Consider the following 72,089-nt stretch of genomic DNA (forward strand, 5'->3'; position numbering starts at 1 on the left):
ACATAAGACTGAATCAAGGCGGCCGGTCACATATATTACTATTGTGAGTGTCCCAGAATTACTTTTACTATGTTACGTCTAGTCTATGAGACCATGCTGCTCTCCCTGGTCTGGTCCCCCCGAAATAACATTTTTTAATACCCTACACCTTTTTCAGAGGCTAAAGGTCCTCACTTACCATTAAGTAAATTGATATTGCTGCTCTTTTAATTTCTTGTTGATTGGTAGTCAGTATAATATTTGTGTTTTATGTGTAAAGGATAATATATTTTTCCCTTGAGATTGCGCATTCTTTCCTGGTATGGGATGCGTCTGAGATGTATCTGATAGCAATGCATATTTGGCAACTGTTTGCAGGGAGGCGTATCCCACAGCGGAATTCCATTTGCCAAGAATGCTTGGGTCTCCTCTTTTGTACCCCTTACAACCCCGAGTGAGTGTGTGATCGCTTGCTTTCATGCGTGAGTGAGAAAATTGCTTTCCTTCAAGTGACTTCAGATGAGAGTCTCAAGCGAGAAAAAAAGCAATATTTGATATGGCATAGGACAGAAAAAAAATAGATTGTGCAATCAAAACCAGTGCGTACTTCCTTGCGGTAGGCGGGGCATGAGGAGTATATGCGGAATTTTGCTCCAGGTGTGCGTCTTGTCCCAGGACCATACAGAAAGTTCACATGGAGTTTCTGAAATTGCTCCATACATCAACACGTGCACAGAACAGAACTGGACCGCATGTAGCCTAGTGCCACAGACAACATCAAAGACAGCCAGTGTTGTGTCTGGGAATCAAGACTTTAGTTATCTGGAGACACGGCATTATACGCACTCAGGTATGTACCTGGCAATCTGGCTGGCATATTACTTTACACTAATTCAGTGCATTCATCATTTCTTTATTATCAATAAGTGTGCATGTCGGTTGTATTCTAGTACTCTACCAAAACATCCCAAGGATTTTTCATCCAATTGTTTGTCTTGTGTTTTTCTTCATCTTCCAGTTATCTAAAAAAGTATGACGTTTTAGCCTATCCGCTTCTCTTATTCTACACAGAAATGGATAGCCTACAAACTATCATAAACACAATTCTGTCAATCACATAACCATTATTTAGGGAGGCAAGTCAGTTAAGAACAAATTCATGTTTCATGATGACGGTCTACTCCGGCCAAACCTTCCTCTAACCCGGCCAATTGTGCGCTGGTCTATGGTACTCTCGATCGTTTTTTATACAGCCAGGGATTGAACCAGGGTTTGTGACATCTCTAGCACTGAGATGCAGTGCTTTAGACCGCTGCGCCACTCAGGAGCCTGTAGGCTATAATCAACGATTATAGACCACACATAAATGTTGTGATTAGAGGCTGAATTGTGTTTTATTCTGTAGTGTAGGCCTATTTTATATTCAGACAGCATTTTGGTGGAGGTGCTATATTACAGGAAGTTACTGAAACGTCACCACTCATCTAATCTTTCATTCTGACATCTAACTCATGTGACCATGGTTCTACAAACACTTTATTATCATACATCTGTCAGACACTGTAATGAAACAGATGAAATAGGGTTACACCAAGTGATTTAGCTATTGCTTTTTGTTCATTTGATGAAAGAGAGACTCTGAAACGCAAACAGTGCATTTCCACAGTTACGTCAACAGGGAGCATGTTTTGTCTTGTACAATGTAGATTCTTGACCCACTTTGGTGTTTCCCATAGAGTGGAACTCTAATGACTCAGTCTGGACTGCTACTCAAACACTTACGTTATGCATACCAATCCTTTTGGATAAATATCAAATCATGTTTATAGTTTTAGCACAAAATGCCACTCCCTCAACCACAGATTGTATCAGCAATCCCATCCCCCAATCCCCCAATAATACCCATACTATCTTCTCTCTTTAAAAACATGAGCAGAGTAAACAAAACAGACTCACTCTGGTCATATAAATCAGACTAGCAGAGTAAACAAAACTGACTCACTCTGGTCATATATATCAGACTAGCAAAGTAAACAAAACTGACTCACTCTGGTCATATAAATCAGACTAGCAGAGTAAACAAAACTGACTCACTCTGGTCATATATATCAGACTAGCAGAGTAAACATGGCACTTAGGAGATATTTTTTCTCATTCCCCCTTTTTACAAGATTAGTACATCAAACCACTAGTTCTCTGTTGTAAATGGGTTAGAGAGTTATTATAAATTCCTTCTAGTTCATCCACATTCTCTCTCTCTCTCTCTCTCTCTCTCTCTCTCTCTCTCTCTCTACAGCTCCTGCTGATCACCAGAATGTTCAGGAGGATATGTTCTCGTGGTTGTAGGTAACAGGCAGTAGCAGTGGAGATGGTCCCCTGGGCCAACTTCCTGGTGACATGCATATGGATACAGACCCTCAAAGCCTCAGGACTGGACACCTGTCCCAGGACCCCTCGCAAGGAGGTGGATTTCACCTTTAACTACTCAATACCCCACTTCCAGACAGCCAAACCCATCCAGAACATAGTGGTCAACCTGTACATGCCTGAGGTTTATGTGGCTTCTCAGAATGTGATTGAGGCAGTGAGTGGAGAGCTCAGTAAGTTATGGGAGCTGAGGACAGGCCCAGTAGGCAGCCCGGAGTGTCAGACCTGTGGCCTGTGTGACATCGAGGCCGATCTTGAGGACTCAGTAGACACGGATAATGAGGTCCTGCTCTTGGACCCATCACCTTATCTTAACTCTCTGTACTCCTGTGGGAGCTCTCAGCATGGGATCTGTCATTTACATGAACTTAGCTCTAATGATACACCACCTAAATCTGACTGTCTCTTCAGGAAGGATGCTAACTCTCCGTCCCTTTGCCCTGACTGCCTGGCCAGCCCCCTGGGCACTGAGGTCATCATCGTGGAGCAAGGCTACACAGCCTACTTCTTTGTAGCGGCTACACTCAATGAGCGTGTGGCACAGAGGTACGGCAGACCGTCCTTATCGGTGCGCCGGCCACTGTCGACCCTGGATGGCTTTGAGATGGTCATGCAGGGTCTGACTGTGCTCCCTAAACTACAGAACTCCTACCAGATCGACTACATCTACAGCTTCTCCACACAGGACTATGTCTACTTCCTGTCTGTCCAGAGGGAGAACTTCCTGGACTCATATCAGACTCGGTTGGGCCGTCTTCCGGTGAAGGACACGGAAGCGTGGCTGTACCGTGAGGTGGTGCTGGAGTGTCGCTTTGAGCCCAAACGCAGGCGGAGGAGGAGGGGGGGGAACAATATTTTCCAGGACGTGGTATATAACGGGCTGCAAGCGGCCCACTTCAGCCGGGCAGGGAAGGAGCTGGCAGAGGAGCTGGGGGTGGGGGAGAAGGATGACATCCTCTATGGAGTGTTTGCAGTGACAGATGGCTCTGGGAAGCCCTACAGTAACTCAGCCATGTGTGCCTTCCCCATGCCCAACGTGAACAGGGCCATCGACCGGGGAGCGGAGGACTGCTGCAGGTCCAGCACAGAGCAGCTCTCCAGGGGGCTCTGCCACTTCCAGCTCTGCGAGAGCTGCCCTCATGAGGTCAGTGACAGGCCTACTCAACTCCGCTCTGTTCCGCTCCGTTCTGTTCTGCTCTGTTCTGCTCTCTACCGCTCTGTTCTGCTCCGCTCTACTCAGCTCAGCTCTGTTCTGCTCTGCTCTACTATGTTCTGCTCCGCTCTGTTCTGCTCCGCTCTACTCAGCTCTGCTCCGCTCTGTTCTGCTCTACTATGTTCTGCTCCGCTCTGTTCTGCTCCGCTCTGTTCTGCTCTACTCTGTTCTGCTCCGCTCTGTTCTGCTCCGCTCAGCTCCACTCTGCTCTGCTCTGCTCTACTCAGCTCTGCTCTACTCAGCTCTGTTCTCTCTGCTCTACTCAGCTCTACTCAGCCTGATGGTAGATAGGAAGATATACTTGTTTTATTGATATTCAACAGTCCTGAATAAAAAATATGTCATTAGAGTAACATAAAGGTTGGTTATTTCAATTGCATTGTCCATTACAAGTACCAGTACTGTGAGTGGAGGAAGTCGGGTGTGTGAGAACAGGGAGGGAGGGGTGAATGAGTCAGATCCCACCAGTGTATTGCCACACTGGTGTTCTGCTCTGTTGAATTACAATCATGACTATTACCATACCATGCTGAAAGGGTGGGAACTGTTGATACAGCCTGAGTACTATACATGAAAGCCCTGCTACAGTACCGTTGTTCCTGAAATCTTAACTATGGAAGCTTAGGGTAGACTTTACATATTGTACGACACACCTTGTATTTCATCATTACAAATGTTCAAAATTATTGAATTAAGCTGTTTAAAAAAGATATTATGACTGTGAACAGGTTATGGCACAGGAAGGATAGGAAATGGAAATGACACAGGAGGATAGGAAATGTAGTGTATGTATAGTTGGAAGAATAGATCTCAACAAACTGCATTAATTTTAAACAATGGTGTTTGCTGTGTGATATCTGCTATCAAGGTGTGGCCTTATCACTGTGACTTTCAAACATTCACCTTTTTTGAGCTCATAGAACCATATGGACACCTGCAGGGGCGGTGTGCCAACTCTGAGGTTATAAATGGAGTTGATAAAAGTGACACAATGTGAATGGGAGGGAGTGTATCCCTGTGCCTGGCTCCTACGTGTTCTATATACATGTGTGTGTACATACATGTGTGTGTATATATATATATATATATATGAGAGAGAGAGGTGGGGTTACTGTTTATAAGAAGGGTTACTCAACTTAATTCCATCTCAGAAGTGTTTAAGCAGATGATGTCATTAGTTATTACTGTCATTGTTGTTTACAACTCAATACAAAAATACACTGTTAGAGAAGTGAGAAGCCAGCCATATTGTCAGTGTTAAACATCTCAACTGATTATAGTTAAGTTGTAGGAACATGGAAGATCAGATAAAGATGTGTGTAGAAGACACTTACAGGAACGGTAAAGAGGCATGTGAGGGCAGGTTAGATACTTGTGCTGTGTTGGAGTAGCTTTATTTATGTTCTGCTGGGTGGTGGTGGGGAGTGTATGTGTGGTGTTGGGGGGTGTATGTGTGGTGGTGGGGAGTGTGGTGTGTGTGTGTGTGTGGTGGTGGGGAGTGTGTGTGTGTGTGTGGTGGTGGGGAGTGTGGTGGTGGGGAGTGTGGTGTGTGTGTGTGTGGTGGTGGGGAGTGTGTGTGTGTGTGTGGTGGTGGGGAGTGTATGTGGGGGTGTATGTGTGGTGGTGTGTGTGGTGGTGGTGGTGGGGTGTGTGTGTGTGTGTGTGGTGGTGGTTTTTGTGTGTGGTGGTGCGGTGTTTGTGGTGGTGTGTGTGGTGGTGCGGTGTGTGTGTGTGGTGGGGTGCGTGTGGTGGTGTGTGTGGTGGTGGGGCACAAAATAATCAGAAACACAACCATAAAAAAAAAGCAAATGCATCCAACCAATTTGTAGTAGAGGTCGACCGATTATGATTTTTCAACGCCGATACCGATTATTGGAGGACAAAAAAAGCCGATACCGATTACATCGGCTGATTTTTTAAAATGTATTTGTAATAATGACTATTACGACAATACTGAATGAACACTTATTTTAACTTAATATAATACATCAATAAAAATTTAGCCTCAAATAAATAATGAAACATGTTCAATTTGGTTTAAATAATGCAAAAACAAAGTGTTGGAGAAGAAAGTAAAATTGTAATATGTGCCATGTAAGAAAGCTAACGTTTCAGTTCCTTGCTCAGAACATGAGAACATATGAAAACTGGTGGTTCCTTTTAACATGAGTCTTCAATATTCCCAGGTAAAAAGTTTTGGTTGTAGTTATTATAGGAATTATAGGACTATTTCTCTCTATACCATTTGTATTTCATATACCTTTGACTATTGGATGTTCTTATAGGCACTTTAGTATTGCCAGTGTAACGTATAGCTTCCGTCCCTCTCCTCGCCCCTACCTGGGCTCGAACCAGGAACACATGACAACAGCCATCCTCGAAGCAGCGTTACCCATGCAGAGCAAGGGGAACAACTACTCCAAGTCTCAGAGCGAGTGACGTTTGAAACGCTATTAGCGCGCACCCCGCTAACTAGCTAGCCATTTCACATCACATCGTTACACCAGCCTAATGTTGGGAGTTGATAGGCTTAAAGTCATAAACAGCAGAGTTGCTGGCAAAACACACAAAAGTGCTGTTTGAATGAATGCTTATGAGCTTGCTGGTGCCTACCATAGCTCAGTCAGACTGCTCTAACAAATCATAGACTTAATTATAACATAATAACACACAGATGCGAGCCTTAGGTCATTAATATGGTCGAATCCGGAAACTATCATCTCGAAAACAAGTTTATGCTTTCAGTGAAATACGGAATCGTTCCGTATTTCATCTAACGGGTGGCATCCAGCAGTCTAAATATTCCTGTTACATTGCACAACCTTCAATGTTATGTCATAATAACGTAAAATTATGGCAAATTAGTTGGCAATGAGCCAGGAGGCCCAAACTGTTACATATACCCTGACTGCGTGCAATGAACGCAAGAGAAGTGACACAATTTCACATTGTGTCACAATTCTGGCAATTTAATATTGCCTGTTAACCTGGATTTCTTTTAGCTAAATATGCAGGTTTAAAAATATTTACTTTTGTGTAATGATTTTAAGAAAGGCATTGGTGTTTATGGTTAGGTACAAATTGGAGCAACGACAGTCCTTTTTCGCGAATGCGCACTGCATCGATTATATGCAACGCAGGACACTCTAGATAAACTAGTAATATCATCAACCATGTGTAGTTATAACTAGTGATTATGATTAAGTTTATTGCTAGCTAGCAACTTACCTTGGCTTCTTACTGCGTTCGCATAACAGGCGGGCTCCCCGTGAGGCAGGTGGTTAGAGCGACTAGTTAACAGGAAGGTTGCAAGATTGAGTCGATGAGCTGTCAAGGTAAACATCTGTCTTTCTGCCCTTGAAAAAGGCAGTTAACCCACCGTTCCTAGGCCGTCATTGTAAATAAGAATGTGTTCTTAACTGACTTGCCTAGTTAAATAAAGATTAAATAAAGGTGTAAAAAAAAAAAATCTGCCATTCCGATTAATCGGTCAACCTCTAATTTGTAGAGAGTCACAAGCCTGATGTAATAATTGCATGCTATGAATATGGGACCTCATGCTTAACTTTGTACTACTTTAATACACATATACAGTATATCACAAAAGTGAGTACACCCCTAACATTTCTGTAAATATTTGAGTATATCTTTTCATGTGACAACACTGAAGAAATTACACTTTGCTACAATGTAAAGTAGTGAGTGTACAGCCTGTATAATAGTGTAAATTTGCTGTCCCCTCAAAATAACTCAACACAGCCATTAATGTCTAAACCGCTGGCAATAAAAGTGAGTACACCCCTAAGTGAAAATGTCCAAATTGGGCCCAAAGTGTCAATATTTTGTGTGGCCACCATCATTTTCCAGCACTGCCTTAACCCTCTTTGGCATGGAGTTCACAGGTTGCCACTGGAGTCCTCTTCCACTCCTCCATGACGACATCATGGAGCTGGTGGATGTTAGAGACCTTGCACTCCTCCAGCTTCCGTTTGAGGATGCCCCACGGATGCTCAATAGGGTTTAGGTCTGGAGACATGCTTGGTCAGTCCATCACCTTTACCCTCAGCTTCTTTAGCAAGGCAGTGGTTGTCTTGGAGGTGTGTTTGGGGTCGTTATCATGTTGAAATACTGCCCTGCGGCCCAGTCTGCGAAGGGAGGGGCTCATGCTCTGCTTCAGTTTGTCACAGTACATGTTGGAATTCATGGTTCCCTCAATGAACTGTAGCTCCCCAGTGCTGGCAGCACTCATGCAAGACACACTTGTCTTTGTACTCCTCACCTGGTTGCCACCACACACGCTTGACACCATCTGAACCAAATAAGTTTATCTTGGTCTCAGCATACCACAGGACATGGTTCCAGTAATCCATGTCCTTAGTCTGCTTGTCTTCAGCAAACTGTTTGCAGGCTCTCTTGTGCATCATCTTTAGAAGAGGCTTCCTTCTGGGACGACAGCCATGCAGACCAATTTGATGCAGTGTACGGCGTAAGGTCTGAGCACTGACAGGCTGACCCCCCCCCACCCCTTCAACCTCTGCAGCAATGCTGACAGCACTCATACGTCTATTTCCCAAAGACAACTTCTGGATATGACGCTGAGCACGTGCACTCAACTTCTTTGGTCGACCATGGCGAGGCCTGTTCTGAGTGGAACCTGTCCAGTTAAACCGCTGTATGGTCTTGGCCACCGTGCTGCAGCTCAGTTTCAGGGTCTTGGCAATCTTCTTATAGCCCAGGCCATCTTTATGTAGAGCAACAATTATTTTTTTCAGATCCTCAGAGAGTTCTTTGACATGAGGTGCCATGTTGAACTTCCAGTGACCAGTCAGTATGAGGGAGTGTGAGAGCGACGACACCAAATGTAACACACCTGCTCCCCATTCACACCTGAGACCCTGTAATACTAACGAGTCACATGACACCGGGGAGGGAAAATGGCTAATTGGGCCCAATTTGGACATTTTCACTTCGGGGTGTACTCACTTTTGTTGCCAGTGGTTTAGACATGAATGGCTGTGTGTTGAGTTATTTTGAGGGGACAGCAAATGTACACTGTTATACAAGCTGTACATTCACTACTTTACATTGTAGCAAAGTGTCCTTTCTTCAGTGTTGTCACATGAAAAGATATTCTCAAATATTTACAAAAATGTGAGAGGTGTACTCACTTTTGTGATATACTGTAAGTGGATTTGTCCCAGTACTTTTGATCCACTAAAATGGGGGGAGACAATGTACAAAAAGTGCTGCAATTTCTGGATGACAATACCCTCAAATTAAAGCTGACAGTCTACACTTTAACATCATAATTATTGTATTGTTTCAAATCCAAAGTTCTGGAGTACAGTGCCAAAACAACAACAAATGTGTCACTGTCCCAATCATTTTGGAGCTCACTTTATGTAAAGTAAAATAAACCATAGGATTACCAACGTAATAAACCTCATCTAAAAAGGAAAATGGAAAAGGTGTGAAATGACCAGTCATGTTTGAATAGTCAGTCAGTATGAGTAATCGCTATGTGTGTCTGCAGAGCTCCGACAACAACGCTACATGCATGGCCAAGTCCACCCTGGTGTCTAAGCCATACTACAGGTTGGACCTCTTCAACAGGTACATGAACAACATCCTGCTCACCTCAGTACTGGTCACCATCATCGGGAACAACACTGTGGCACACATTGGCACCAAGGACGGCAGGCTGTTGCAGGTGTGTGTGGTACAGTACAGTATACTCACTGAGACATCTGGTGGGAGAATATGACATTACAGTCATATTGCAGACAGTGAAAGTGGGGGTAGATGGAGTTGTATTTTAAAGTTTTACCTTATGCATGACTGTCTTTTCTCAAGTGTAAACATTATATAATCAGTGTTCTCCAATGACAATCATTAGCTCTCTCGGCATTGTAACCAACCTAAGTAGAACACATCACAAGTCCATTCCTTTCATAGGTCTGCCATGACTTAATGATATAACTGTAGTGACTTTGACTGTTGTAGCTCATCCTGAGGAGGTCAAATCCCATCATCTTTGCCAACTATTCTCTGGGAGAGGACAATGAGGTGTCCAGGAAAGCTGCTGTGCAATCTAACGAGTCCTTGCTCTTTGTGGTTGGAAATAAGGTGCCTTTTCAATTCAATCATAAATACTTCTTGGTATTCCCTTGTTTTTTACTTGTGACTTATTTTGGCAGTGTGACTCTTTCTTTTTTTTCTCTCTCTCTCTCTCTCTCTCTCTCTCTGTCTCTCTGTCTCTCTTTCTCTCCTCTCATTTCTCACTTTTCTCTCTCTCTCTTTCTATCTCTCTCTCTATCACTTTTCTCTCTCTCTGTGCCAGATGTTCAGTGTGTCTCCTAAAGGACCAGGATGTAAACACTTCCTGACCTGCTCCATGTGTCTGATGGCGCCTAGGTTCATAGGGTGTGGCTGGTGTTCGGGGGTGTGCTCCAGGCAGGAGGAATGCCTCATACAGTGGAAGAGTGAGTCCTGTCCTCCCGTCATCACAAAGGTAAGACTGCTGGGGGCTGAAGTAGGGAGTGGAAGAGAAGCGACCCAGTAGAGGGAGGGTCTTGTCTTTTCATCTGATCATAAATGTCTGAACCATGACCACCAAACACGTAGGTGGACGAAACCAAGACATTATCAATAGGATATTGAAACAGAGTGCCTTCAGAAAGTATTCACTCGTCTTGACCTCTTCCACATTTTGTCGTTGTTACAGCCTGAATTTAAAATGGCTTTCATTGAGATTTAGTGTAATTGGCCGACACACAATACCCCATAATGTCAAAGTGGAATTATGTTTTTAGAAATGTTTACAAATTAGTGAAACGAGCAGCTGAAATCAATAAGTATTCAACCCCTTTGTTATGGCAAGCCTAAATACGTTCAGCTATGTGTGATAAGTAATAATTTGCTTAACAAGTCACAATAAGTTGCATGGACTCACTTTGTGTGCAATAAAAGTGTTTATCAGGATTTTTGAATGACTACCGCATCTCTGTACCGCACACAAAAACACACATATAATTACAGTATCTGTAAGGTCCCTCAGTCAATCAGTGAATTTCAAACACAGAATCAAAAACCGGGGAGGTTTTGCTCTGCCTCGCAAAAAAAGGCACCTGTTTATGGGTAAAAAAAAGAAGTAGAGATTGAATATCCCTTTGACTATAGTGAAGTTATTAATTACACTTTGCATTGTACATCCATACACACAGTCACTACAAAGATACAGGCGTCCTTCCTAACTCAGTTGCCAGAGAGGAAGCAAATCGCTCAGGGATTTCACCATGAGGCCAATGGTGACTTTATAACAGTTATAGAGTTAAATGGCTGTGATAGGAGAACACCCTGGACATATGAACAACATTGTAGTTACTCCACAATACTAGCCTAAATGACAGAGTGAAAAGAAGGAAGCCTGTACAGAATCATTTTCTTTTCCAAAACATGCATCCTGTTTGCAATAAGGCACAAAAGTAAAACTGCAAAGAATATAGCATAGAAATTAACTTTATTTCCTGAATAAAAAGTGTTATTTTTGGGGCAAATCCAACACATCACCGAGTATCACCCTTCATATTTTCAAGCATGGTGGTGGCTGCATTATGTTATGGGTATGCTTGTCATCTGTAAAGACTAGGGAGTTTTTAGGATAAAAAGAAACAGAATAGAGCTAAGCACAGGCAACATCCTACAGGAAACCTGCTTTCCAACAGACACTGGGAGATAAATAGCCAAATACTGTATACACTGGAGTTGCTTACCAAGACGACATTGAATGTTCCTGAGTCACCGAGTTATAGTTTTGACTTAAATCGGCTTGATAATGGCTGTCTAGCAATGATCAACAACCAACTTGACAAAGCTTGAAGAATTTTTAAAATAATAATGCAAATATCGTACAATCCAGGTTTGCAAAGCTCTTAAGCCTTGTCCACACTGCAGGTAATTAATTCTCAAATCAGTTTTGTTTTTCAAACCTGTTCTGGCCTACTGACTGTTCAAACAGCACGTTAAGTGACCAAATCAGATTTGTGTGTGTTCAGACAGCAGTCATTTGCAGACAAGGCTACGCTAGTTGCCATAGTAATGACATTTGTGTAGGCTCATTGGTGGTAGTGCTTGTGCTTCCTATCACTCAGAAGTTATTTAGCATGCTAAGATGACAACATTGCCTGCCATGGTCGTTTCTCAGTTGCTTTGAATGTTCAAAATCTGCCTTCAGAAAGAATACTTTTAAAACCTTAAAGGATAACATGATCCAACTTTCAAAACAAGTCCTTTCTGGCTAGCCACAGATAGCTAGGTAGATGTTTAGCTTTCTAGCACATTCACTAAAATGTTTGGAAACAATTAACAAGCTAGTTAGCTACCACGTGTTGTTGTCAAACTAACAGAGTAGCTAGCAAACGAGATCTGCTGAATAACAGTCTAAATCCCACTTGAGGTTAAATAAATCAGATTTGAATGTTCAGACACAAGTCACATAGCCAGGAATCAGATTTGTATCTTAATTTAATGTGGCTTGAAATATCTTATTCCATGTGCTTTTTGGCTGTGCAGGAAAAAGAACTGATACAAATCAGATATGCAAATCAATAGGATTTGAGTCACTTCAAAATGCCGGCTTGAGAGACTTACCCAGAAAGACTCACAGGTTTAATCACTGCTAAAGGTGATTCTGACATGTATTGACTAAGGGGTGTGAATACTTACTTAAAATAGATATTTCTGTGTTCCATGTTCAATAAATGCAAACATTTCTAAAAACATGTTTTCACTTTGCCATTATGGGGTATTGTGTGTAGATGATGGTTGAGAAAACAATTGTACATTTTAATCAATTTTGAATTCAGGCTGTAACACAACAAAATGTGTAATAAGTCAAGGGGTATGAATACTTTCTGAAGGCACTGTGAGTTAAGCATTTGAAGAGTCTTTCTGATGGTATTGTATTGGGGATCCAGTTTTTCCCAAAGACGGCTCCCCCTGATGGTGAGACAGAGCTAAGGCTGTGTGGCTGGGAGTTCCAGTCTCCTCTACGACCAGCCATCATCAGCGAGGAGACCCACCTGGTGCGAGTGGGAGGGACTCCCTGCACTGTGCTGTCAGAGAAGAGCAATAGTACACAGTGAGTAACACACACAGACAGACAGAATACACAGAGACATATAAACTCAACCCAAATCAGCTCTGTGAAACAATTTTATGCTGAGGCTATAGGTATCACTGATCTTTCTCGCTGACCCTTCCTAGGCTGGTGTGTAGCATTCACCTTAAGGTTCCGGGTCCATCCCAGGATCTCAACATCACCGTGGCAGTGCATGAGGGGAAGGTGGAGGGACGGTACTCAGTTGAAGGCCAGGCCCAAATGATAGGGTTCACTTTTGTGGTGAGGAGGATTACATTTTATTTTATTGTTGACACAGTCAAAACTGAATTTGCATTAGAGAGGCTTCCATTTAATAAAACCCTATATGTTCTATTAGATACATAACTCTCAATCCATGATAAGGATGTAAATCCAGAAATAACTGACAGCCTTAACATAGAACTTCAGTCAGTTTTAGAATAAGTATCTAGCAATAGGCTGGTGCTAAATATCTCAAACTAAAATCATTGTTTTTGAGACAAAATCACTCACTCAACCCTAAATCTCATCTAGATCTATTATTGAATAATGTGGTGATTGAGTAAATTGAGTAGATTAAACTGCTGGGTGTAACCCTAGATAGCAAGATGTCATGGTCAAAACGTATAGACTCAATGGTTGCTAAAATGGGAAGAGGTCTGTCTATGATAAGGCAATGCTCTGCTTTCTTGACAACTAAATCAACCAGGCAGGTCCTACAGACCCTCATTTTGTCGCACATGGACTACTGCCCAGTTGTGTGATCATGTGCGTCAAAGAAGGACATAGGAAAATTGCAGTTGGTCCAGAACAGAACAGCACATATTTCACTTAGATGTACATGGAGGGTGAATGTCAGTGGTATGCATGTCGAGTAGAGATTGACAGAATCACTACTGGTCTTTGTGTGAGGTGTTGATGTGTGAAAGGTACTGAACTATCTGTTCAAGCAGTTGGCACACAGTTCGGACACTCATCAGTACCACACAAGACATGCAGCCAGAGGTCCCTTCACAGTCCCCAGGTCCAGAACAGAAGCTGGGAAACACACATTATTAAATAAAGCCATGAGTTAAATATAGGTTAAATAAACAAATGAGTACATGTAACTCTCTGCCACACCAGGTAACTTAAGCTAGCAATAAAACCAGATAAAAAAAACAGATAAAAGAACATTCAATTTTACGGTATCAGTGTCCCTCCTCCGGGACAGTTGAGCTAACGTGCGCTAATGTGATTAGCATGACGTTGTAAGTAACAAGAACATTTTCCAGGACATAGACATGTCTTATATGGGCAGAAAGCCTAAATTCTTGTTAATCTAAGCTATTAGCTATTATAGTGAAAAAATTATAGTGAAATCCATGCTTTTGTTTGAGGAGAGTGCACAACAACAACAACAACTTTTATCACGGCGACTGATACACGGTTTGATACATTCACCTCTGAAGGTAAATAATGTACTTACATTTATTAATCTTGCTCTGATTTGTCATCCTGAGGGTCCCAGAGATACAATGTAGAAAATAGTAAAAATAAAGAAAACCCCTAGAATGAGTAGGTGTTTGCAAACTTTTGATTGGTACTGTATGTATGTAACTGCTAAATTAAAGGAAACAGCTGAGTAAATGAGGGATACAAAGTATATTGAAGGCAGGCAATTCCACACAGGTTTATACCGTGCATTCGGAAAGTAGACAGACCCCTTGACTTTTTCCACGTTTTGTTATGTTACAGCCTTATTCTAAAATGGATTAAATAAAAAATAATTGTCATCAATCTACACACAATACCCCATAATGACAAAGTGAAAACAGGTTTTTAGAATGGTTTGCAAATGTATTAAAAATGAAAAACAGAAAAACCTAATTTACATAAGTATTCAAATCCTTTGCTATGAGACTCAAAATTGATAGAAGTCCACCTGTGGTAAACTCAATTGATTGGACATGATTTGGAAAGGCACACACCTGTCCATATAAGGTCCCACAGTTGACAGTGCATGTCAAAGCAAAAACCATGAGGTTGAAGGAATTGTCAATAGAGATCAGAGACAGGTTTGTGTCGAGGCACAGATCTGGGGAAGGGTACCAAAATATTTCTGTTAGCATTGAAGGTCCCCAAGAACACAGTGGCCTCCATCATTCTTAAATGGAAGAAGTTTGGAACCACCAAGACTCTTCCTAGAGCTGGCCACCGGTCCAAGCTGAGCAATCGGGGGAGAAGAGCCTTGGTCAGGGAGGTGACCAAGAACCTGATTGTCACTCTGAAGGAGCTCTAGAGTTCCTCTGTGGAGATTGGAGAAACTTCCAGAAGGACAACCATCTCTGCAGCACTCCACCAATCAGGCCTTTATGGTAGAGTGGCCAGACGGAAGCCATTCCTCAGTAAAAGGCACCTGACAGCCCGCTTGGAGTTTGCCTAAGGCACCTAAAGAACTCTCAGACCATGAGAAACAAGATTCTCTGGTCTGATGAAACCAAGATTTAACCCTTTGGCCTGAATGCCAAGCATCACGTCTGGAGGAAACCTGGCACCATCCCTACAGTGAAGGCATGGTGGTGGTAGCATCATGCTGTGGGGATGTTTTTCAGTGGCAAGGACTGGGATACTATTCAGGGTCAAGGGAAAGTACAGAGAGATCATTGATGAAAACCTGCTCCAAAGCGCTCAGGACCTCAGATTGGGGTGAAGGTTCACCTTCCAACTGGACAATGACCCTAAGTGCACAGCCAAGACAATGCAGGAGTGGCTTCGTGACAAGTTTCTGAATGTCCTTGAGTGGCCCAACCAGAGCCCAGACTTGAACCCAATCGAACATCTCTGGAGGGACCTGAAAATAGCTGTGCAGTGACGCTCCCCATCCAACCTGACAGAGCTTGAGTGGATCTGCAGAGAAGAATTGGAGAAACTCCACAAATACAGGTGTGCCAAGCTTGTAGGGTCATACCCAAGAAAACTCAAGGCTGTAATCGCTTCCAAAGGTGCTTCAAGAAAGTACTGAGTGAAGGGTCTGAATACTAATGTAAATGTGATATTTCAGTTTTGTACTTTTATATATTTTCAAATAAAAAAAATAAAACAACTTTTCATTTGGGGTATTGTGTATAGATTGATGAGGGAAAAAACTATTTTATCAATTTTAGAATAAGGCTGTAACATAGCAAAATGTGGAAAAAGTCAAGGGGTCCGAATACTTTCCGAATGCACTGTATATATATTTAATTCATCCTAATGTCTACTTTTGTATCCAGGAGCCAAGTATCACAGAAATCACTCCTGACTACGGGCCTCAAATAGGGGGAACCTTGGTCACAGTGACAGGGCCTCACTTGAACGCTGGGATGATAAAGACTGTGTCTATAGGAGACCAGGACTGCCCCGTCAAGAGGTAATTATGGGCATCCACCTCTCTCTGTTTTTGCTGGTTTCTGCTGTGTAATTTGCTCTCTCAAGGTCTCTCATTGGAACTAAACAATGTGTCCCTTTCTTAGTATGTGTCTGTCTGTATCTACGGTATATTAGTGTTCATAATATGATGTTTTTGTCCCACTTGTTACACTGTCTCTGCCAGTGTCACTGAGGGTACTGGGACCATGTCCTCCATAGTCTGCCTGTCCAAAGGGTTGGCAGTGGTGAAGAAGGTGCCTGTCAGGGTTTTCATTGACAAATCTCAAGTGGCTACTACCAAGATGTTTCACTACAAGAAGAACCCTGTGATCACTGTGATACAGCCAGTCTGCAGCTTCAGAAGGTAGGCCATACTTAATCTTGGTTACCCAGAAGTAAAATTCTCACAATGTTGTCACTTCCCAAATCTGTCCATGAGAGATTAGGTCGTACTTTACTCACTGGCCAGCTGGCATCATCTGGGTGCTTCAGGGCATAGCTGACTGACAAATGCACTGCTTTATAGAACTGTAGAAAACCGTTGAAAAGACAGTTGATAGCAGGCATAGTGTTAGATACAATGACAGAGCAGCCAGTAATAAGGAAAGTGCATTCAGTGCAGTGCCTACACTTTTAGCCGAGGGAAAACATGCTGTGCAGGAAATGTTCAAACTCTCTTGAGACAATTAGGTAAATCTAAGTGAAGATTTGGCCAACAGAAATAGACATGCTGAGACCTGTTGTGTGTCCATTTGTGGGTCTCATTTCAGCAACTGCCACAACTATTTGAAAAATAATAAAGAATAAACTGCAAATTGTGCTGGTTTCCTCTCAATGTACACTCAGCAATAGTGACCTATAACACCAAGTCTGTATTCGTTTGTTTTTATTTGTTGAATCGTGTGATTAAGTGGATCCAAAATCATCATCAAAGGCAGTAATCTGGACTCTGCGTACAACACTGTGATCCGCTACGAATCCCACAACCCCTCACAGAAGCTTCTGCAGCGTGTAAGTTATCCTCTAGGGTTAACAACTCTGGGCCTCATGAACCTAAGATGGAGGTAACATCTATGAAATGTGAGTAAGTTATCCTCTAGGGTTAACAACTCTGGGCCTCATGAACCTAAGATGGAGGTAACATCTATGAAATGTGAGTAAGTTATCCTCTAGGGTTAACAACTCTGGGCCTCATGAACCTAAGATGGAGGTAACATTTATGAAATGTGAGTAAGTTATCCTCTAGGGTTAACAACTCTGGGCCTCATGAACCTAAGATGGAGGTAACATCTATGAAATGTGAGTAAGTTATCCTCTAGGGTTAACAACTCTGGGCCTCATGAACCTAAGATGGAGGTAACATTTATGAAATGTGAGTAAGTTATCCTCTAGGGTTAACAACTCTGGGCCTCATGAACCTAAGATGGAGGTAACATCTATGAAATGTGAGTAAGTTATCCTCTAGGGTTAACAACTCTGGGCCTCATGAACCTAAGATGGAGGTAACATCTATGAAATGTGAGTAAGTTATCCTCTAGGGTTAACAACTCTGGGCCTCATGAACCTAAGATGGAGGTAACATCTATGAAATGTGAGTAAGTTATCCTCTAGGGTTAACAACTCTGGGCCTCATGAACCTAAGATGGAGGTAACATTTATGAAATGTGAGTAAGTTATCCTCTAGGGTTAACAACTCTGGGCCTCATGAACCTAAGATGGAGGTAACATTTATGAAATGTGAGTAAGTTATCCTCTAGGGTTAACAACTCTGGGCCTCATGAACCTAAGATGGAGGTAACATTTATGAAATGTGAGTAAGTTATCCTCTAGGGTTAACAACTCTGGGCCTCATGAACCTAAGATGGAGGTAACATCTATGAAATGTGAGTAAGTTATCCTCTAGGGTTAACAACTCTGGGCCTCATGAACCTAAGATGGAGGTAACATCTATGAAATGTGAGTAAGTTATCCTCTAGGGTTAACAACTCTGGGCCTCATGAACCTAAGATGGAGGTAACATCTATGAAATGTGAGTAAGTTATCCTCTAGGGTTAACAACTCTGGGCCTCATGAACCTAAGATGGAGGTAACATTTATGAAATGTGAGTAAGTTATCCTCTAGGGTTAACAACTCTGGGCCTCATGAACCTAAGATGGAGGTAACATTTATGAAATGTGAGTAAGTTATCCTCTAGGGTTAACAACTCTGGGCCTCATGAACCTAAGATGGAGGTAACATTTATGAAATGTGAGTAAGTTATCCTCTAGGGTTAACAACTCTGGGCCTCATGAACCTAAGATGGAGGTAACATCTATGAAATGTGAGTAAGTTATCCTCTAGGGTTAACAACTCTGGGCCTCATGAACCTAAGATGGAGGTAACATCTATGAAATGTGAGTAAGTTATCCTCTAGGGTTAACAACTCTGGGCCTCATGAACCTAAGATGGAGGTAACATCTATGAAATGTGAGTAAGTTATCCTCTAGGGTTAACAACTCTGGGCCTCATGAACCTAAGATGGAGGTAACATCTATGAAATGTGAGTAAGTTATCCTCTAGGGTTAACAACTCTGGGCCTCATGAACCTAAGATGGAGGTAACATCTATGAAATGTGAGTAAGTTATCCTCTAGGGTTAACAACTCTGGGCCTCATGAACCTAAGATGGAGGTAACATCTATGAAATGTGAGTAAGTTATCCTCTAGGGTTAACAACTCTGGGCCTCATGAACCTAAGATGGAGGTAACATCTATGAAATGTGAGTAAGTTATCCTCTAGGGTTAACAACTCTGGGCCTCATGAACCTAAGATGGAGGTAACATCTATGAAATGTGAGTAAGTTATCCTCTAGGGTTAACAACTCTGGGCCTCATGAACCTAAGATGGAGGTAACATCTATGAAATGTGAGTAAGTTATCCTCTAGGGTTAACAACTCTGGGCCTCATGAACCTAAGATGGAGGTAACATCTATGAAATGTGAGTAAGTTATCCTCTAGGGTTAACAACTCTGGGCCTCATGAACCTAAGATGGAGGTAACATCTATGAAATGTGAGTAAGTTATCCTCTAGGGTTAACAACTCTGGGCCTCATGAACCTAAGATGGAGGTAACATCTATGAAATGTGAGTAAGTTATCCTCTAGGGTTAACAACTCTGGGCCTCATGAACCTAAGATGGAGGTAACATCTATGAAATGTGAGTAAGTTATCCTCTAGGGTTAACAACTCTGGGCCTCATGAACCTAAGATGGAGGTAACATCTATGAAATGTGAGTAAGTTATCCTCTAGGGTTAACAACTCTGGGCCTCATGAACCTAAGATGGAGGTAACATCTATGAAATGTGAGTAAGTTATCCTCTAGGGTTAACAACTCTGGGCCTCATGAACCTAAGATGGAGGTAACATCTATGAAATGTGAGTAAGTTATCCTCTAGGGTTAACAACTCTGGGCCTCATGAACCTAAGATGGAGGTAACATCTATGAAATGTGAGTAAGTTATCCCCAGAATACTGTTATTGACACTTTGAATGTAACCCAGGTCTGCAACGGCACAGCAACCCCCACACATATGGAGTGCTTCGCCCCTGTTTTCCCCAGGAATGAGACCGACAAGGGCATCATCACTATCAACATGGATGGGGCCAACAAACTTGTGGTGAAGCGCTTCGAATACCAACCAGACGCCAGCATCACCCCCTTTGAGTACGAAGGCAACATACTGAGTTTGAGCCCTGGACAGACTGAGGTTTCCCTGTATGTACGTTCACAATCATACACACAGGCATTATCAACCAGCTACGTAGTCAGTCAATCAAGTACAGTAACTCTATTCTACAATTGAACAATCGATTGCTGTGTAAATCTGACCATGACTGTTGTTGTACCAGTAGTGTAAGTAGTTGCTTTCTTAATTTCTTAGGTCCCAGCGGACAAAGCTGATTGGTTGAAATGACATCATTATAACCAGCTTACAACTAACCCGTTTCGGCCCCTGTAGTAAATAATAACAAGGCTCCAATAAGTACCACAATGAGACAATGAGTCTTGCTCTGCCATGTTCTGTAGCACAACAAGCTGAGCATGGTGAGTGCCTGTATGGAGATTACAATGAGCATTGGAGGTGTGGACTGTGGTGTCCAGGTACTGGACAACAAACTGACCTGCAGGATCCCCAAGAATCTCATCATCCCCAGTGAAGGGTCACCTGTCAGGGTGAGCTACTCTGCTTACTGGTTAACCTAATTGAACTTAACCCTTAGTTAACCATTATCATGCCTCTTCTATAGTAAACCAAACTGGGCCTTTAGTAAACAAGTTTTGGGTCAATTCCATTTAAATGAATTGGAATTAGAATTTCAGTTTACTTTGACTGAATTGGAATGGAATTGACCCCCAACCTTCTTATGGATAGGGGCAGTATTCAGAAGTTTTGATGAATGAGGTGCCCAAAGTAAACTGCACACTTCGTTATTTATCTCCGGGAATGAACATACTATTCTCTGTCTTAAATGTTTTAATTTATTTACATATTAGGGTACCTGAGGGTTGATTAGAAACGTTGTTTGACTTGTTTAGACTAAGTTTATTGGTAACTTTCAGGATTCATTTGTATGCATTTTGAACGAGTGAAACTGGTAGATTACTGAGTCAAGCGCGCCAACTAAACTGACATTTTTGGGGATATAAAGAAGGACTTTATCGAACAAAAGGACCATTTGTTATATATCTGGGACGCTTGTTATTGCAACCAGAGGAAGATCTTCAAAGTTAAATTATTTATTTTTTCGCTATTTCTGACTTTCTTGATGCCTCTGCTTGGTTGGAAAATGTATGTAATGTTTGTATGCGGGGCTCTGTCCTCAGATAATCGCATGGTGTGCTTTCGCCGTAAAGCCTTTTTTAAATCTGACAAACCGGCTGGATTATCAAGAATTTAAGCTTTTAAACAATGGATGACACTTGTATTTTCATGTTTAATATTACGAATTTTGTGTTTTGAATTTCACACTCTGCAATTTCATCGGATGTTGTCGAGGTGGGGTGCTAGCGGCACGCCTACCCCAAGTTAAAAGCAAGCCATCAATCCATAAGTAAACTGTTACTAAAGTAGTGATATAAAAACGAGGTCTGAGTGATATCCTTGTTTCTGTCCCAGGTGTCTGTGAATGGGCATGCCTATGAGGTGGGCACTGTGGTCTTCTTCAGCAACACTGTCAACACAGTGGGTGTGGTGATGGGGATCTTTGCTGCATTGTGCGTTGGCGCTGCCCTGACTTTCATCGCCATGAAACATGTGAGGAGGAAAAAGAAAGGTGAGAACCGTTACTGTCCATAGGATTTGCTACCATGAGATTACCTTGGGATTTGCTTTCATCTACCAGTACAGTTATTGGAGCTTAGTTTTATAACCCTGTTTCAGGAACTTTCCTGCAATGTAGGACATTTTAAACTTTTAGTGTATTTGAGGTTTAAATAGGCTTCTGAAGTTTGTAATTTCCACTTTGAAATTTCAGATTTGAGAAAAGTGTATCAACCTATACAAATATTCCATTAATTATAATCCACATAACAATATACATTTCCTGTTGCTGCAGAATATTTTTTCCTGCTGTAGCAAATGGCTCATATTAAGATCATACATTTGTACTCTCAAATTTGGACTCTTCAGACCAAAGGCCAGATTTCCACCGGTTTAATGTCCATTGCTCCTGTTTCTTGGACCAAGCAAGTCTCTCCTTTATTAGTGGTTTCTTTGAAGCAATTCGACCATGATTCACTCAGTCTCCTCTGAAGAGTTGATGGTGAGATTTGTCTCTTACTGGAACAATGTCAAGAATTTGTTTGGGCTGCAATTTCTGTGGCTGGTAACTCTAATGAACTTGTCCTCTGCAGCAGAGGAAACTCTGGGTATTTCTTTCCTGTGGCGGTCCTCATGAGAGCCAGTTTCATCATAGCGCTTGCTGGTTTTTGCACTGACATTTTTCAGATTGACTGACCTTCATGTCTTAAAGTAATGATGGACTGTCATTTCTCTTTGCTTATTTGAGCTGTTCTTGCCATAATAATGGACTTGGTCTTTTACCAAATAGGAATATCTTCTGTATACCACCCCTACGTTGTCACAACACAACTGATTGGCTCAAATGCATTAGGAAGGAAAGAAATTCCACAAATGTACTTTTAATAAGGCACACCTGTTAATTGAAATGCATTCCAGGTGACTACAGTACCTCCTGAAGCTGGTTGAGAGAATGCCAAGAGTGTGCAAAGCTGTCGTCAAGGCAAAATGTGGCTACTTTGACGAATCTAAAATATATTTAGATTTGTTTAACACTCTTTTTGGTTACTACATGATTCCATATGTGTTATTTAATATTTTTGATGTCTTCACTAGTATTATACATTGTAGAAAATAGTACAAATAAAGAAAAACCCTGGAATGAGTAGGTGTGTCCAAACTTTTGACTGGTACTGTATATTACTGGATAAATACACTATTTGCCTGATGACTCAAACTGAATTCTTCTGCTGCTCACTACATACAGTACTTCACTCTGAGGCTCCCATCGTTGAAGTTGTTTCTGGGGAAGTCAAAATGAGGGGTGTTGTACAAAACAAATTCATAAGCGATTGGATCATCTGTAACCAATCAACGGCAATGACGAATTTTCAAATGTCGCTTTACCCATGTGTGTTCTGTGTCCAAACTTTTGACTGGTACAGTATTTGACAATGTCATTAATTGTGTTGATTTAGAAATTTCAGCCAATGTAGAGACTCGTTTAGCAAGGATGTGCGTCCGCAGAAGAATAAGCAGCAACCCTGACCTATCCCCCACAGGTGACTATAGACGAGGTGAGACCTTTGATGTGATCATTCATTATGATTAATCAATCTTGTTATTCAAATTCACTCATCAATGTTTCCTCTGTACTCCAGACCTGTCCTCCCAGCCGAGCCAGACGACAGGCTCAGGAGGGATAATCTTCCATGGCCTGGTCTACACTGCCACCTTTGACCCCTTGGCCGTGCCTCTGATCTCAGTGGACACCCTGAAACCTGAGCTCCTGGAGGAGGTCAGAGACGTCCTGATCCCAGCCGACACTGTCAACATTCACCGCAACCAGATCATTGGCAAAGGTATGGATAGACCGGTCCCAGATTTGTTGGTGCTGTCTTGCCGACTCCTATTGTCATTGTCACGCCAAACTAATCGGGACCTCCTCAGATACTGAGAGAAGAAACATGTTTCTGGTAGTCAGCTTCAATTCATTAGAGTCCATCCATTTCTATTTCCACTCAATCACATGTTCATATTTTTTTCATTTACAAGTATGTAACTAGACTAGAGCAATATCCCCAAAAAACACTGATGTAATTTTGTTGTAATTCAGGTAATTTTGGGACTGTGTACCATGGCTACCTAACAGACAACAAGAACCAAGAACAGTTAATCCACTGTGCTGTTAAAGCATTGAACAGTAAGTTGATTATTTACATTTTGAGTCCTCTTGCCATAAACAACTATGCTCATCATTTGCTGAGTGTATATCCTGCTAGTTTCATGTAGAACAATGCTCTCTCTCGCTCTCTCTCGCTCTCTCTAACTCTCAGGGATCACGGCCCTGGAGGAGGTGGAGCAGTTCCTGAGAGAGGGCATCCTGATGAAGGAGTTTCACCACAACAACGTTCTGTCCCTGCTGGGCATTCTTCTGCCTCAGGAGGGGCTCCCCCTGGTGGTGCTGCCCTATATGAAATATGGAGACCTGCGCCACTTTATACGCTGTGAAAGGAGGGTAAGTCAGCCTATAGGGCCTTTCTTTGTCAAAGTAAATGGACAGAAATGCCAGATTTAACTGATACTTAACCTTTTTCACCAGTGTACTGCAGATTACTGCAAGTGCTTTGGTTTTATTAACTCTTGAGTATCCACCCCCTTTTTAAAATGTTCACCTAAAATGACATGCCCAAGTCTAACTGCCTATAGCTCAGGACCTGAAGTAACCACGTGAAAGGAAACACTTTGAAGTCTGTGGAAATGTGAAATTAATGTAGGGGAATATATATCACATCTGGTAACAGATAATACAAAGAAAAAAACATGCAAGAGAATGGCCATAATGTATTAATCCAGCCCAGGTGCAATTTAGATGTTGGCCACTAGATGGCAGCAGTGTATGTGCAAAGGTTTAGACTGATCCAATGAACCATTGCATTTCTGTTAAAAAAATTGTATCAAGACTGCCCACATGTACCTAATGAATTTATTAGTCACTTTTCAAGTACATAACTGTGCACTCTCCTCAAACAATAGCACGGTTTTCTTTCACTGTAATAGCTACTGTAAATTGGAGAGTGCAGTTAGATTAACAATAATTTAAGCTTTCTGCCAATATTAGATATGTCTATGTTCTGGGAAATGTTCTTGTTACAAACAACCTCATGCTAATCGCATTAGCCTACATTAGCTCAACCGTCCCGTAGGGGACCCACCGATCCTGTAGAGGTTTTAATGATATCTCACCAATGACTCCTGTGCTACTCTTTCTCTCCTCCTCCAGAACCCAACAGTGAAAGACCTGATTGGCTTTGGGCTGCAAGTTGCCAAAGGGATGGAGTACCTGGCCCAGAAGAAGTTTGTACACAGAGACCTGGCAGCTAGGAATTGCATGTAAGTCAAGGGCAGCCCTGTCACTCATACCTTTTGGACACGCCAACACACACACAAACACTCACTACTGACTCTAAACACACCCACTCACATACAATCATCATATACGCTGCTGCTACTTGGTTTATCATATATCCTGATACTAGACACCTTACCCCTATAAATACAGTGCCTACATATATCGAGCCAGTATCCCTGCACATTGTAAATATGGTACTGGAACTGACTGACCCTCTATATATTATGCTTACTTACTTTCTTCTGTTCTTCTTATTTGTATTTATTGTGTGTTTTTGTTCTACCTTATGTTATTTTTAGTGTTACATTGTTATTGATTACTGCATTGTTGGGTTTGAAGCTGGCAAGAAAGGCATTTCACTGTACTAGTGCATGTGACATTATAAGTTGAAACTAATGTAGAGACTATTTCTCAATCCAGGACCTGGCAGTCCCATCTTTAATATCTGTTTATTATCATCTATTATCTATGGTCTCTTTAGGCTTGATGAAACGTTCACAGTGAAGGTGGCAGACTTCGGCATGGCCAGAGATGTGTTTGACAAGGAGTACTACAGCATCCAGAACCACAGGAAGGCCAAGCTGCCAGTCAAGTGGATGGCCATAGAGAGCCTGCAGACACAGAAGTTCACCACTAAGTCAGATGTGGTGAGTGGACATGTCCTTAGTTAGCATACTCTGTATACTTGATCTGTCTTGACTCTAGCTCTTTACCCCTTGTCTTCACAGTGGTCATTTGGGGTCCTGATGTGGGAGCTGTTGACCAGAGGAGCTAGCCCCTATCCTGAAGTGGACCCCTATGACATCACTGAATTCCTGTTGAAGGGGCGCAGGCTTCACCAGCCACAGTTCTGCCCTGATGCCCTGTAAGTGTTTCTGGGCTTATTTTCTACCCCGTAAGCTAAGAATTTGAAAAAATTATCTCAGATGAGCTTGGTTGTTGATGGTGTTTGTTGTTTTGCTAGGAACTCTTGATTGTTGATGGCGGTTGTTGTTTTTCTAGGTACTCATGGTTGTTGATGGCGGTTGTTGTTTTTCTAGGTACTCATGGTTGTTGACGGCGGTTGTTGTTTTTCTAGGTACTCATGGTTGTTGACGGCGGTTGTTGTTTTTCTAGGTACTCATGGTTGTTGATGGCGGTTGTTGTTTTTCTAGGTACTCATGGTTGTTGATGGCGGTTGTTTTTCTAGGTACTCATGGTTGTTGGCGGTTGTTTTTCTAGGTACTCATGGTTGTTGACGGCGGTTGTTGTTTTTCTAGGTACTCATGGTTGTTGATGGCGGTTGTTGTTTTTCTAGGTACTCATGGTTGTTGACGGCGGTTGTTGTTTTTCTAGGTACTCATGGCTGTTGACGGCTAGTTGTGTGTTTTTTTTTCTAGGTACTCATGGTTGTTGACGGCGGTTGTTGTTTTTCTAGGTACTCATGGTTGTTGACGGCGGTTGTTGTTTTTCTAGGTACTCATGGCTGTTGACGGCGGTTGTTGTTTTTCTAGGTACTCATGGTTGTTGACGGCGGTTGTTGTTTTTCTAGGTACTCATGGTTGTTGATGGCGGTTGCTGTTTTTCTGGGTACTCATGGTTGTTGACGGCAGTTGTTGTTTTTCTGGGTACTCATGGTTGTTGACGGCAGTTGCCATTGCTCTACAGCTTCTCTGTCTTGGTTGTTGATGGCTGCTGTTGTTTCTCTACAGGTACTCAATCATGCTGGAGTGCTGGAACCCGGAGCCGGAGCTCAGGCCTGATTTCCACACGCTGGACCAGGAGGTGCTGGAGATCTGGTCCTGCCTGGAGGGAGAGCACTACATCAGCCTTAAGGTAACCTACGTCAACCTGGACCAGCCACGGCCCTACCCCGCCCCGACCGCCTCCGCTGACAAGGCTGAAGCCTCTTCTGGATCAGAGTCAGACAGCGTTATGTCCAACTGACTGGACCACACCAGAACTGACTGGACCAGACAGACCAGAACTGACGAGACCAGGACAGGGACAGTAGAGAGAGGTCAGAGGGCACGGATGAAAGGCTTCTCCTTTTCCTATCCACGCAGTATGCAGAAAGAATCTTGCAGTTCTGTTACTTGAGACTGGATTGGGAAGGAATAGAACATTGACTGTTGACTAAATTTGTCCAATTGTGTGAGCAATGACGCTGAATTTCAATGGAGTTTCCCCCACCTTGACTATATCATATTTTTGTGTACTTTTAATGTTTTTTAAAGGTAGGTTTTCAGTTGGAGAAATTGCATTTATGGGACACCAAGTGAACCCTCTCCATGTCTGAAGCACAGCTGTAAATATGAACAAATGAATGTAAATGTCTGAAATGTGGATATGTTATGCTGATTAATGACTATGATTTAAGCTTGACATTAATATGTTTAATAGGATGGATATAATATGTCAGATTTTGCTAACTTTTTTGCTATGGTTGCGTTTACACACTGATATTTTTGTCACTATTGGTCTTTCGACCGATCAGAATTGTGCTGCATGTGTAAACGCAGTATGCGAGATGGTCATTTGTGTTGATGATCATTTGATTTATGGTATGAAATATGTCCACTGACCAAACTGGTCAACCTTTCTGCATTTACACAGGCACCCCATTCCTAATATTTTTTCACTAACTAATTGGTCTTTTGGCCAAACAGATCTGAAAAAGATCTGATGTGAAAAGATCTGATGTGAAAAGATCTGATGTGATTGTCAAAAAAAACGAATTAGCAGCGGGAAAAATCTGAATTGGGCTGCCTGTCAACTCAGCCCTTGAGATTCACAAGGACACACTTCTGAGAGGATAGTTCAGTTAGCCATCCTTGTGAATGGGTAAGCTTTAAATTGCCCTTCCTCTTCAGAGAAAATCATAATAGGATTACTAATTGATACTCAGGGAGTCAACATATACATTTGTCTGGTTTGAGAAATAAACCTGTCTTTTATTAAAGGGAAAGTCTGGGATGCTGCATCCATTTTTGGACTTCTAAATGAATGATACTGTATATACCCATTGATTCTTAAAAAATACAACTTAGAACTGCCTTGTGAGCTTAGTTCAACTTTCACACCCCATCAGAACCATAAATATAAGCTTGTTTTACTCTATTGTTTGTAAACAAACACTGTATAGCCTCAAAATATGGTTAAAACTATACTTTTGATATCATGGATAGTCAGTCCTTGTATTCATAGCTTTGTTAGTGGTTAAAATTCTCCAGACCCATCCCTCAGCTGTTTACCAAAACAAGTAGGGGGTGGCTGCTTTGATGTTGTTTGAACTGCGGATTGCCCATTTTAACTCTGAGCTGAAGCATGCCCCTACTGCTTGTTAGTCTTTGAATCCATCACTAGAGGTCAGTAAAAACCTTTGTCATGAGTACTTTTGCTGCAGTAGTCTGCACATCATCAGACCAAGGTACACGCCAGACCTTTGTTACAACAATCTATGTTTCACACTACAATGCTTAAAGGAGATAAGAGGGATGTTTACTTTGCGTGAGGAAATGGTTATGATTGGCACTGGCAGACTGTAGTCTGTACTGAAATCTCAGGACACCCTATAGCCTTAGTTCTCTTGTTTATTTCAATCACTAGATGTGTAATCACCTCCAACTGTGTTTATCTTGTGGATTGTTTTAGTGACATCAATCAGAAAACACAAGTCTACGTTTGTATCAACATGAAGAAAGTAAAACATTAGATTTAACACAGCCAATCAGATGACTGGTTTCTGTACAGTAGCCATGAATACAGGTGTTCATGAGATATGTGTTTTGGGTTATTGCTTATACCGAAGGGTTTGAAGTATTTCACAGACTTCTGGGATCTCTTTCCTCTGAGCCTCCCACAGAGCAGAGCTGGAGATACTCTCACTGCAGAGATGATAATACGTTTACCTGTCATAAACACCAGCACACCGTGGAGCTATTGTAAAGAGCAGCCTCTTAATGTGCTATGTGTGTGTGTGTGTGTTTGTGTGTGCAAATGTGTTAGAGTGTTTATGTTTATGTTAACCTTTTCAATTGGGCACTCTTGAAAGCTTGCTCAGTGTTCTTCGAAAAGGAAAAGGTTGACAACCTGCGCTGTACACCATATTACAGTTTCATATTTTGACAGAATGCAACAATAGGTTAACTTTGGTATGAAGAGGCTTTTATGTAAACAGTTCCACATAATGTTCCACCGTGTTGTAGGCTACTGTTTTGAAATGTGCATTTCTACATGGTCCTTGAGACAAGTATTTTGTAATTCAATCTGGGATGGCGATCAGAGAAATGCTGTTAATGCTATAATGGTCGATGTACTAACTTCAATTTCCTGTTTGATTTACCAGGCTCCCCATCAGCTGACGCCAATGGTGAGAGCTAGTCTTACTGGGGTTCGACACATAATGGTGAGAGCTAGTCTTACTGGGGTTCGACACATAATGGTGAGAGCTAGTCTTACTGGGGTTCGACACATAATGGTGAGAGCTAGTCTTACTGGGGTTCGACACATAATGGTGAGAGCTAGTCTTACTGGGGTTCGACACATAATGGTGAGAGTCTTACTGTTCTAATGGTGAGAGCTACTCTTACTGGGGTTTGACACATAATGGTGAGAGTCTTACTGGGGTCTGACACATAATGGTGAGAGCTACTCTTACTGGGGTTTGACACATAATGGTGAGAGCTACTCTTACTGGGGTTCGACACATAATGGTGAGAGCTACTCTTACTGGGGTTCGACACATAATGGTGAGAGCTACTCTTACTGGGGTTCGACACATAATGGAAAAGACATTACTGACAAAATACTTTACAATTTACATACATTTAAAAACATGAACATGTAGTGTGTGTGTGTGTGTGCATCTATCAGTTACACATACGTGTCAGTACATACAACAAGTAGGTCGCATGCAGGAGAGGCGTTGTGCCATGAGGTGTTGCTTTATTTGTTTTTTGAAACCAGGTTTGCTGTTCACTTGTGCTATATAAGATGGAAGGGAGTTCCAGGCACTCATGACTCTGTATAATACTGTACACTTCCTTGAATCTATTCTGGACCTGGGGACTGTCAATAGACCCCTGGTGACATGTCTGGTGGTGTAAGCGTGTGTGTTAGTGCTGTGTGTAAGTTGACTATGCAAACAATTTGGATTTTCCAACACGTGAATGTTTCTTATAAAAACAAGAAGTGACAAAATCAATCTTTCTTCAACTCTTAGCGAAGAGAGACTGACATGTATAGTATTATTATTAGCACTCTGATTACAATGAAGAGCAAGACGTGCCATTCTGTTCTGGGCCAACTACAGCTTAACAAGTTTTTTCTTTGCAGCACATGACCATATGACTGGACAATAATCAAGATAAGATCAAACTAGAGCCTGCATTTCTTGCTTTGTGGAGTGTGGTGTCAAAAAAGCAGAGCATCTCTTTATTACAGACAGACCTCTCCGCATCTTTATAACCATTGAATCTATATGTTTTGACCATGACAGTTTACAATCTAAGGTAACACCAAGTAATTTAGTCTCCTCAACTTGTTCAACAGCCACACCATTCATTACCAGATTCAGCTGAGGTCTAGAGTTAGGGAATGATTTGTACAAAATACAATGCTCTGAGTTTTAGAGATGTTCATGACCAGTTTATTACTGAACACCTGTTCCAAAACAGACTGCAACTCTGTTAAGGGTTTCAGTGACTTCATTAGCTGTGGTTGCTGATGTGTATATGGTTGAATCATCAGCATACAAGGACACACATGTTTTGTTTAATGCCAGTGGCAGGTCATTGGTAAAAATAGAAAAGAGTAGAGGGCCTAGAGAGCTGACCTACGGTACACCACACTTTACATGTTTGATATTTATTAGAGAAGCTTCCATTAAAGAAAACCCTCTTAGTTCTATTCATAGCTCTGAATCCACAATATGGTTGAAAAGCCATAACACATACATTCTCTCAACAACAGGTTATGGTCAATAATATCAAAGGCTGGAGGGAGAATCTAACAGTACAACTCCCACAATCTTCTTATTTTCAATTTCTTTCAACCAATCAATCATTAGTCATTTGTGTCAGTGTAGTAGTACATGTTGAGTGCCCTTTTCTATAAGCATGCTGAAAGTCTGTTATTTTGTTTACAGAGAAATAGCATTGTACTTGGTCAAACTATTTTTTCCAACAGTTTGCTAAGAGCTGGCAGCAAGCTGATAGGTCTGCTGTTAGAACCAGTAAAGGCTGTTTTATCACTCTTGGGTAGCGGAATGGCCTTGGCTTCCCTCCAGGCCTGAAGACAAATACTTTCTCTAGACTCCGATTAAAGATATGACAGATAGGAGTGGCTATAGAGTCAGATACCATCCTCAGTAGCTTTCCATCTAAGTTGTCAATGCCAGGAGGTTTGTCATTATTGATCGATAACAATAATTTCCCCACCTCTCCCACACTGTCCTGTCAACCAGCCAAGAAAAGGTATTTGTACTCACGGAATGGTGATGCAGAGCTACTTTCCATCACTCCTGCAATGCTTTTTCTTCAGTGTTGTTCTTTGGGAGTAGCTAACTGTAGCACAAGCAGGTTAGTCTGCAGGTGAGGGACTCTTCAAAGGTTGGATGGTTGGAAGGGTGAGAGGGAGGGAGTAGCGCGTGGATGGTGGACTGAGCTGGGCTTGAAGTGAGTCTTCCTCAGAGCCTTCTCCGCACGTCCACTCTGCAGGTGGAGGAGAAGAAAGGAACACTGTCAGGGGCTTTCTGTTCTGACAGTCTCTATCCAGCCACCTGCACCATCCTTGGATTCAGGATCATTAATACTCAACATCAATAATTTACTGTGTTAAAGATGAGATATTTCCTCTATTCCTTCCCTGCAGGTATTGTCAAGGGGTTCACAACGACAAGCTAAGTTCAGACATGATCCAGAAGTGTGAGCTAAGAATGTAGCATTGCTTAAAGCTATTGATTTAACAGCATGTTACCTGAATTAATGGGGTTTTGCTATAAAGAGGTCATCTAATAGGGTCTAAAAGAAGGGGAAGGAGGGAATTGAATGCTATGTAATTGTAAATGATCCTAATGCTCTCCCTTCTGTTAGGATCAGTAGGCTTTCTGCAGTCTGCAGCCCCAGAGGGCCTCAGGACTCACGTGGTCCCCTGTAATACACTTCTGCTGAGTCCCTCTTTTCACCATACTTAAAGAGGACCTACTGTACAAGATGAATCAAAAGCAAATCATTTATTTATGCTTTTTTTTTTTGCATATTGGACCTCCAAGAAACAAAAGTGTCACTTGCCACATCATGATGATGATGTGTTTTAGATCATAGGATGGTGGCAAGTGACATTTTGCTGCTTGAAAATCAAATATCTTTACTTGACTGCAGACATGCAACAGACTTTGGGACTGAATCAACAATGGACCAATGAAGAAAATACCCCAAAATCGTTTTTGATTGGATTTTTCCTTTAAGACAAAGATAATCATTATTTCAGTTCATCTTTATTTAAATAAATAAGGGTGCATGTCAATCTTTGAGAGTATACTCTATTCATTGTCTGTCTGTGTATTCTGTTTACATGCAAATGTATTTGGCAAATAAAGGTGATTTTGATTCTGAGAGTGAAAAAGACTGATTCATGATTCATGATTTGAATAAGAATCACAATCATGTCATCCTCAGTATGTCTCATTACGTCGTTATCAAGCCTAGTTAATGCATAGTATTTCATTGCTTTGCCCTTTTCATGCTATATGATACTGCAGCATTGTAGCGAGTGATGACTGACCATGTTCAGTAGTTATGGCCAGACTCAACATACATACATTTTCTGGAATATATTAGAAAAACAGTAGAGGAGATGATGGTGCCTTAAGAGCAGTTTCAGTTCATTCTAAGTGTGTGAAGTTTCAGTGAGGCTGGTTGCAGTGCAGATCTGTATGGAGATGAAATATCAATAAGTTAGTTTGAAGCGACTCCCATCGGGCTCTGGCAGTGCAGTGGTGAAACCTTTGGCACACAGACAGGTCGTGAAGCCATCGTAGAGGAGATGTTACTGGAATTATTGATTCAGAATAATAGTGAGACAGCATAATCTTCAAAGACGTTTCAGCTTAGTCAGACTTAGAAAATGTTATAGAGATTATAAAGCATGGCACCATAGGCTTATAATATGAGCAAGCATTATTTTGACACCTTGCCGAATTAGTAAAATCATGTGAATCCTGCACTTCAAGGATAATAGATGCGTTTTGGTCCATGTGTACTGCCCACCACTATCACTGCCTCCTTGTGTCTAGCAAAATATATATATTTGTACATTGTGGCATCATAAGCCCAAGTCTGGACCTCTTGCCTGAGACCTTGGTGTAGGCTACTAGCCTTCTCGTCTTCAAATCAAATCAAATTTATTTATATAGCCCTTCGTACATCAGCTGATATCTCAAAGTGCTGTCTTTCTCTGTATTTCTCCTTGTCCAAGGACTTCATCTCTTCCGGAGTCACTGAATTTCATCAGGACACTTGGAAGACTGTTTTCTCTCAAGACCCACCATGACAGCATCCCCTGGTCTTTTCCTCATCAAACACTATCCCAGTAGACAAACACTGAGGATAATGCTGAGGTCCCCAGACAGTCAGGATAATGCTGGGTTCGCCAGACAGTCAGGACAATGCTGCAGAATCCCTCTTCTGTGACTGTTCCTTGTTACACACATGTAATGTCAATGACATTCGTTAGTGGTTCTAGATGGATTACACACTTCACAGCATGATAGAGGATCAAATCAAATCACATTTTATTTGTCACATCCCCGAATACAACAGGTGTTACCGTGAAATGCTTACTTACAATGCTTAACCAACAATGCAGTTCAAGAAATAGAGTTAAGAAAATATTTACTAAATAAAGTAAAAAATATAATAAAACGTTACACAATAAAATAACAATAATGAGGCTATACAGGGGTACCGGTACTGAGTCAAAGTCCAGGGATACAGATTAGCCGAGGTCATTTGTATATGTAGGTAGGGGTAAAGTGACAACATATAGATAATAAACAGCAATCATCACCATGGTGGTTTAATATAATAACATAATATTAAAGTGCTACCCACAAACATCTAGAGATAAACCAAATGGAAGTACCCTTATGAAAAAAAGATTGTAGTATAACTCCAGTTGGAGTACAGTATAACTACAGTCAGGGTGCAGTATAACTCTAGTTAGAGTGCAGTATAACTGAGGTATGCTGCAAATACTGTGTCCAAAATACCACCATTTTTTTTACTGCAGTAATTTTGCAGTTTAATAGCAGTTAGAGTGCAGTAGAACTGCAGTTCAACAGTTATTATTCCAAAATACCACAGTCGACTGCAGTTACTGCACTTTTACTGCAGTTTCAAAACTGAAATATTTTTGTAAGGGTACACGTAGCATAAAAAAACACAAAGTTGGATTTCCCATCATTATCAATTATTTTCAATGGTTGTTTCTTTTGGGTGTACAGCTCAACAATGTCTGAGAACTTGGATGTGCTGCGCTGCACCACACTGGCACATAATGGCCCCAGGAAAAAGAGAGAGGATTCTAGAGAATTGAAACTCTGTCGGGCCTTTGTTAAGGTTCACCTTGCCTTGGAGCTGTTTTGAATTGGTTGTGTGTATCATATGTAATGAGGCTCTGGGACTTTGTGTGGTTTTGAACGTTTCTATCACTACTTAATCGACATCGCTGGAGTTTTGGTTTTCCAGAATCAGTTTGTCTACAAGTCTGTCTGCTAGGAGAGAGATAGGGAGAGGATGCAACAGTAAGAAGGTGGTTTATTTGATGCGGATATTATGCATGTACTGTATGCTTCATGCATGTGTGCCCTGCACTCTGACATGTACTTTAAATGTGGTGTACCATTCGCATCGTTCACATCAAATATACTGTAACAGAGACTGCATAATGTAACTGTCTACAGCTGGTACAATAGCCCAATATATAATTAATCCTCTACATCCTCTTTCAATGTCTGATCACATTTATGTCAGCGGAAATAATATATTTTGGGATGTTGAATAACCAACCTGCCTCCGGACTGAAGGAACATTTTATTTCAAGGTCCATTTTGTACTTTCCTCAGAAGAAAACGTTCTGAAGAAAATGGACACCAAGACAAGTTTAGGCATCTCGATAGCTGATTTTTCTGACAATAAAGTGCATGTCAGCTGCAAAATTTAGTTTAATACTAGTATTGGCTTGACGCCTGTCCTCTCTCTTCTCGTCTGTGTGCTTTGATGCCTTTTTCACCTACTTGTTTTTTAAATTCAATTAGCTATTTATCCTTGAGCCTGTGTATCAGCTGCAGACACCTGAATGGAAGTTTTTTTCCGCTCTCTCGACCTACAGTATCTCCTCCATTGTTACCTAGTATCCAGGAGACGATTTCAAACTTTGAAAGGTCAGAGAGAGAGCGAGCGAGAGAGAGAGAAAAAGATGGTATGTGTGTTCTCTTCCTGCTCTGCCAGTGAATGTGTCCACAGATGAGGAGAAAAGAAAAAAAGTATTTGCAGAGCAGTGAAAGAGGCTTTGGAGACTCAAGGCCATGCAAGGCACATAGCGGACTGTGCCTGTTAAAACAAGAGTGCATTTTTATCATGCTGCAATTCACTTTGCCACAATGTCCGACTATGAGGATAAAGGAAACGCTCAGGACATGTTGTGCCTTTCAGGAGTCATGCCAAATTGCTCAAAGACATAGCTACATACATGATGTTTACATACATGATGTTTAATTTGAGATATTTTACATATGACACACGATTAAGGCAGTTTTTTCCTTGTTAACTGACATTGGTGATAATACAGTACATACAAGTAGACAGGTTGTCTCACTTAAAACAAACAAAAAGACAGACAGATACACACAGGCAGAAAATAGCATCATTTTTTTCTCTGCCCGGAGCGAGATTCTTCCAGCACAAAACAACAATACCCCTATGAGAAGGGGGCGAGTGAAGGAGGGGGAGAGAGGAAGAGGGTTAAGGAGGGAGGGAGAGAGCGAGGTGGGAGATAGAGAGGAAGGACAAAGAGAGCAAGAGAAGAGACAGGGAATGATAGCGAAGGAGAGAGAGTGGGGGAGAGGTTGGAGGGGGTGAAAGAAGGTGGAGGGAGAGATAAGAGAGGGGGGGTTAAAGAAGGGGTAAAGAAAGACAGAAGGTAGAGAGAGTGAGGTAGAGTGAGTGTAGAGAGAGAGCGAGGGTAGAGAGCGAGTGTAGAGAGAGAGAGGGATAGTGAGGGTAGAGAGTGAGGGTAGAGAGAGTGAGAGTAAGGGTAGAGAGAGAGAGAGTGAGGGTGGAGAGAGAGACTTCTGTCTGGAGAAAGAGTTTGTGAGTTTATGTCTGTCTGTTTGCCTGCCTGTCTGCCTGCCTGTCTGTGAGTGGATATGTCTGCCTGCCTACCTGCCTGTCTGGCTCCCTGTCTGAATCTTCACCAATTTACCCATTGCAGCTTTATCAACTACTTTTTTGCCTTCAATGCAATGTAGTGACTGTATATCTATGCGCCAATATCCTGTCTGTGGAGGCGGGAGAGAGGAGAGCGCGAGGTGGAGGTGGGAGAGAGGATGAGAGAGCTTGGAGGGGGGAGGAGGGAGCGACAGAGAAGGGGGAGAGAGAGGGATAGGGTGAAGGAGGGGGGAGAGAGAGAGAGAGAAAGAGAGAGAGGAGAGAAGGGAGGAAGAGAGATATAGAAGAGAAAGCGAGGGGGTCGTTTACCAATTTACCCATTGCAGCTTTATCACCAACTCTTTTGCCTTGAACACAATGTATTGACTTATACAAGGTATTGACACATACAGTATCTTTTGGCATTGAATGCAATGTATTGACTTATACAAGGTATTGACACATACAGTATCTTTTGGCATTGAATGCAATGTATTGACTTATACTCCATTGACTTATGTGCCAAAGTAAACAGTGGTATAAAGCAAACACAGTGGTTTAGAAACTCCAAAACTCTTGACACATGGAGGAGAATATGAGAGGTGAACAAAGGTCATTGAAGAATACAGGAAACACCTAAATGACCTGTGTCAGATCCAGTTGGCTGGAAATAGAGACAAAAGTTACTTGGCCTTTAGTATGCAATTTGAGAGAAAATAAACTATTTGCAAATAGATTTTAAACTCAGCCTTGGTAAGTGATTTGACGTGGGAGTGTAGATCATCAACAACTTTACTCCAGAGGGATCAGTGTTGCACAGTTTTCAGCAATGTTCCTGCTTCCTTCAACTGACTTTCTTGGTCACTTGTTAATTTGTCTTGAGCTTAATTGTTTAACTTGATTGATTGTGAGGCCATGCATGTGTCACATGGTACATGGTACATGTGAACTGAGGTTCCTGGGAGATTTTTGCCCCATGTGGTCCTATTGGTTGATTCTATGGCGACCTGCCTGCAGTGTCCCATGGATCCATTTTACAATATAGATTAGTCACAACATGCACTTTGCTCCTCCACATCCAGTTCTCCTCTGGCCTTAGATCAACACCATGTTCAGTGCTTGACTTGCACAAGAGCTCTCCGGCGCTGAGTAGCGGCACCTCAAACTCCTGTTCCTCTTATATAATATTAGCTCAAAACTATTGTGGAACTCCTGCACCTGAATGTAAACAATACGGGCACCTAAAATGTATACCGGCACCTATTTCAGTCCAAGTCAAGCACTGATCATGTTTTTACACATACGTCAGGAGATACTCTGCTGCCAATGACTGTTCTCTGCTGTCAATGACTGTTCTCTGCTGCCAATGACTGTTCTCTGCTGCCAATGACTGTTCTCTGCTGCCAATGACTGTTCTCTGCTGCCAATGACTGTTCTCTGCTGCCAATGACTGTTCTCTGCTGCCAATGACTGGAACGAATTGCAAAAATCGCTGAAGTTGGAGACATATCTCCCTCACTAACTTTAAGCAGACTACCGATCGCTGCAGCTGTACATAGCCCATCTGTAAATAGCCCATCCAATCTATTTACCTCATCCTCATATTGTTTTTATTTACATTCTTGCTCTTTTGGACACCAGTATTTCTACTTGCACATCATCATCTGCACATCATTCACTCCAGTGTTAATTTGATAAATTGTAATTACTTTGCTACTATGGCCTATTTATTGCCTTTCCTCCTCACGCCATTTGCACACACTCTATATAGACTTTTTCTGTACGTTTGTTTATTCCATGTGTAACTCTGTGTTGTTGTTTGTGTTGCACTACTTTGCTTTATCTTGGCCAGGTCGCAGTTGTAAATGACAACTTGTTCACAACTGGCCTACCTGGTTAAATAAAGGTGAAATTAAATAAAAAAATAATTTAAAAAATCTGTTTTTCATAGGATCTTGTGATTTCATGCATGTTACATTACCAACACATATTATGCACATACAAACACATACACATGCAAAATGCATACAGTATAATTCACATACTGTAAATCGACTACCTACTCATAAGGTACATTAGCTAAAATATATGATAACAATGTTAATACTAACACACATTTTACAGGAACTACATTCCCAGAGAACTTGTTAATAAATGTGCAGGTCTACAATGTTACCCCTGATGTCCTTACACAGCTCTCTGGTCTTGGCCATTGGGGAGAGGTTGGAGTCTGTTTGATTGAGTGTGTGGACAGCTGTCTTTTATACAGGTAACGAGTTCAAACAGGTGCAGTTAATACAGGTAATGAGTGGAGAACAGGAGGGCTTCTTAAAGAAAAACTATCAGGTCTGTGAGAGCCGGAATTCTTACTGGTTGGTAGGTGATCAAATACTTATGTCATGCAATATAATGCAAATTAATTACTTAAAAATCATACAATGTGATTTTCTGGATTTTGGTTTTAGATTCCGTCTCTCACAGTTGAAGTTAACCTATGATAAAAATTACAGACCTCTACATGCTTTGTAAGTAGGAAAACCTGCACCATTGGCAGTGTATCAAATACTTGTTCTCCCCACTGTATAGCCTAGAGACAGGCATGGAGAAACTAAAATGTTCAATTATATTCTATGATATTCTTAAGATATGTGTTTACTGAATATAAGCAAGTGATGTCTGCTAAATAATCAAGTTAGGTTTCTCCAGAATTAAATATTCAAAATAACAAACTGGCTTTATTTACAAATGAGTGAGAATATCTCACCCCATGTTCAAGAATGGCCTTTTTCTCACTCACTCTAGGTTAAATGAAAATGAAATCTCCAAAATATCATTACTTTTTAAACAAAGTGATGATTATTATTATTAATTCATTTAGAATTATATAAAAGCCCCTTAGATATTCTCACAGATCCTAACGGAAAATGCCCCGCAGATATTAATTTAGAATCCTCCAATCCTCTAAATGTAATTATTGACGGCTAGTCAAGTCAATATATATATTTTTTTAGATATACTGTAGGCCTACCATAGGCAAAATGAGTATAGATTACACTAAAATTAGGGAGTGGAAATGTTATGTCTCTTAGATATTAATTTAGAATCCTCAAATCCTCTTATGCTATAGCCTACTATTATTATTATTTGACCCTGCTTGTCATCTATGAACATTTGAACATCTTGGCCATGTTCTGTTATAATCTCCACCCGACACAGCCAGAAGAGGACTGGCCACCCCTCATAGGTTTCTTCCTAGGTTCTGGCCTTTCCAGGGAGTTTTTCCTAGCCACAGGTGCTTCTACACCTGCATTGCTTGCTGTTTGGGGGTTTAGGCTGGGTTTCTGTACAGCACTTTGTGACATCAGCTGGTGTAAGAAGGGCTTTATAAATACATTTGATTTGATTTGATACTCCCGACCATCATGTTGTATCTTTTACACAGAACCCTGAGGGTTTCGTTTTTCCTTTTCCCGAATAAAAACACCATATTATTAATCAAACTAATGAAGCCAAATTTCTTAAAATCAATCCCATGTACTAAAGTTTTTAAATTATATAGTAATGCCAATATGGGACACTATCAAATGCTTCTCAAAGTTGTCCTCTGGTGGTCAAACTAGCACTAACTTGCATTAACATAAAAAATGGCTGACAATTAAATAACATGCCATAGAATGCTGCAGCAGCCTGCAAGGTGTGCTGCAGCATGACACAACATTTAAAGAAGGAACCACTGTAAGTGAACTCAACAGTGAAACAGGATCAGGTTCATAGGCCTGATCACCGACAACGACGAGACCATCTATATGGAGGAAGTCAGAGACCTGGCCGGGTAGTGCCAGAATAACAACCTATCCCTCAACGTAACCAAGACTAAGGAGATTATTGTGGACTACAGGAAAAGGTGGACTGAGCATGCCCCCATTCTCATCGCCGGGGGTGTAGTGGGGCAGGTTGAGAGTTTCAAGTTCCTTGGTGTCCACATCAACAACAAACTAGAATGGTCCAAACACACCAAGACAGTCGTGAAGAGGGCACGACAAAGCCTATTCCCCCTCAGGAAACTAAAAAGATTTGGCATGGGTCCTGAGATCCTCAAAAGGTTCTACAGCTGCAACATCGAGAGTATCCTGACTGGTTGCATCACTGCCTGGTACGGCAATTGTTCGGCCTCTGACCGCAAGGCACTACAGAGGGTAGTGCGTATGACCCAGTACATCACTGGGGCTAAGCTGCCTGCCATCCAGGACCTCTACACCAGGCGGTGTCAGAGGAAGGCCCTAAAAATGGTCAAAGGCGCCAGCCACCCCAGTCATAGACTCTTCTCTCTACTACCGCATGGCAAGCGGTACCGGAGTGCCAAGTCTAGGACAAAAAGGCTTCTCAACAGTTTTTACCCCCAAGCCATAAGACTCCTGAACAGGTAATCAAATGGCTACCCGCACTATTTGCATTGTGTGCCCCCCCAACCCCTCTTTATACACTGCTGTTACTCTCTGTTTATCATATATGCATAGTCATTTTAACTATACATTCATGTACATACGACCTCATTTGAGCCGACCAACCAGTGCTCCCACACATTGGGTAACCGGGCTATCTGCATTGTTGGGGCGGCAGGGTTAGAGCATTTGACTAGTAACCGGACGGTTACAAGTTCAAACCCCCGAGCTGACAAGGTACAAATCTGTCATTCTGCCCCTGAACAGGCAGTTCAGGGGCAGTTTCTAGGCCGTCATTGAAAATAAGAATTTATTCTTAACTGACTTGCCTAGTTAAATAAAGATAAAATTGTGTCCCACCCGCCAACCCCTCTTTTATGCTACTGCTACTCTCTGTTCATCATATATGCATAGTCACTTTAACCATATCTACATGTACATACTAACTGAATCAGCCTGACTAACTGGTGTCTGTATGTAGCCTCGCTACTTCTATAGCCTTGCTACTGTATATAGCCTGTCTTTTTACTGTTGTTTTATTTCTTTACCTACCTATTGTTCACCTAATACATTTTTTGCACTATTGGTTAGAGCCTGTAAGTAAGCATTTCACTGTAAGGTCTACCTGTTGTATTCAGCTCATGTGACAAATACAATTTGCTTGATTTGATTTGATCACACAACCATCACCCTGTTTATGTATTTATGATGGTTAATTGTCCATGTTATATCACATTACTGTCATGACTTGATTTCACTTGTTGTCATTAATTTCTACATTTTCATCAATACACACAACTGCATATCTGGTTTTCATTTGTATCCCAAACTCACCAAACAACATAGATTGACTGTCCTCTTGATTACTGGTTCACATTTTAAAAATGTCTTGCCCGGTCTGCTTAAATCTGAGTTCTTCGAGCCCATTAAATCCAGAAATGCCACAACAAAACACTCCCATCCCCACTGTGATTTCTTCTTCCTGTCCTGTGGGAAATAGCCCTCCATTACATGTAACTCTATCGAACACGCATTAATTAATGAAATTGTTCTCCCTGGTTAACAAGCCATCTATTGATTGGTATCTAACGAGCTACCTTACCAAAGAGAGAAAGAGTACCCTTTGCTCCGGCATCTCTGAATCACAGGCAGCTATGCAGAGCCTGGCTGTCACAGGTCTTGTCCAAACATGGCATATTCAAATGTATACATAAATCCTCATTTTAGCTTCCAATCTAGCTTCCAATTTAGCTTCCAATCAACAGGTTATAAAATATTTTAGCAGAAACTGAGTCACATAAAGCCTGGAATCGTACCAGGGTCTGTAGTGATACCTCTTAGCACTGACATGCAGTGCCTTACACCTCTGTGCCACTCGGGAGCCCAAGAAAAAAGGTCATCAAAGTCATCAAACTAATCAGAGGACACTGGCACTTCACTTTGCATGTCTGTATGGCGTTGCTTTATTTGATATGCTCTGGTCTTGACTTAAAGGGTGATTTTGTCTGTTTCCTACTCCAAACAAAAGTCTAAATGGATCCACCTCTATGATACTTTCGCTCCCCATGGTTTAAACAAACAACTAGAGCTAAACTATTTTCTCTAGTATCTAGACCTTCCTAGACTTGACCAGTATATAGCCCTTTGTGTATTTTCCTTGGTTTTTGATCATCACCATGGTGCGAGTCTTGTTTAATTATGTATTAGTGCACATACAGTTTTTTAATCAAGCAACTCTGATAGATTTTCCCTTTGCACACTTCCTTTGTACACATTCCTGTGCGTTATTTTTCATGTTGCCTCTATACGCTGACATGATAATGTTGTATAAAGTTTATTTTTCATGTTGCCTCTATACGCTGACATGATAATGTTCTATAAAGTTTATTTTTCATGTTGCCTCTATACGCTGACATGATAATGTTGTATAAAGTTTATTTTTCATGTTGCCTCTATACGCTGACATGATAATGTTGTATAAAGTTTATTTTGCATGTTGCCTCTATACGCTGACATGATAATGTTGTATAAAGTTTATTTTCTTGTCATGTGACATTTACTTGTCTCCACCTCTTATTTCTAGAGACATGTCAGCTTCTGTCCACAAAGCTAGTAGTGGAAAAGCATTGCAGATGTGTGTCCTGGTGTACAATGCAGGCTGTTCCTATATGTATTATTTTATTGCAATGTACTGGCCGCCTACTCCTCTTCTTTCTGGACTTAAAGGAAAAATCCACCCAAGAACAATCTTTGGTCTTTTTTTCATTAGTCCACTGTTGACACTGTCCCAAAATGTTTTGCTTGTCAGCAGTCAAGTTTTCAAGATATTGGACTTTCAAGAAGCAAAGTGTCACTTGCCACAACATCATGAAGATAGTTTTTGAGTGGAGTTTTCCTTTAAGGACCATGAGGTGACCCAGACCTAGCTCATGCTGTGTGACAGCTGACGTGTAGTGCCATGGGAGCATTCATACCAGATATGGCTGTGCAAAGGCTGATGTATTAACAGGCCTGGAGGTCACAAAAAGTCTTTACTCCACCTAGTTTGTTGTCTTCTTTTACTAAATCAGAAGTTATTATCCTGGGTGACCTAAATTATGATTGGGAAATGCAGGCTTCAGACAATCTGTGTAATGATCTAAACCTAACCCAGCTGGTGACTAAGCCTACAGTGCCCAACCCTAAATATCCTTCAAAGTCAACTCTGATTGGTTTAACAAATACACCAGAGAAATATGTTTCTAAAGGTGTCTTTGCCCAAGACATTACTGACCAATGCCCAGTTGTTTGTGTTAAAGATGTGAGAATGCGTAAATCTAAGCCTCGTTTCATCACAAAGAGGAACTTTAAAAACTTCAATGAACAAGCTTTTTTACATTATCTTTATTTTAGTGACCTTGATTGTATTTAAGATATCCTGAAACTGATTTAGCTTTAAGCATTTTTGTAAATGTCTTCAACACTATGTAGATAATCATAATTGAATACTCTGAGAGTTAAAGGTATCTCAAGTTCCTGGTTCAGTCCTGAATTATCTGAAGTCATTCGTAAGAAAAATGTTGCCTGGTATAGGCCAGGAACACAGGCTTAGGCAATTTTTTAAGCAACTGAGGAATCGATGTATAAGACTAATCAGAACGGCTAAATCTGTTTATTATGTAACCACTTTCAGATTGTCAGGGGAATCCGGCTAAATTCAGGAAAACTGTCAAATCTCTGAAGGGTTGTAGTTCCTACACTCTGGCCCCATTATGGACAAAAATGTCAACATAGATGCATGTAATCGTCATTTTATTTCAGTGCACTCTCTCTGAGATTGCACTCTCTTTCAGTGCAATCTCTAACATTTTGGCAATTCACAGAAAAATAAGTCCTTGATGCCTTACTTGCTATAGATACCAAGAAATCCACAGGGGCTGACCAATTGCAGCCGGGTATGCTCATTGCTGGCTCAGTAACCCATATTTTAAATCTAACATTGTTATCAGGAAATATTCCTAAAGTATGGAAAACAGCTTATGTGCTGCCACTCCTTAAGGGCGGGGATAGCAGAGATCTTAATACTTAATACTTATCGTCCCATCACCAGGCTTCCATGTCTACCTAAGATTATTGAATCTTTGGTAAATAAGCAACTTCGCTCTTTTTGATCTGAGTATTGTATTTTGAAAATAAATAGGCCAGGGCACAGCCCTATCAAAGCAACCAAATTAGTTATCAATGCTTTAAACTTTAAAATTAATTGTGCTGCCTTGTTTGTGGACTTGGTTTTACCTTCTTTTGATCATTTTACCTTGTTATTAATTTTAGATTTGTGTTTTGTTGTGAATGGTTAGATACTACTCCATTGCTGGAACTAGGAACACAAGCATTTCGCTACCCCCCCAATAACATCTGATAAATATGTGTATATGACAAATCACATTTGATTTGATTTGACCTGTCAAAGGCATTTGAACTGTTGATCATGCAATTTTATTGAACAAGTTGTCCTCGATTGGCCTGAGCTCTGACGGCTGCTCATAGTTTCATGATTATTTTAGTGACAGAACTCACAGCCATCGTGATTGATTGTCTGAATTTCTTGACTTACATAAAGGTGTTCTGCAGGGGTTGACACTAGGACCTGTTCTTTTGGCTATTTATATAAATGCTATTGGTCAATCTTTTAAACATTTTACATTTCATCTATATGAGGATTTATACTATTATGTAAGCAATTGTCCCGACTGCTGACCTGGCTGTGACAAGGCTACAGTCTGACTTTGGAGCTGTACAGGAAGCCCTTACTGAATTAATATGGGCAAAACTAAATACATGATGTTTTCAAGTTCTTGTAAGATTGTCTTAGATGGATTACACCTTCACTAATTGGATGATTCTGCATACAATACCTTGGTATTTGAATGGCCAATGATTTAAAGTTTAAAAAGTATACAAATGAGCTTGTTAAGAAGCTAAGATTCAAAGCAGGCTTTTATTTAAAGAAACAGATCTGGCCTGTTTCAGCAGGACACAGGTTGTGCAGTCAACCTTTCTTCTTGTTCGTGATTTGGTGATACTATTTATCAAAGTGTAGCTGCCTCTACTCTTAAACCCCTGGATGCTGTTTATCATAGCACCCTTTGTTTTATCACAGGATACAGTTTTATTACTCATCACTGCATTCCTTACTTAAAAGGTTGGGATGGACCTCTTTAAATTCATGTAGATCATATCATTACACTCTTTTTGTTTACAAGGCCCTGTTCCATAAGCTTCCGACTTACCTAACATCACTGTTAAGACTTAAAATGACAAGTAATCAAACCTGTTCACAGGGTTGGTTAACTTTGGAGACTCATTTGGTGCCTACAGAATTAGGTAAATCAGCCTTTAATTTCTTTGTACCATACTGTATGTTTGGAATAATCTCCGAAATATGTTTTGATTGGAAAGTCTCTAGGGCAATTTAAACAGCTGACAGAGGATTTTTATGATGAGGAATGTGTTTGTTGAAATTGACTGTGTTTTGTATCTTAATGTGTATTTAATGTGTATATTGTCTATATTTATGTTTATCTATACTTGCCTGTTGTATGTGCTTAGTTTTGTATTGAGCAGGGCTCATTTGTAAAATAGACTTCAGTCTAAATATGACTTCCCTGTTCAAATAAAAGTAAATATAAATATAATTCTATATATTTTTATTGTTTTATTTTATTTCACCTTTATTTAACCAGGTAGGCCAGTTGAGAACAAGTTCTCATTTACAACTGCGACCTGGCCAAGATAAAGCAAAGCAGTGAGACACAAACAATACAGAGTTACACATGGAGTAAACAAACGTACAGTCAACAACACAATAAAAAATCTATATGCAGTGTGTGCAAATGTAGTAAGATTAGGGAGGTGTCATGACATTGCCCTTTTTGGGTACAGCAAGCCCCATCTCCCTCTCCCTGCCTCCCCCTTGCCTCCTTCAACCAGACTGCTGTGGTCAGAGAGAGTTCGTAAATTCCCGAGGAGAAGACCCTGCCTCATGGCCACACAGTATAAGAGACAGAGTTAATTTTCATAGAGAACAAAGGAATTTCTTCCACCTTACAGAACTTGAGGTCCGAACAAACTTCATGTTCCGGAGAAGGTATAAAAGATTGGTGAAGAATCCAGCTACGAACTGGTCCGTTTGTTACAACTTTGGGAAGCTCATGGGAGACGGTGCGGCCACATTACCATAACGCTGTTTATATAATAGCCTCAGATATGAGGTTTACATCTAATTGTTGAATGAGTGAGTATGATACTGTTTGTAAAATTGTGTAATGTGATTTTGGACTGTTTAATGAAGGAAACTCCAATTCCCTTTTGATTTGAACTAAATCAGAGGACCGCCCCTGAGCACAGTTAGGGTCAGGCATCCTGGGACAGCCCCTTTTCTGCAATTCCGAATAAAACCCCAATCTTGAGAATTCCTCAAGTAGACCATGTTTCTCTCAATCATGGGAGGACAAAGGTTACAGACCATTGCTGAATCTTTTAACCATACCACGTGTTTAAACTCTTAGACTATCGATACCGACAGAATAAGAACAAGTCTTTGATATTGAATTACTAGTCTGCAGCTAGGAATTCGGTATCATTGAACGCGAAGAACGACAACCGCCGAAACATCCATTCTACAACAACATGAATGAATGTCACTCTGAACTAACCACTATAACCACGACAGAGAGAGAGAGACGGACAATTCTACAAAAGAAACAAACTTTTCAACAGCGATCAAGACGACACACTGAGTGTAAATATATATATATTGGTTGCAATTGTTCCCGAATGAGTGAGCGTCCATGTATAAAGGATTAGCATTTCAATTGTTATAATTATTAACTCTGTAGTGACTTCTTGGTCGACCCCCACTTCCCTTTTGTCTAACAAGCCGCCATGCCAGTTTAGCCCACTAGGGCACATTCTCCTATCATTTCTTGTAACCATATTTACTTTGTTGTTTTGTTTATGCATTTCTGTAAATTACTTAGTTAGTAATAAATACATGATTTAAGAAAATTGATGTATGGATGACTCATAGTGAAGACTGGGTTGGTGCAGATAACCAACAATTTATGACATTTGGAATGAGACTAACGTGAGGTACAGTAAATCATTCATTAATGAGAAGACTATGGATCAGATATGAAAATATCTGAAAAGTTATTTTAGGAAATGATAACTTTGTAATCTGAATATTTTCCTTGGTGCCCCGACTTCCTAGTTAATTACAGTTACATGATTAACCAGTTTGATCACGTAATACTAATTACAGAGAATCTTTGATGAAAACTGTTCAATTTAGTGATAGTAAAGACACGACAGAGGTAAGGCAATAAATAGGCCATAGTGGCGAAATAATTACAATTTAGCAATTAAACACTGGAGTGATAGATGTGCAGAAGATGAATGTGCAAGTAGAGATACTGGGGTGCAAAGGAGCAAAAAAGTAAATAACAATATGGGGATGAGGTAGTTGGGTGGGTTATTTACAGGGGGGCTGTGTACTGGTGCAATGATCGGTAAGCTGCTCTGATAGCTGATGCTTAAAGTTAGTGAGGGAGATATGAGTCCAGCTTCAGTGATTTTTGCAAATCCTTCCAGTCATTGGCAGCAGAGACATGGAAGGAAAGGCGACCAAAGGAGGAGTTGGCTTTGGGGATGACCAGTGAAATATCCCTGCTGGAGCGTGTGCTCTGGGTGGGTCCTGCTATGATGACCAGTGAGCTGAGATAAGGTGGGGCTTTACCAAGCAAAGACTTCTAGATGACCTGGAGCCAGTAGTTTTGGTGACGAATATGAAGCTAGGGCCAGCCAACGAGAGCATACAGGTCGCAGTGGTGGATAGTATATGGCACTTTGGTGACAAAACGGATGGCACTGTGATAGGCTACATTCAATTTGCTGAGTAGAGTGTTGCAGGCTATTTTGTAAATGACATCGCCGAAATCAAGGATCAGTAGGATAGTCAGTTTTACGAGGGTGTGTTTGGCAGCATGAGTGAAGGATGCGTTGTTGACAAATAGGAAGCTCATTCTAGATTTAATTTTGGATTGGAGATGCTTTAATGTGAGTCTGGAAGGAGGGTTTACAGTCTAACCAGACACCTAGGTATTTGTAGTTGTCCACATATTCTAAGTCAGAACCGTCCAGAGTAGTGATGCTGGACGGGTGGGCAGGTGCGGGCAGCGATCAGTAGAAGAGCATGCATTTAGTTTTACTTGCATTAAAGAGCCGTTGGAGGCCACGGAATGAGAGTTGTATGGCATTGACGCTCGTCTAGAGGTTAGTTAACACAGTATCCAAAGAAAGCCCAGATGTATACAGAATGGTGTCGTCTGCGTAGAGGTGGATCAGAGAATCACCAGCAGCAAGAGCGACATCATTGATGTATACAGAGAAAAGAGTTGGCCTGAGATTTGAACCCTTTGAACCCAAGGCTGTTGAGTCTGCCGATAAGAATGTGGCGATTGACAGAGTCAAAAGCCTTGGCCAGGATGATGAAGACGTCTGCACAGTATTGTCTTTAATCGATGGCGGTTATGATATCGTTTAGGACCTTGACCGTGGCTGAGGTGCACCCATGACCCGCTCGGAAACCAGATTGCATAGCGGAGAAGGTACGGTGGGATTCGAAATGGTCGGTGATCTGTTTATTAACTTGGCTTTCAAAGACTTTAGAAAGGCAGGGTATGATAGATCAATGTCTGTAACAGTTTGGGTCTAGAATGTCTACCCCTTTGAAGAGGGGGATGACCGCGGCAGCTCTTCAATCTTTAGGGATCTCAGACGATACGAAAGAGAGGTTAAAAAGGCTGCTAATAGGTGTTGCAACAATTGTGGCCTATCATTTTAGAAGGAGAGGGATTGTCAGATTGTCTAGTCCAGCTGATTTGTAGGGGTCCAGATTTTGCAGCTCTTTCAGAACATCAGCTATCTGGATTTGGGTGAAGGAGAAATGGGGGAGGCTTGGGCAAGTTGCTTTGGGAGGGTGCAGAGCTGTTGACCTGGGTAGGGGTAGCCAAATCAAATCAAATCAAATCAAATTGTATTTGTCACATACACATGGTTAGCAGATGTTAATGCGAGTGTAGCGAAATGCTTGTGCTTCTAGTTCCGACAATGCAGTAATAACCAACAAGTAATCTAACTAACAATTCCAAAACTACTGTCTTATACACAGTGTAAGGGGATAAAGAATATGTACATAAGGATATATGAATGAGTGATGGTACAGAGCAGCATAGGCAAGATACAGTAGCTGATATCGAGGACAGTATATACATATGAGATGAGTATGTAAACAAAGTGGCATAGTTAAAGTGGCTAGTGATACATGTATTACATAAGGATGCAGTCGATGATATAGAGTACAGTATATACGTATGCATATGAGATGAATAATGTAGGGTATGTAAACATTATATAAGGTAGCATTGTTTAAAGTGGCTAGTGATATATTTACATCATTTCCCATCAATTCCCATTATTAAAGTGGCTGGAGTTGAGTCAGTGTCATTGACAGTGTGTTGGCAGCAGCCACTCAATGTTAGTGGTGGCTGTTTAACAGTCTGATGGCCTTGAGATAGAAGCTGTTTTTCAGTCTCTCGGTCCCAGCTTTGATGCACCTGTACTGACCTCGCCTTCTGGATGATAGCGGGGTGAACAGGCAGTGGCTCGGGTGGTTGATGTCCTTGATGATCTTTATGGCCTTCCTGTAACATCGGGTTGTGTAGGTGTCCTGGAGGGCAGGTAGTTTGCCCCCGGTGATGCGTTGTGCAGACCTCACTACCCTCTGGAGAGCCTTACGGTTGAGGGCGGAGCAGTTGCCGTACCAGGCGGTGATACAGCCCGCCAGGATGCTCTCGATTGTGCATCTGTAGAAGTTTGTGAGTGCTTTTGGTGACAAGCCGAATTTCTTCAGCCTCCTGAGGTTGAAGAGGCGCTGCTGCGCCTTCTTCACGATGCTGTCTGTGTGAGTGGACCAATTCAGTTTGTCTGTGATGTGTATGCCGAGGAACATAAAACTTGCTACCCTCTCCACTACTGTTCCATCGATGTGGATAGGGTGCCAGGTGGAAAGCATGGCCAGCCGTAGAAAAATGCTTCTTGAAATTCTCGATTATCATAGATTTATCAGTGGTGACAGATTTCTAGCCTTAGTGCAGCTGGGAGGAGGTCCTCTTATTCTCCATGGACTTTACAGTGTCCCTAAACTTTTTGGAGTTAGTGCTACAGGATGCAAATTTCTGTTTGAAAACCTCACCTTTTCTTTCTTAACTGCCTGTGTATATTGGTTCCTAACTTCCCTGAAAAGTTGCATATCGTGGGGGCTATTCGATGCTAATGCAGTACGCCACAGGATGTTTTTGTGCTGGTTAAGGGCAGTCGAGTTTGGAGTGAACCCAGGACTATATCTGTTCTTCGTTCAACATTTTAAAAAGGGGCATGCTTATTTAAGATGGTGAGGAAAGCACTTTTAAAGAATAACCAGGCATCTTCTACTGACGGAATGAGGTCAATATCCTTCCAGGACACCCGGGTCAGGTCGATTAGAAAGGCCTGCTCGTAGAAGTGTTTTAGGGAGCGTTTGACAGTGATGAGGGGTGGTTGTTTGACTGCGGACCCATAGCGGATGCAGGCTCATGCATCTTTGGGTTCAGCTTTTCGCAATTAAAATGATCCATTTTCTTCTTTTACTCTTTTTCCCTTTTCTCACTAAACCTCTGTATGTGAAGTGAAGCAGGAGACGTTCCTTCATTCGCGTCCCAGTGATCGCTGAGATCCTGATTGAAGATAGCGGAGGTGTATTTGGAGGGCCAGTTGGTCAGGATAACGTCTATGAGGGTGCCTTTGTTTACAGATTTAGGGTTGTACCTGGTGGGTTCCTTGATGATTTGTGTGAGATTGAGGGTATCTAGCTTAGATTGTAGGACTGCCGGGGTGTTATTAAGCATATCCCAGTTTAGGTCACCTAACAGAACAAACTCTGAAGCTAGATGGGGGGAGATCAATTCAAAAATGGTGTCCAGGGCACAGCTGGGAGCTGAGGGGGGTCGGTAGCAGGCGGCAACAGTGAGAGACTTATTTCTGGAGAGAGTAATTTTGAAAATTAGTAGTTCGAACTGTTTGGGTATGGACCTGGAAAGTATGATATTACTTTGCAGGCTATCTCTGCAGTAGACTGCAACTCCGCCCCCTTTGGCAGTTCTATCTGGATGGAAAATGGTATGGTTGGGTATGGAAATCTCAGAATTTTTGGTGGCCTTCCTAAGTCAGGATTCAGACATGGCAAGGACATCAGGGTTGGCAGTGTGTGCTAAAGCAGTGAGTAAAACAAACTTAGGGAGGAGGCTTCTGATGTTGACATGCATGAAACCAAGGCTTTTTCGATCACAGAAGTCAACAAATGAAGGTGCCTGGGGACATGCAGGGCCTGGGTCTACCTCCACATCACCCGCGGAACAAAGGAGGAGTGGTCAGAGAGTGCGGCTAAAGGCTATCAAAACTGGTCGCCTAGAGCGTTGGGGACAAAGAATAAAAGGAGCAGATTTCTGGGCATGGTAGAATATATTTAGGGCATAATGCACAGACAGGGGTATGGTGGGGTGCAGGTACAACGGAGGTAAGCCCAGGCACTGGGTGATGATAAGAGAGGTTGTATCTCTGGACATAATGGTTGTAATGGGTGAGGTCACCGCATGTGTGGGAGGTGGGACAAAGGAGGTATCAGAGGTATGAAGAGTGGAACTAGGGGGTCCATTGTAAACTAAAACAATGCTAACTAACCTGAACAACAGTATACAAGGCATGTTGACATTTGAGAGAGATATACAACGAGGCATAAAGTAATCGCATGGGGGGATTGGGAGAGCTAGCTAAAACAACAGGTGAGACAACAACAGCTAATCAGCTAACACAACAACAGCAGGTAAAATGGCGATGACTAGGCAGAAAACCTGGACCCGTACAAATCAGCTGGTCTTGACAATCTGGACCCTCTATTTCTGAAACTATCCACCGCCATTGTCGCAATGCCTATTACCAGCCTGTTCAACCTCTCTTTCATATCATCTGAGATCCCCAAGGATTGGAAAGCTGCCGCAGTCATCCCCATCTTCAAAGGGGGAGACACCCTGGACCCAAACTGCTACAGACCTATATCCATCCTGCCCTGCCTATCTAAGGTCTTCGAAAGCCTAGTCAACAAACAGATCACTGACCATCTCGAATCCCACTGTACCTTCTCCGCTGTGCAATCTGGTTTCCGAGCCGGTCATGGGTGCACCTCAGCCATGCTCAAGGTACTAAACAATATCATAACCGCCATCGATAAAAGACAGTACTGTGCAGCCGTCTTCATCGACCTGGCCAAGGCTTTCGAGTCTGTCAATCACCATATTCCTATCGGCAGACTCAGTAGCCTCGGTTTTTCTAATGACTGCCTTGCCTGGTTCACCAACTACTTTGCAGACAGAGTTCAGTGTGTCAAATCGGAGGGCATGTTGTCCGGTCCTTTGGCAGTCTCTATGGGGGTGCCACAGGGTTCAATTCTCGGGCCGACTCTTTTCTCTGTATATATCAATGATGTTGCTTTTGCTGCGGGCGATTCCCTGATCCACCTCTACGCAGACGACACCATTCTGTATACTTCTGGCCCTTCCTTGGACACTGTGCTATCTAACCTCCAAACGAGCTTCAATGCCATACAACACTCCTTCCGTGGCCTCCAACTGCTCTTAAACGCTAGTAAAACCAAATGCATGCTTTTCAACCGTTCGCTGCCTGCACCCACACGCCCGACTGGCATCACCACCCTGGATGGTTCCGACCTAGAATATGTGGACATCTATAAGTACCTAGGTGTCTGGCTAGACTGTAAACTCTCCTTCGAGACTCATATCAAACATCTCCAATCTAAAATCCAATCTAGAGTCGGCTTTCTATTCCGCAACAAAGCCTCCTTCACTCACGCCGCCAAACTTACCCTAGTAAAACTGACTATCCTACCGATCCTCGACTTTGGCGATGTCATCTACAAAATAGCTTCCAATACTCTACTCAGCAAACTGGATGCAGTTTATCACAGTGCCATCCGTTTTGTTACTAAAGCACCTTATACCACCCACCACTGCGACCTGTGTGCTCTAGTCGGCTGGCCCTCACTACATATTCGTCGCCAGACCCACTGGCTCCAGGTCATCTACAAGTCCATGCTAGGTAAAGCTCCGCCTTATCTCAGTTCACTGGTCACGATGGCAACACCCACCCGTAGCACGCGCTCCAGCAGGTGTATCTCACTGACCATCCCTAAAGCCAACACCTCATTTGGCCGCCTTTCCTTCCAGTTCTCTGCTGCCTGTGACTGGAACGAATTGCAAAAATCGCTGAAGTTGGAGACTTTTATCTCCCTCACCAACTTTAAACATCTGCTATCTGAGCAGCTAACCGATCGCTGCAGCTGTACATAGTCCATCGGTAAATAGCCCACCAAATTTACCTACCTCAACCCCATACTGTTTTTATTTACTTTTCTGCTCTTTTGCACACCAGTATTTCTACATGCACATGACCATTTGATCATTTATCACTCCAGTGTTAATCTGCTAAATTGTAATTATTCGCCTACCTCCTCATGCCTTTTGCACACAATGTATATAGACTCTTTTTTTATTTTTCCTACTGTGTTATTGACTTGTTTGTTTACTCCATGTGTAACTTTGTGTTGTTGTCTGTTCACACTACTATGCTTTATCTTGGCCAGGTCGCAGTTGTAAATGAGAACTTGTTCTCAACTAGCCTACCTGGTTAAATAAAGGTGAAATAAAAATAAATAAATAAAATCAACACTGTGAGTGGATTTTGGTTTTATCTGCTGAAAATGAAGAGCCAAAGTTGAGAACGTGATAGGATTTTCATTAAACAATGTCCAACTACCAGACACATTTCTTTAGTCAATCAGAGTGCATTTAACATTTGTCTGCTATTACAATGTAACAATGTCTGTGTCAGTGTGAATGTGACTGACTGAGTGAGTGTGTGCGCATGTGTGTGTGCGGCTGTGTGCGATGTTACATAATGGCTATTTTTGGTTTCAATTTCCTCATGTCAATCCAGTTATATGAGCAAACTGACGCTTTAAGCAACTCTCTAAAACTTGGAGATGTTTTGGTTTGCTGTCTCAAAAAAGGTCAATCTGCCAATATTCTCTCCATAGGGAGATTATAACGATTAATACATTTTAAAAAATTAAATAAATAAAAGCTTGTTTCTCTTCACTGATGATATATCGTCCATGACTTCAATGAAAGGTGAGGACCTCCAAACGATCATTTTGGGATGTTAATCAATGAAATAGTGGACTAAAAGAAATAGGTTGCAGCTATAACATGGCTACATGGGGTTCCAATCAGTCTGACTCTTGTTGATAAGCTGCTGTCTTTTTTTTAAGCCTGGGCTGACTAGTACATTTTAGGATGACAGGTTCCCATCACATTGAGCCTAATTTCTTCTCTCCTCTCTCTTTAAAATAAGCTAAGATCAAGTATCTTCCTCTCTGTCCATTAGGTTCAACTACTAGCCACAATTCTGATATGAAAATATCTCTGTTGTATGGCTATTCCTATTACTGTAAAAAATAAATAAAATTTAAAAAAGGTATCAAAATCCTTTTTAACAGCATTGTCACGGTTTTCTTCCTCCTCTGAAACAGGGATCGGACCAATACGCAGCGTGGTAAGTGTCCATGGTTCTTTTCATAAGAAAATCTCAACATGAACACAACTACAAAACAAGAACCATGAAAACCCGAAACAGTCCCGTGTGGCACAAACACTGACACAGGAAACAATCACCCACAAAATACCCAAAGAATATGGCTGCCTAAATATGGCTCCCAATCAGAGACAACGATAAACACCTGCCTCTGATTGAGAACCAATCCAGGCAACAATAGACTTACCTAGACACCTAAAAGAACACAACCCATAAATCTACAAAAAAAACCTAGACAAGACAAACACATAAATCACCCATGTCACACCCTGGCCTAACCAAAATAATAAAGAAAACAAAGATAATTAAGGCCAGGGCATGACAAGCATTCTATTTTATATGCAATCTATCCAACATTATATGAATAGAACACTAATCTGTGGTATTACAATGTTTCCCAAATCTCTCCCAAAATAAGATCCTTCAGCAAGAAAAGTATATTACCCCTGGAGTTCACAGAGAACTTCTCCTGCTTTTTCTGTACTAAGGGCTCCTAATTGAGTTTTTAAGTTTTCTACAAATCTCTGCTAATGTTGTTCTAATACCCGAGGGATTGGAGGACTTGATTAAAGACCCAGGGACCCAATGGCCTGGGCATTGTGATATAAATGAATGTCTGTAATGCAGAAAAGATATTGAGGACTTCATTAAACCCTTCTGACCTAGGATTTTTACTTGATTAAAATGATCCATTAGAAGGCAATTGATGTTCCAGAGGAGCTAAGTTTACAGAGATATGGATACAGTAAAAGTAATTTATTGGATTAATATCAGATGAAAATGTCTCTGATGTACAGATGAAGATGGACCTCCATAAGCTAGCTGCAGCTAGCCTACTGCCTGAACTGGGAAGTCAAATCAAATCAAAGTTGATTGGTCGCATACACAGTTTAGCAGAAGTTATAGTGGTTGCAGCAAAAATATTATGTTACTAGCTCTGAACAATAAAGTAAAATGTCAACAAGTACACAAATAATCTCAAATGTTTTTAAAAATATTATTTGTATACTTTTGAAATGTCAAAATGAATGAACCCAAATAGCACTATAACAGTAATCCAAATGCAATCTGTGTTTACTGTACACCGGATTAATTTACACAAGACATACTAAGAATGATATGTACAGCAGTAGATATATTACAGTGAGTTATGTCAAGAACCCATAAATATAAATAAATAAATATGCGGTGTGTATAAACAGTGAAACTACAATGCAATGTACAGTGGTAGAAATAATAGAATGAGCTATGTCGATAATACAGTATTTAAATACACAGTACCAAACCCCATGGCAATATAGATAAAATTACAGAAATTTTGCTTCTGGACCAGAGTACGGAATATAAATATATATTTATGTGAATGGTGTGTATATACAGTATGGACAGTATATGAATATAAAGGTTATGCTCAGTTATATAAAATGAGCCATAACTAGAATACAGTGTATACATATAAAGTGGGTAAAACAGTATGTAAACATTATTAAAGTGACCAGTGTTAAAATGCGAAAGACACATTTCAGTTGTACAACTGACTAAGTATCCCCTTTCCCTTCCTTCAATGACTCTACGTACATAGGGCAGCAGTTTAACAATTGTGTTTGCAGTGTCGTGAATTACAGAGCAAAGCCGAGACAGGCATTAATGTTACTGCCTGAAGACAATTAGCACAGTACAGGGCTGACTCAGTCTCTATACTTCACATACTGTACCTCCTTTTGAAGCAGCTACAATGTTCTTTGTAGCATATAGTAACACTGGCCCCCATTTAGGAACCACTCTGCTCCACGTTTTGTACTGTATCCTTGTTATTCCTCATCATTGTACAGTAGCCTTTAGGCTCTAGAACAGGGATGGGGAACTTTGATGGGGGTGGGGCCATAAAACATCTAAACTCATCATGAGGGGCCACTGTGGCTTGCAGGTCTGCGTAACCACATCCATAACCACATCCGTACCCACATCCGTACCCACATCCGTACCCACATCCCCCAATCCCTCTTTTTATGGGGCTGCTACTCTCTGTTTATCACATATGAATAGTCACTTTAACTATACATTCATGTACATACTACCTCAATTGGGCCGACCAACCAGTGCTCCCGCACATTGGCTATCCGGGCTATCTGCATTTGGTCCCAACACCCGCCAACCCCTCTTTAATGCTACTGCTACTCTCTGTTCATCATATATGCATAGTCACTTTAACCATATCTACATGTACATACTACCTCAATCAGCCTGACTAACTGGTGTCTGTATGTAGCCTCGCTACTTCTATAGCCTAGCTACTGTATATAGCCTGTCTTTTTACTGTTTTTTTTTGTTTACCTACCTATTTCTCACCTAATACCTTTTTTGCACTATTGGTTAGGGCCTTTAAGAAAACATTACACTGTAAGGTCTACTACACCTGTTGTATTCGGCACACGTGACAAATAAACTTTGATTTGATTTGAAACCTGCAGTCAGAATTGCAAAGTCTTCTCTTCACCCCATGGCAAACTGTGCAGAATTGCAGAAGACTTGATTTGAAAGTACAACATTTTCTCTACACCCCATTGCAAAATATGTAGAATTTCCGGAAATTAAGTCTAAAAAGTATATTTTTTCTCTCTGCCTAAAAAAAAGTCTAAAAAAATTATTCTGCTCGCACTTAAAGCTAGGGCCGTGAAAACTTCTTAGGGCTAGGCCACTTTTTTCTCAATTTCCTCCTGAATGACGTGCCCAAAGTAAACTGCCTGTTGCTCAGGCCCTGAAGCCAGGAAATGTATATAATTGGTACAATTGGTAAGAAAACAATTTGAAGTTTGTAGAAATGTTAAAATAATGTATATAACACAATATACAGTTGAAGTCAGAAGTTTACATACACCTTGGCCAAATACATTTAAACTCAGTTTTTCACAATTCCTGACATTTTATCCTAGTAATAATCCCCTGTCTTAGGTCAGTTAGGATCACCACTTTATTTTAAGAATGTGAAATGTCAGAATAATAGTAGAGAGAATGAATTATTTCAGCTTTTATTTCTTTCATCACGTTCCCAGTGGGTCAGACATTTACATACACTCACTTAGTATTTGGTAGCATTGCCTTTAAATTGTTTAACTTGGGTCAAAAGTTTTGGGTAACCTTCCACAAGCTTCCCACAATAAGTTGGGTGAAGTTTGCCCATCCCTCCTGACAGAGTTGGTGTAACTGAGTCAGGTTTGTAGGCCTCCTTGCTCGCACACGATTTTTCAGTTCTGCTCACAAATTTTCAAAAGGATTGAGGTCAGGGTTTTGTAATGGCCACTACAATACCTTGACTTTGTTGTCCATAAGCCATTTTGCCACAACTTTGGAAGAATGTTTGGGATCATTGTCCATTTGGAAGACCCATTTGCGACCAAGCATTAACTTCCTGACTGTCTTGAGATTTTGCTTCAATATATCCACATCATTTTCTTTTCTGATGATGCCATCTATTTTGTGAAGTGCACCAGTCCCTTCTGCAGCAAAGCACCTCCACAACATGATGCTGCCATCCCCGTGCTTCACGGTTGGGATGGTGTTCTTCGGCTTGCAAGCCTCCCCTTTTTCCTCCAACCATAACGCTGGTCATTATGGCCAAACAGTTCTATTTTTGTTTAATCAGACCAGAGGACATTTCTCCAAAACATACGAGTTGCAAACCATAGTCTGGATTATTTATGGCGGTTTTGGAGCAGTGGCTTCTTACTTGCTGAGCGGCCTTTCAGGTTATGTCGATATAGAACAAGTTTTACTGTGGATATAGATACTTTTGTACCTGTTCCTCTAGCATCTTCACAAGGTCCTTTGCTGTTGTTCTGGGATTAATTTGCACTTTCGCACCAAAGTACGTTAATCTCTAGGAGACAGAACACGTCTCCTTCCTGAGCGGTATGATGGCTGCGTGGTCCCATGGTGTTTATACTTGCGTACTATTGTTTGTACAGATGAACGTGGTACCTTCAGGTGTTTGGAAATTGCTCCGAAGGATGAACCAGACCAGACAACTTTTTTTCTGAGGTGTATGCTGAATTCTTTTGATTTTCCCATGATGTCAAGCAAAGAGGCACTGAGTTTGAAGGTAGGCCTTGAAATACATCCACGGGTATACCTCCAATTAACTCAAATGATGTCAATTAGCCTATCAGAAGAGTCTAAAGCCATGACATAATTTTCTGGAATTTTCCAAGAATTGAAAGGCACAGTCAACAGTCATGACGTTGCCCTCTTTGGGTACAGCAAGCCCCATCCCCTTCTCCCTGTCTCCTACACCCAGGCTGCTGTGGTCAGAGAGAGGTTGTAAATTCCTGGAGGAGATTATCTCCTCATGGCCACAGTATAGAGACAGAGTGAATTTTCATAGAGAACAAAGGAATTTCTTCCACCTCACAGAACTTGAGGTCCGAACGACATTTATGTTCTGGAGAAGGTATAAAAGAATCTAGCTACAAACTGGTCCGTTTGGTACAATTTTGTGAAACTCATGGGAGACAATACAACCACATTACCATAACGCTGTGTACATGATAGCCTCAGATATGAGGCTTACATCTATTTGTTATATAAGATGAATTAGTGTGGATGATACTGTTTGTGAAATTGTGTAATGTGATTTTGGACTGTTTAACCTTTTGCGTGTAGGGGGCATTATTTTTGTTTTTGGCTAAAAAATGTACCCATTTGAAACAGCCTATTTCTCAGCCCCAGAAACTAGAATGTGCATATTATTGTCAGATTAGGATAGAAAAAAACTTTAACGTTTCCAAAACTATAAAAATATTGTCTGTGAGTATAACAGAACTGATGTTGCAGGCGAAAACCTGAGGAAAATCCAATCAGGAAGTGCCTCTTATTTTGAAACCTCTCTGTTCCTATGCATGCCTCCATTTTAAAGGGATATCAACCAGATTCCTTTTCTATGGCTTCCCTAAGGTGTCAACAGTCTTTAGACATAGTTTCAGTAACAAGAAATGTGTGGAGTGGTTGAAAATGAGTTTTAATGACTCTAACCGAAGTGTATGTAAACTTCCGACTTCAACTGTATATGGTAGGAGAAAATCCAAAGAAAAACCAACCTGCATTTTTTTGAGAGACCAACCTCTTAGAAAGGCAAGTAAAAGGTCATATTGAAAATTATCTCCCTGGATGCAATTCCTGTCAGCAGTCTATGTTCAAGGTTTCAGGCTTTTGACTTCAAAAACTAATAAGGAATATCAGTTTTAGTACAGGGACACAGTCTTGGAAATTTGTGTTTGCGCGCGCCATGAAGACAGTACACACCTGCTAAAATCGGTTTCCTACTGAACATACTTCTTTCCATAAGAAATATTATAGTTTAATTACATTTTAGGGTATCTGAGGAGTAAATAGAAATGTATTTTGACTTGTTGTAACAAAGTATAGGGGTAGATTTTCTGTTTCCTTTCTCTGCATGTTAATTGAATTGATTACTCAAATATATGGCGCCACCTAAACAGACTTTTTGGGATATAAAGATGGATTTTATCTAACAAAACGACACTACATGTTGTAGCTGGGACCCTATGGATGACAAATCAGAGGAAGATTTTCAAAAAGTAAGTGAATATTTAATTGTTTTTGTGAATGTATGAAACCTGTGCCGGTAGCGGGACACCTATCTCTAAGAAGGTCCATTAATAAAGAAACAGGTACTCCTATGTGCTTAATTTAGAGTTGTTTATGTAACTTTAGCTGTGATACAAATGTTGGGCTAGATGTTTTGATTGTTAATACATTCTAAGGCTGAATGATGCAACTCAAATTATTATTTGAAAAAAGTTGCATGAAAGGCATGAGCTCTGCATTTTTTGCGCAGGCTATACACACTTCATTAGTCTCTCATTCACAATTTGAGAAGCACTTCATAATGCCTCGAATTTCCCAGCTGCATCCCCTTTGTGTGTCCATAATGCCCCTAAAAATTCCATGCCTTTTGCAGCTAGTAGCCATTATGCCCTTGGGCTAAATATAATAATTATAATTCCCTTCTCCCCGCTGCATGCTGAAGCACCTCTCACTCACATGGCTCTTTCTCACAGGCTACAAGTGAAGACAGACACATCAGGGATGCAACTGCGCACGTCCTTATCAAACGTTGACCTATTGTGCGAGAAATAAATATTCCAAACATAGTCTGGGACAGTTGTGGGATGCAACATTTGTATGTATGCCAGTTAGGCCACTTTAGTTGTGATACAAACCTTATCAAAACATATAGGCCTATGGGCTAGGCTACATGAGGTGTGCAACTATGATTTTAAAAAGCATGCGCTGTTTGCCTTAAGCTGGGCATCATTCACAAGTGATAATATATAATTCACAAGTAAAAGGCTAATATTGTCACCCATCAAGCTATTCTTGATTTGATCTTGTCTTTACATATACTAAATAATATATGTGTGACATTTGTTTTTGATTTAAAATGGACTATTTTCATGAGCCTGTCCCAAAACGGTGTCAACAGAAAACAAATACATGTCTGCTATGCACTTACAGTGCCTTCTGAAAGTATTCAGACCCTTTGACTTTTTCCACATTTTGTTAGTTTACATCCTTATTCTAAAATGGATTAAATAAAAAAAATCCTCAACAATCGACACACAATGCCCCATAATGACAAAGCAAAAACAGGTTTTTAGAAACTTTTGCAAATGTATTGCAAATGAAAAACAGAAATACCTTATTTAAATAAGTACTGTTTTCAGCCCCATTGCTATGAGACTCTATATGTAGCTCAGGTCCATCCTGTTTCCATTAATCATCCTTGAGATGTTTCAACAACTTGATCGGTGTCCACCTGTCTATGAGGTCCCATAGTTGTCAGTGCATGTCAGAGCAAAAACCATGCAATGAGGTCGAAGGAATTGTCCTTAGAGCTCCGAGACAATATTGTGTCGAAGCACAGATCTGGGGAAGGGTACCAAAAATGTCGGCAGCATTGAAGCTCCCCAAGAACACAGTGGCCTCCATAATCCTTAAATATAAGATGTTCGGAACCACCAATATTCGTCCTAGAGCTGGCCGCACAGCCAAACTGAGCAATCGGGGGAGAAGGGCCTTGGTCAGGGAGGTGACCAAGAACCTCATGGTTTCTCTGACAGAGCTCTAGAGTTCCTCTTTGGAGATTGGACAATCTTCCAGAAGGACAACCATCTCTGCAGCACTCCACCAATAAGGTCTTTATGGTAGAGTGGACAGACGGAAGCCACTCTTCAGTAAAATACACATGACAGCCCGCTTGGAGTTCGCCAAAAGGCACCTCAAGAGTTGCAAACAATAAGAAACAAGATTATTTGGTCTGATGAAACCAAGATTGAACTCTTTGGCCTGAATGCCAAGCGTCACATCTGGAGGAAACCTGGCACCATCCCAACGGTGAAGCATGGTGGTGGCAGCATCATGCTGTGGGAATGTTATTCAGCAGCAGGGACTGGGAGAATAGTCAGGATCGAGGAAAACATGAACAGAGCAAAGTACAGATAATTCCAAAGTACAGATGATCCAGAGCGCTCAGGACCTCAGACTGGGGTGAAGGTTCACATTCCAACAGGACAACGACCCTAAGCACACAGCCAAGACAATGCAGGAGTGGCTTCTGGATAAGTGTCTGAATTTCCTTGAATGGCCCAGCCAGAGCCCAGACTTGAACCCGATCGAACATCTCTGGAGAGACCTGAAAATAGCAATGCAGAAATGCTACCCATCCAACCTGACATATCTTCAGAGAATCTGCCCAGTAGAATGGGAGAAACTCCCCAAATACAGGTGTGCCAAGCTTGTAGCGTAATACCCAAGAACACGCAATGCTGTAATCGCTGCCTAGGTGCTTCATCAAAGTATTGAGTAAAGGGTCTGAATACTTATGTAAATGTGCTATTTAAGTTTTTTGCTTTGTCATTATGGGGTATTATGTTTAGATTGATGAGGGAAAAAGGGGTCTGAATGCTTTCCGAAGGCACTGTAAATTGCGAATGGAGAACACTTTTCTCGTGGTTTAATATCATGCCAGCCAGTTCGGCTATACTCCTGTTTTAAAGAGAAGCAATGTGCTTAATATTAGGAAGGTTGAGAAATAAATATAGTAGTCCTAGCCTATAGAAAGTTGATGGGATTCTCGTCTTTTTAAAAGAGGCCATCACTGTTTTCTCAAGCAATTGCATAGCCTATAGAAATGTTGCACACCATGGGCTCATGAAGTGTTTGATTCGATTTTCTTATACATTTGCATTGATGTCAGAGTGATTAGAAGGGCAATAGAGTGCTGAATACCAGGCAGCTAGCACGTTTGGTAGGCTACTAATTACCATCAGCAGCATCAGAGCTTGGAGAATCTTAATTACAGTGACTAAACAGTCACATGGAATTTGACTGCTATCATGACTCGTGACCGCTGGTGTGGCGGTAATACGGTCACCATAACAGCCCTACCTCCAACTGTTGGTGGGTTTTACTGCAATACTGTCCCAGCCTCTTACAACACAAGCACTGAGCACGATCCTGACATAGCATCCCCTCAGTGACAGGCTGGTCTGTGATTCCCTGTGTGACCCCGTGTAAGCATGGCAGCATGGCACTGACCCCCATCAGCTTGCTGTGCAGGGCCACCAGCACAGTCAGTGGGCCAGAGCCAGAACCAACGGCAGCAGCTAATCTAATCACCATGGCTGCTGTCAGAGAGCCTCATGTCAGCCTGAGCCTCCACACGTCTCACCATCGAGTTCTGTGGAGCTGGCAGCCTGCTGGACACATTCAGTATTATATTCCGTGAACCAAATGGTGTTTTAACAGTGTAATTCTGAAGGTAGTGGTAAACTATGGTTTTTTGTAATCAAGCATTTTCTACGAATGACAGGTTTGTGTTTATGTATTAGTTTAATTGTAGTGTGAGCCGTAGGAACAGTGTCTTTTGGATAGCACTTTATTCGTCCATTATACAAGGGGAACGTAAATGTGTCTATATTTTTGAGTGTGGCCTCTCCACAGGGCTGGACGGTGAGTCCTGAGGCTCCCAGCAGCTGTCCAGTAAAGAGGAGCGGAATAAAAACATTCCAGCTTGAGAAGGTAAATGGGAAACTTTAATCATGAAAATGTAATCGACTCTCTCATCGCTGGAGGGGATGATTAAAACAGGGATGGGATGGAGGTCTTGTCTTTGTTCAGTAGAGTCCAATTAAAGTGAAACTATGCTATAAATCACATACCAGGGATAGACCACCAAAGTAATTTGGATGAAATAGATGAATGGTCTAAGTCACTGACGACAACTGAGATCTGTTGACTAGTGTACCATACCAAATAGTGTTGATGTGTTTGCCCCATTGCAGTACGTCTTGTTTTTATTTTTTACATTGCAGCAGACAAGTAATGTGATTGTGTAGGTGGTGTGAGTTTAGTAGTGCATCAATACATAAATCAGTGTGTAAATGTGTGCATGCGCGCCTGCTTATGTGAGTGTATGCCTACAGTATGTGATGTGAGCGTTTGTAAGAGTGTGAAGCAACCTTCCAAATGATGTTCTGTTGTTTATCCCAGTACCTGTCAAAACTGTCAAGGTGAATTTAGACTCAGAGGGGGGGTAAAGGAGAGTATACTCAGTCAATAATTCCTTCAATCCTTCCCTCTAGAAACTGATCCTCCCCAACGTCTTGCCAGAGACAATTTCCAACAGTGCAAAAGACAAGCAAGAGAAAGAGAATATCTACAAGACTCATCTTATATTTTAAATGAAAGAAATCAACAAAGTTTGATATTCCCTTCATATTCTTAACATTGGCTCGACAAAAAATCTAAAAGTTAAAATATACCGAAACAGATTTTGATATAATAAAATACATGACCCAAAACAAACACAATAGTAAAACAACTAACTTGCCGATCACAGGTCAGTGACTAAGTAAGTGATACAAATACATTAGTTCATAGGCCTAATAGAGATGATCTCTGTGATACTGTATTTACAAATGTAACGGTGTAAACAACATGACACTAAAGCGTGTTAGTCTCAGTGAGAGTGTCTATGTAACCTAGAAGTGCTTCCAGACAGGGAATGTGTAAGAGATAAGAGAGAGTAATTCCATTACACTGATCCCTAGTCTGCTGAAAGCACCTCACAGCCACTTGTGTTCATCTACAGGGCCCCTGTTGCAGCTTGTGAGCTTGTTGCCACGGTAACCACAGTTTGACGCCAAGGCTGTGTAGGAAGGCAGAAGCGACACTTGAAAATGGGCAAACCACTGTAAATATGTACATGTTTACTGAGATACCATGGCTTATTCATCTTTTTCTCCTATGGCAGCTGTTGTACCTGTGCCTGTACCTGTTGTTGTTGTCATTTTCAACTCTCCTTTAAAGTTGGAAGATTTGCATAAACCTGTGCATTTTGAGAGAATTAGCAAGTGCTTAGACAGAGACCCATGCACCCAAGCAGTGTTGATGATCATGGAGAGGGAACTGATTAGATTTTTGAATGGAATGGGATTGTAGTGTGTGGGTATTTGAGTTGGAGTATAGGCAAGGGAGAAACATAATCATGCTTTATTTTGGCCTTTCGACTTCCCTACACAAAACAGAGTGAAATTATTTAAAATCTAGAACTCACATGAAAAATATAAAAAGATTCATTTAATTCCCCAAGAAAAATTGTAATTTAATTGTCCCTGAGGAAACCTTTATTTAGAAATTTTGTGTAATGACAATATATCCTATTTGATTGGGTAACATTTAACTTTGGACAGACCCTCTCTTTCTGTTTGTCTCTGTGTCTCTTTATACCCAACAGAGTCCTTGAGGGTGGTTCCATACACAGTAGCAACAAATGATACTGGATAAATCAATCAACTCTACTAACACATCTGTTCAATAATGTATATATTTAGAGGATAACTGATGTTTCAAATGTATCATTGACCTAACTTAGGAGTGTTATGTACCTGAGAAAAATCAGTACCACATGCTATAATGCAGTTCTTCTAAACCAGGCATTGCAACAGGCAAGTGATTTTTTTTTGGGGGGGCCCCTCAACATTTTTTTTTTTGTGAGGATTTTAGTTTTGGGTAAAAAAAAATCCCCCAGTAAACTCACCAGGAATTCACCTAAAAATGTATTTAATTTAGGAAATATGTTCCTAAGTATTCCCACAAATAAAAAAAGAGACGTGATCGTGTCTCAATGTAATCAAGGTATTTATTTTAAAGGTATTTATGCACAAATTAATATAATTATGTTCTGGCCCCCGACCATTCGCTCTGACAATAATCGTCCCATGGCTGAATCTAGTTGCCCACCCCCATTCTAAAAGCTTGGGGAAAGATGATAAGAGCGGTGTTTCTAAGAGACTATAAAGTCTGGGTCAAAAATAAACAGACTTGGGACTGATCAATGGGACTGGAGATTAGTGGACCTGAGTGGGTCTGTTCTCATAATTGCTTTAGTATAGTACTGATTTAGGATTGTGAGTGTTCACACAGTCTTGGGTCAGGAGAATGAAAGAAAGACTTAGCATTGTGTGCATGTTCCAGACATCTGAAGTCACACCTTGAGCATAATTGTATATAATGCAAATAAGAAGAATAGTAGTAGTAGTAGTATTATATTTATACTTTACCAATGACAATGTATTTATATTGAGGACAGTTGACCAATCAAAATAGTATTGTGTCTTTGTGAGGAAAACTACACAGAGATGCCATTAAGTTGGTATGTAACTTCAAAAACCTCTCCTCTGTCCGTTGACTTAACACACACACACACACACACACATACACATGCACACACACACACACACACACACACAATTGTTGATGGAAGTGATAACAAGCAGCATGGGCCCAAAGGTGGTCCACACAAACTCTACTTTAGCACCAGAGACTGGATTCTACTTTAGCACCAGAGAGTGGACTCTACTTTAGCACCACAGGAGCTGTAGCGCTAATTAAAGGGATATGAAACCTTAAAAGCACATGAAGTCTTTGTTGGCTGTGCGCCGTAGCTAACACATCACTACCGCTGTGTTTAACTGGCAGGCTGATAGATGATGAGCTTCGTGAGAATACTTCCCACCAACCCTACTAGAGGAGAGACAATAAACATAGCAGTGAGCTGCTGGGTTGGACACTGTGCTTACAGTAAAGGTTTCTTGACAGGGATTAATATGAGGATCTGGCCAGTCTTCCAGGAATGTAGTATCTCAAGGAACAATCCTGTCTTGAGTTAGGAGCTCTTCACAACCCAAGAGGTGTGCAGAGGGAAGCACTGATTCTATCTCCCCTTTCCTCTCAGCGAAACATACTCATGTGAAAAGATTTTTAAAAAGTCCTCCACATGATATCAGTATGGCTTTGGAACCTAAGCAAAACACGTGTAAAGTACTTGAGTGTACTAACAATACCTCTTATCGTAGATCTGATTGCTCTTTACAAGAATTCACAATTCACAATGACAAAGACAAAAATGTTCACAATGACAAAGACAACCATGGATATGCCACCACTAGTGATGACATTGAACTTAACTAGGGCATCTGGTCTAGCTGTGTTGTGGTAACTATGGCAACGTGTGTGTGCAAGAGTTGATTATTGCTGAGAGCAACAACTGCTTCTGTTGGAAGTGTGAGGTCATCATCCCTGATGTGCTGCCTGTGCCTCTTCCCCTAAGTCCTCCATCTCTGAACTGAGTACCCTGGCACAAAGTTGATTAGCTACATTCAGGGGCCCCGGGGAATCTAACCCTTTAACCAACATGGTGTGGAGGTCTGAAGCACTCCCCCCCAGGATAAAGGCAGGTCATGTATGATGACTGCGGCCCTAATGATGAGATCTGTTTTTGTGGCTCCTACCCTCATCAAAGTTGCCCATCCCTGCCTTGAAGAATATATCAGATTTTCAGAATAGCTTGAAAAAAGCTTCTGTCAAGATTGCAATTGGACAAATGAGACCTTGCGTAGTAATCTATTGTGCTGAGAGAGTGTCACTAGTGTGACATTTGAGTAACACATTTATTAAAAATGTCTTATACATGCACCATTATAACTAGCTTGCCATTGGGTTGCTACTGAAGCGATGGTTAAATTAAGATCCTGAGGTAAAACCAGTTGAAAACCAGTGCTGAAGGAGTTACTGCACCAGGAGGACTGCTCATTCAGTCACTGATGAATTATAGAGTGGCAAGCTATGTACCTAGAGAGATGCCGTACTGCCAGGTAGCACACTCAGATTCTTATAAAGATGAACCTGAAGCACATGAGTTGATACAGGTACATAAGACACTAACTGGAGCTCATCAATCAATACGTGGACTAATGTTTCACACACAGGGATACACACAGGGATACAGACAGGGATACAGACAGGGATACACACAGGGATACACACAGGGATACAGACAGGGATACAGACAGGGATACACACAGGGATACACAGGGATACAGGGGATACAGACAGGGATACACACAGGGATACACACAGGGATACACACAGGGATACACACAGGGATACACACAGGGATACAGACAGGGACACACACAGGGATACAGACAGGGATACAGACAGGGATACACACAGGGATACAGACAGGGATACACACAGGGATACACACAGGGATACACACAGGGATACACACAGGGATACACACAGGGATACATTGAAGGAAAGCGAACACAGTTTCTGTGGGACAAAATAGTATTGATGTCTCTTCTGTGCTTCAAGTCTGCAATCATGTTTATAGAGATGCCCATTTTAATGAGGATGTCTGATCCTTTAATCAAGCTCTCTCTCCCAGACACAACTGACCCACATAGCCACCTCTTCACAAATCAAACGTCAAGATTCACTGTCTGTTTGATGTGTTTTCTGGATTTACAGAGATGCTAATAATCTTTAAAAAGGGCTTATCTAAAGTTTTTTTTAAGACCTCTATAGAAACGGCTTTGAAGGCATTGAAGGCCACCATTAACGCTTGCATTTACAAGCCTGGCTTCAACCAATCAAAGGTTTCCTTTACAGACACTGGAAAAGACTATTGGTTTCTGTGACTACAAAGTTGACACATCTTCTGTGAGCATCTTAACAGCCTGGAAAATAAAAAATATCTTAATAACATAACAAATTCAAGTTCGGGTGAGAGCTATTACCATTCTACACATGTGCTTCGATCCATTGAATACACATTATGTGTGAGAGAGTGAGAAACGGGGATAAGAGAAGAATTGAACTTAATGCTCTCATCACCATTGTTTGTGTATGTAATTGTCATACATTTTTGATCATTTAGAATTTGAGCAGATTCAATAAAAAACTATGAATGGACACACATGGAATGAAAAAATGTCTGTGTTGACTGGATGCATGCAGCCATGATTACATACTGAAGGAACAGCAGCGCTAGTGCAACAGTATAACTGTAGACCGTCCCCTCGCCCATACCCAGGCGCGAACCAGGGACACACATCAACAACAGTCACCCACGTAGCATCGTTACCCATCGCTCCACAAAAGCCGCAGCCCTTGCAGAGCAAGGGGAACCACTACTTCAAGGTCTCAGAGCAAGTGACGTCACAGATTGAAACGCTATTTAGCGCACACCACCGCTAACTAGCTAGCTATTTCACATCCGTTACACTAGAGTTGTTTAGTTGAGCCGTCACAGTGGCTGTGTGATGCAGATAGATCCCACTTTCATGTCCACTGCTCCAACAACACAGACAGCCAGCTTATGACTAAAACGGATATACTGTAGATCACATTAAAGAAACACACAGCATGGATATTGATGGAGACTATTCCCAATGGGGACAATTGAGCTAAGGGTGTTCTTCATCGTAATGACATTTTTTGTAAATCTCCATGGAAAACCATTCGAAAATTTTAGGAAAACATCACTTGAAAAATGTGTAAGGAAACGCAGGGAAACCAGATTGCATATCGTACCATCTGTCGCATCAATTAATCGATTAGCGATGTATCAGACATTATCAGTAAAGAAGCAAGCTGACTTTTCACATGAAACACCCTTGTGTGAATAAAGTAAAAGGAATGATAGGAAAAACACACCATGTGACAAGCGGTGTGATTGTAATTATCTTCAGAGAAATTTAAGTTAAGGAGCATAAGGCTCACTATTTATTTCAACCTACTCCCCATCTATCGAGCACAGCTGCCAACTTTGGGAGACAGGAGTTCTAATTGAATTATGGCTGTGTTACTAAAGGGCAGAGAGAGAGAGACACAATGCAGGTTGGCAAGCACGCTCCTTAGAGGAAGTGGATGGCAGTTTGCAAAGTGAGTTGGTGTTTCCTAGGAGAAAAGTATTTCCCAACATGGGGCTCGAACCTACGACCCTGAGATTAAGAGTTTCATCAAATCAAATGAAAATGTATTTGTCACATGCGCTGAATACAACAGGTGTAGACCTTAGAGTGAAATGATTATTTACAAGCCTTTAACCAACAATGTTTTAAGAAAATACCAATGTGAAAGTAACAAATAATTAAACAGCAGCAGCAAAATAACAATTTCCCGAGGCTATATACAGGGGGTACCGGTAAAGAGTCAATGTGCGGGGGCACTGGTTAGTCGAGGTAATTGAGGAAATGCCTGCACTCTGACCTGTTATTGTCGTGGAGAATCGTTTCAAAATATAACACTTACAAGAACTTGTGAATTCAATATAGGCTTTTAATACAAACATATCAGAAGCCTAGATGCTCCGCGGGAACACACCCTTTTCCAGAGCACTGGCTCTGTATTTATACACACACAGCATATGAGTCCATTCCATATGTTTATGAAGTTACTTCCCTCAGGTCATCTGCCACCATTATCTTTCAGTTCAGGCTTCCTATTTGTTCATGCCCAATAACGTCTGTATCCACTCTTGATTAGATTACAATGGTGGCAGGACCCTTTCATGTCCTAAGAACAATATATGTACTATGTCTATAGTCCATCAGTTGGTCATTTGGCTGACCCCCTCCTTTGTGTGTCCCTCTGACCTCGGTATGTCCAGCTGTCCTATGCACTCATGGCCTTGCTTTGGTTTCCTGTCCTCTACAATAGACAATGCATTTTACCCTAAACATTTATGCATTTTATGGCTTTGGCCATTATGTCTGTTATTTCTTGGTTTCCTGTTTTTACCAGAATGGCAAATGCACTCTAAGTGTGTCCTCTTCCTCTTGTGGTCTAATGTACACCTTTGCTCTACGGTATTATGTTTGTCCCTATATGTACAGCTTGCTCCCACAAATCCCTCCTCTGGGGCTAATTAGCCCAAAAACTACACTAAAAGGACATATAGGGTGGAGGCCAATACCAACAGTTGACAAAAACATTAACAAAAATAAAGCTTACAAATCACCTGGACCAAACATCTCCAATACATAAACAGAGAAAGGAGTAAAAGATCCAATTTGAAACATAAAACACTTACAAAACCCAACTGGACCAAACATCTCCAAACAATAACATAGATAGGAGTAAAAGATCCAATTTGAAACATAAAACACTTACAAAACCCAACTGGACCAAACATCTCCAATACATAAACAGAGAAAGGAGTAAAAGATCCAATTTGAAACATAAAACACTTACAAAACCCAACTGGACCAAACATCTCCAAACAATAACATAGATAGGAGTAAATAATCTAGTCTGTAAAAAATAAAACACTTATAATCAATCATTATATTGTGAAGCAATGAGCATGTAGTATGCCCACACATCCAGAAACTATCAGCTATTCCTTAATCCTGATTCTTTAACATTTCAAGATATAATGTTACTTGAGTTATATTACCACATTTACCTTTGTGTTTCACAATCATTACTTCATCAAATTTACTAACTCCTGCAGTTTCTAACACCCAAACACCCAAACAATGAACTATAGTTACTACATGCCATTATCTCCATAGCTGTAGAAACATTCATTTTTTTCTTTTTTTCTTTTTACAATAGTAAACCTATCATTATGAGGATCATTCAATTCAGTTCTTATGTTGCACATTCATGTTCTCCCAACATATTTTTATTTAATTCACTTCTGCCTTTAGTGTTACCTAGTGC

The 72,089-nt window shown here is 41.2% G+C and overlaps 1 protein-coding gene across 2 annotated transcripts; it reads left to right on the forward strand.

Annotated features, from left to right (window-relative positions):
• Positions 1-456: 456 nt before the first annotated feature.
• LOC112247053 (macrophage-stimulating protein receptor-like) lies at positions 457-28,541 on the forward strand. 2 transcript variants are annotated; one of them, XM_024415699.2, is made up of 21 exons: positions 457-829; positions 2,276-3,550; positions 9,153-9,329; positions 9,623-9,745; positions 9,960-10,130; positions 12,595-12,758; positions 12,884-13,019; positions 16,013-16,149; positions 16,333-16,512; positions 17,060-17,159; positions 19,690-19,908; positions 20,217-20,363; positions 21,307-21,463; positions 22,908-22,991; positions 23,091-23,291; positions 23,546-23,632; positions 23,766-23,947; positions 24,713-24,822; positions 25,323-25,488; positions 25,570-25,706; positions 26,533-28,541. In XM_024415699.2, the coding sequence occupies exons 2-21, from the start codon at positions 2,348-2,350 to the stop codon at positions 26,765-26,767; spliced, it is 4,116 nt and encodes a 1,371-aa protein (XP_024271467.2). In that variant the 5' UTR covers positions 457-829; positions 2,276-2,347; the 3' UTR covers positions 26,768-28,541. The 2 variants fall into 2 exon arrangements, with proteins under 2 accessions (XP_024271467.2, XP_024271466.2); XM_024415698.2 differs by having other exon boundaries at positions 458-829; positions 22,908-23,006.
• The last annotated feature ends 43,548 nt before the right edge of the window (positions 28,542-72,089 follow it).

This window comes from Oncorhynchus tshawytscha, linkage group LG02 (assembly GCF_018296145.1).
Source record: "Oncorhynchus tshawytscha isolate Ot180627B linkage group LG02, Otsh_v2.0, whole genome shotgun sequence".
In the NCBI taxonomy this organism is placed as follows: Eukaryota; Metazoa; Chordata; class Actinopteri; order Salmoniformes; family Salmonidae; genus Oncorhynchus; species Oncorhynchus tshawytscha.

Excerpts from the sequence above, each read along its gene's own strand:
- LOC112247053 (XM_024415698.2), top strand. The coding sequence starts at position 2,348 with ATGGTCCCCTGGGCCAACTTCCTGGTGACATGCATATGGATACAGACC. Across the intron at positions 9,330-9,622 it reads AGGACGGCAGGCTGTTGCAG|CTCATCCTGAGGAGGTCAAA; the intron begins GTGTGTGTGGTA and ends TGACTGTTGTAG. Across the intron at positions 23,948-24,712 it reads TTATACGCTGTGAAAGGAGG|AACCCAACAGTGAAAGACCT; the intron begins GTAAGTCAGCCT and ends CTCCTCCTCCAG.